Source organism: Primulina tabacum, chromosome 17 (genome assembly GCF_025594145.1).
Source record: "Primulina tabacum isolate GXHZ01 chromosome 17, ASM2559414v2, whole genome shotgun sequence".
Taxonomy (NCBI): Eukaryota; Viridiplantae; Streptophyta; class Magnoliopsida; order Lamiales; family Gesneriaceae; genus Primulina; species Primulina tabacum.
The window spans coordinates 8,741,476-8,813,564 of record NC_134566.1 but is presented as its reverse complement, the minus strand read 5'-3'; the positions used below and the strand labels follow the sequence as shown (position 1 = coordinate 8,813,564).

Below are 72,089 nucleotides of genomic sequence, written 5' to 3'. Positions count from 1 at the left end.
AATTACCTAAGATTTTCAATTTAGTCCCTGTATTCTTAAAAATTCCATATTCATCCTAGAATTTTCGGTTTATCTAAATTTCAGTCCTTCGACTTCTCAAAAATTCGGATTAGTCCTTAAAATCTCGGCCAAATGCAATTTAGCCCCTTAAGTTTTCAGAATTTGCAATTCGGTCCCCATAATTTTCAAAAATACCATACACGTCGTGCTGTGGCCTCGAAGCATGTTGTGTCTTCTGCTCAAAGAAGTGTCATGCCCTCTAGAACACGAGTAGCAGCATCCCCATTAGGAGGTGGGGGTGCATTCCCTTGACGATCCCCATTAGTCTCAACTTTCCTATCGGTACTAGGTGCGTGTCTAGGAGGCATTATATCTGAATTTTTTCCAAATTCTAAACGTAACCAACATGCATTTAAATCTAAGTTTCTAATCATGCAACATTTTTTAATCTCTTTTTGAGAAACTTTAAGCATATATAACATTTAACCTCAAAAAGCTTTTAAACATGTAACGTAAACGTATGAACCATTCAAACATGCAGGTACCATCACAAAAAACATTTAAAGCAATTAAACTTACAGACCTGAGGTTTGAAGACTGAGCTTTCCGGAACTGGCGGTGGCACAACCCTTTACATGAACATTGCTCTTATACCAACTTGAAACGTCCACTACTCATTTTTCTTTTAAAATATACTAGGATTTTTTTTCTTTCTAATTCATTCGGCTGAAACACTAAGAATTTAAAATATGAATATTTTGCACCATTTAAAAATAAACCAATCAACTATTATTTAAAATTCCAAAAGAAAGTAATTCAAAGCATGAAATCGTAAAACGTTAACCAACCTCAACTAACATTATTTCAAAAATAAACTTAACTCTAACATCATCTCAAAAACATCATAAGTCATAAAATCTTTAAAGTAGATTAAATCATAAACTTATTTTATTTGCAGAAAACTAGCGACAGTCCTCGGGTTTTGTGCATCTTCAGTCCAGCAAGATCAACCATCAAGACCTCCATTAACATAAATCTCATGTTCACCTGCATCAATCATATTTAGTAAATATATTGACTAAGCAAACCTTAACCATGATAGCAAATAATACATATACATTCAAAAGAAACAATGAAAATACTTTTAATAAAGTAGCTTTTCATCAACATAAATTTTAACATTTTTTTTCAACATATCATCTCATATTTTCTTTCATCATATACGTATAAGTTTCTCTTTTTATTGAATTCAGATCATCAATTGTGACTTTCGTATAAGCTGTAAGTCGATGGATCTATCTACGTATTACCACAGTACCAAGTGGCGGGGACATCAACGACACTCTCACCCGTCAACTGAGCATTGGCTTTACATATCATCGTATCATTGTATTAGTCACAATAAATTCACCTCCTTCAACTTTTCATATTTCCATCACTTATAAAAATTTATGCACATATAAATCATTTTTATTTTAAACCAAGAATGCAACATGTCTTTTATCATTAACATTTAATCATAAAAATCCATAAAAATTTTAACATTTATTACAGCATTCAGGGCACTGACAGGACGTCTAACATTTTTCAGGTGTAAAATGACTGTTTTGCCCCTGAAACCCTAACTTTTCCAATTTATCCTTAGTCCTTAAAACGATGACCCAAACCATTCCAAACTTAACATGATAACTTAAAATAAACCCACAAATATTTCTCATACGTAAACTTAAACTTCTCGACTAATTTTTCAATTCGTTTTAAACTTAGAAGTACATCCCGGTTTTGACTCGTATAGACTCGAAACTAAACCAAACTTTACCAAACTTGAACCATAGGATAATAACACATAACTAAACCATATACAGCCCAATTCAAGCCAATTATAACCCTTGAACAAGCCTAGAACCTTGCTGGAATTTTCTACACTTAATATCCTAAACCCTAGGTTGCTGAACCCTTAAGCCCTTTCGTTCCTACTCTTGGCCAACCCAACCAGCCCCTATGTCACCTTCTTAAGACCATGACCGATCCCCTTAGACCTACCTAGACCAGCCCTAGCAAGCCATGCATGGAGACATGCATGGTTTTCCCTACAACTCGCGGCCACGGCTAGGTTGTGTCCTAGCCGTGAGCCTTACTTAACCAACCATAGCCCATCTAGAACCATGACTAGACCCTATTAGGCTCCTTAAACATGGCCCTACAATAGTTGGTTTCCGCGCCCTCCTAGGAAGCAAAATCAAAACCCTAGGACTCTAGAATCCCATATTTGCGTTCTTCCTCTTGCCCTCTCCATTCCAGCCTTTAAACATGCACCTAAGGACCTTTAAACATGTGGAAAAACTCCATTCTAGTAACCATACCATAGCAGCCCCTTTGTGCATCATAAGCAAGAGTTTTGAAAGATGAAAACTCTAGTTTTATCATGTTTATGCCATAAAAACGAAAATATATAAAGTGTATCATGTTTTTCATGCAATCATGTATCAAACACATCATATGGTGTGAAAGATGAGTGAAGAAATATTAAGCCATGTCTTTCCGTATTTTACGCACGCAAACTAGTTGAGATACGAATAGCGTTGACGTAGAAGGGACCTTGCTGAATTTCCTTCAAATTCACGTGATTTTCCCTTGAAAACGTGTGGTGTGTGCCGTGTTGTGTGGCTGATGGAGCTTCCTTGTGTTTAGGGGTTTATTAGCTTAAAATTTTATTATATAATACATGGTACGAGCTTATGCCCATTAAACTAATATAATAAGCCCATTAGTTAATTTTTAAAATATTTTGTTGAGGAAAGGTTGTGAATATAATAGGCCTATCAAGCCCATCAATTAATTTTTAAAATATTTTGCTTAGGAAAGGTTGTGAAAATATTAGTCGAGTTCTCGAAAAGTTCATATTTTCATCGAAAATCGAATATTGTTTAAAAATATGACTCGGCTTATAAAAACACCTCAAAACATCTCATTTTCGAAAATTCAATTTAAAATACACCAAACATTGAACAATTAATAATTATTATTTAATAAAAATATTTTGCCTTATATGGTCCCCGATCTCCGTTTCTCGATCGCGTCTCGAATAACTTTTAAAACACAGTTTTATGCATTCTAACAGAAAATCCTATTTTAAACATGTTATCATGAACATCATATTTAATTCATGCCATTAAAACCATTTAATTAGTCATTTTTCATTTTTCCTAGATTTGCATGCAGTTGGGTTACGTTATCTTATCTTTGGACCTTACAATAACCAATTATGTGCCGTTTTGCCTTGTTTATATATTCAGTTGGCTGCTCAACCGACTTACTAAACTCAGGTTGTTTATGTACCATGACTGATTTAATAAAGTGAATATACTTTCCTTTGCTCATATTCAGTTTTGGCATTGTACCGCTAGTTGAGGGTTCATCTTGACTATTGAAACCCAAACTGGTCTTATATCTTTGTGACCCTTGAATTTCACTCAACATGACTGATGACATATTTCAAGCTTGAATCACGTCAGTGATTTTAGAGTTTTATGATCTCAATTGTTGAATCAAAGATTACATTTCATCCTTTTCAGCTATTATGACGTACCGTATGCCATCGTCCTTTTCAGCTATTATGACGTACCACATGTCACTTATGATGTACCACATGTCATCGTCAAGAGTAGCTAAATGAGCCTGCATTCAGATTTTCCAATCATCAAAGTCCTCTCTAGAGAACATAGGGATTTTGGTGAATGAAGACATGGTTATCAGTTTGAGCATGTGGAATATTCAAGATAAGATTTTAACCGCTCTGAGACCACTTGTTAGGATCGTTTAAGGATGGTGATGTGTTTAGGGGGGTTAAATAAATACTTCGATTTTTTTAAACTTTTTCGGATATAAATCAGTTATTTAAGGAAATAATTAAGAAATCTTGTGTGTTGATATAAATCAGTTAACCAATGATTGTAGTGCGGAAATAAATTGAAAGATAGATTGAATAAGTTTAGACAAGGTATTGAAAACAGAACGAATAAAATGTTGAACAAAAAGAATTTTATGGATATTCAGAGTCTTCAATTGCTCTTATGTCACTCTTTCTATCTCAAGGATAGGAATTTACTAAAAGACTTTGATTGATTACAAAGATTTGTAATACCCACTTCAGTTGTACTTATATAATGACGAACTGAAACTCTTAGATTAACTTCTTTTTTAATCAGCTTGATAACTGAATAACTCTAGTAAGTAGCCTGAATTATATGCATACAACAATGGAACAAGAGTTAAAATCTGTGATTTGTAAACTGAATAATTTTGAGAGTAAATCGCAGATAACTGATAGTTTCGTTTCGTCGTGTGTTGTAACATTTCTTCAACTGAACTCATCAGCTATAAATAGGCTTCAATTCCAACGATCGCATTCAATGCATTTAATGGTTAATATCCGTTGAATCGGCTTCCAGTCCATGTAGACGAATTTATTCTGACAGAGTTATGATGTATCAGAATGTTCTGATTCATCTGTTATGATTTGGTACAGACTATCAGTTTATTTGCTTAGTATTTCAAAATACAGCTGATGATGTAACCAACTGAGCAGGAATCAAACTGGTCGAATGATTAGTTCAGCTAGACTACATCAATTCTAACTTATGTCTTCTCAGTTTGAGTACTTCCGTTGAGATAGGTCTTTCAGTTCAGTTTTGTGAAATCTTCGGTTCTGATCTTCAATCTGTTTACTAAGCTTCGAGATTTATTTATTCTTATAAGAACTTTAGCTTATTTGTAAGAAATCTTGTCTTAAAATACTACTACTTTAATATTTGCTGAAAAATTTAAACTTTTCTTAATAAAAATAATTTATTATAATTATAACTTGTAAAATAAATAATGGTCACCACACATACTAAGATAAATTTATATTAAAACTCCATCATTTAAAATAAATCATCAACACCCAAAAATTACTAATTTAATTTAAAAATAGTCTAAGAAAACCATAAATTTAATTTGCTTGTCACCAATAATAATAAATAAAAAGTCAGAGTAAATAGAATAAAAACGTGCGTAATAGTATAACTTAAACTACAAGATCGTCAGGTTTGCACTGCCACTGGCCCGAACCTGCACACTGGTCACCACCTCTCGTCTCCTCAACTATATCATCTGCATCTATCAAATCTAGTAAGCCTAATGACTCAGCATGCATAAATCGTAAATAAAAAGTAACAAGTAATAAAAATCCATTCACTTTAAACTTAGCTCGTACATAAAATATTATAAGCATAAATCTGTATAACGCGACTTCCCTGCATAAACAATTGCATAAAAATCATAAAATTATATTTTCATACTTGTTATGCAAAATCGTAAACGTAAATAATTTTACGTAGAGTTCTGTTCAATGCAAGTGGCTCATACACATAAATCATTCGATCAAACTAAACGGCAGCACTTAGTTGGTAGGGATCACCATAGCCCTTGGACTTGATGTCCGTCCCTAACATAACATAATCCTCCGAAGAGGTTGAAGAGGTCCCCAGACACGTTCTCTGGCTTCCAAAACCGTAACATAATTTGGCCACAAGACAAATCTCATTACTCAAAAATAATTATTTTACATATGATACATATTTACGGACATTGTGGACTTTGTTAGATCACCCTGGACATGCTACCACAACCTCATAATTTAATTAACCAATCCTAGCCTCAAATATGCACTCGGATTCCCGAATTAAATAAAATAATTTACGACTTACCGAACGACTCGAGACTCAAACCATACTTAGCAAACATCATAATCTACTCTCCAAGACCCTCAAACAGCCCCGAACCATGACCAAGACCAAAAAAACATGAGCAACATCCACTTGAAGAAAACAACCCAAGAAAACGCAATATGACATCTATACGCTTCTCACGACTCCACGCCTAGACTAACCAGAACCGTACCCAAACCAAGCGCTAGACTCGAACCTTAGACATCACTTAAGCCCATGGTTGAGCCCTTTCCAGCCGAGACCCATAGCCCAGCCCCTAAACAAGCCATAGCTGTGACTAGTCCCCTCGCATGACTCAACCTGCGCACGTCCGCTTGTTGCTGTCCCAGCGCTCTTCCAGACCAACCAACCCATAAACAACCCCATATAGGCTCAGCTTAGGACCCTCAGACATGCCCCAAACCATAGCCACAAGCCCCTAAACAGCCTATTAACTTGACCGCACCAGCAAACCACCTACAGCCCAACATGCATGCATAGAAGAACTTCTTCACTCCTATACCCCTCACGCACGGCCAGACTAGGACCCAACCAAGCCAGCCCCTTAATTTCACCCTAGGACTCAGCCTTGAACCTAGCCAGGAGCCCCTAAACGACCGAGGAAGTCCAGCCGAAGTACACTCCACAATTTGGAAAAAAATGTGACCAAGCATGCACCCAAGTGCACGATCTTTTTAAAAATCGATTTTGATTCATATGCAGCCATGTAAAATTGTTTCTCATGCACTTTTATCATCAAATATCAGTATATAACATGATCGATGCTTTAAAGAAGGGTTTAGACATACCTTTGCGTTAAAACGCGAAAATTTTCGATAAACGAAGGTGTGGGAAAACGGAGGCTGAAGAGAGATGGTTTGCTATGCTTTATGGCTTGAAAAGCGGCTAAACCTATCAAGGATGATGATGGGAATGTTCGGCTGAAAGTTCTGATGGAAGAAGACCAAAACTTTTCCTCCTACCCTAGGTGAAAGTCTCGGCCAACTATGTGTTTTTTTGTGTGTGTGAGTGTGTTGTTCTTGGTGTGTAAGTTGTGGCCAGAGTTGCATGAGTTTTGAACAAGAGTCCTAACTCTTTCTTATAGATTTTATTAAGTGTTTTAGTTTGATTAAAGCACTAACTAAATTTACTAATTAAGCACTTACAATTTAAATTACTAATTTAGCCTCCAAATTTTTAAATTAAGAGTCCCACAAATTTTAAAATTATACTCATAATTAAATACTACCTAATTTAATAAATATTAAGTCATAAAAATAATTATTAAAACATTTTATTTCGAGTTGTCTTATTTAAATTCCTTATTTTCTAATTTTTGCTAAATAAAATACTTAACGTCTATTTGTATCCGATAATTAAATTTTAGCCCTTAAATGATAAAATTTGTAAAACCTTTAAAATATTGTTTTCTTGACTTAAAATAAAAATATAACTTTAAATTTTTAACATCAGAATCATATCTGGTCTCCTTTCCCGGTTTGGTATAGAACATTCTTCTAAAAAACTAAAACTCATGAAACATCTTAATTTTAAAAAAATTACATAATAAAATAAACATATATATACTTTTAAGATAATTTAATACATAACATGAATCACCTAAATTATTAGCTAAATAAATTAATTAATCCGATCATGCATGAGGTTTATGTATACTAGTTTTTGGGCACTACACTATTAACCTCAGTTCTTAATCTATTTAAGTCTAGTAAGTCTTTTTTTATTTACGACCTCTCAGTTACGTTAATTCAGTTTTGTTCTTCAGTTCATTTAGGGATTTGTTTGTCAAACTCCGAAATTTATAAAAAAGATAGGATGTTCAGAATCAAAATTTGATAAATCAATGACTTCAGGAACAATAAATACCCACTTTGCCAAATTCATGCATATGCAAGATGCTCAAAATCCAGATGAAGATATTATTGAATTTTAAATATATGATGTATTCTAAAAATAAAATAATCATTAAAATATAATATTAAATGAAAAGATGGACCTACTATGGACTATTTGAAGAACAAGATAGATTAACTATGGACTATTTGAATAAAGTGACATACCACCACTATGTGAAAGTGACATTCCACCACTATGAAATTTATTGTTTATATTTTTCTTTAAATCCGGAATTAAAATCCGATTCTATTATCTATATATATGCATGTTTGTAATAAGAGAAAGATACGGTTGAGTTTGCTCTCTTCTCTCTCTTTCTCTCACGTAAAAATTTCATGTCTACGTAATAAAGTTTTCAGATTCTGGTATACAAATTTGTAAGTATTTATTTTTATTTCAATTTTTATTTTTAATTATTAAATTTTCAATTTTATTTCTAGCCTAGATGATAGGCTAAATCATTGATGTTAGATCTTAACTTTACTAAAATATGGTATAATTCTATTCAACTCTGAAATTCAAAATGATTTATTATTGGTTAAAACAAACATGTTCGAGTTTAACCAGAGATTTATAAAGTTTATGTTGTAGACTTTTGCTTGTTTTGTCAAGAGAATCTGTTTAAAGGCTTTTATGAACTTATATTTTCTGAGATGACCCTCGGTAAAACCTTTGATTGTTTTGTAAAAGATCCATGCATAATAAATCAAATTGAATTGTCTGGGTTTGAAATGGTATAAAATTATTTTCATATTTATTGTTATTATAAAATTATTATTGTTTCATTATTAAAATAATTTTATTACTATTTTTAATATTTAATTATTATTGATCATTAAATTTTTATTAACTTTATTTATTATTAAAATATTTTGAAAAATTAAAATGTGAGAATATATATAATATAAATAAATAAAAAGATAATAAAAAATAGTAAACCCCCAACATTGGGAAAATGTCCATTCCAATTTCTATTGAGTTGAAATGTTTCCATTCCAAATGTTTGTACCAAACGAAAAATGGAATATGGTTTGAAAATGTTCATTTCATTTTCATCTTTTTTAATTCTATCAAATATCTCCTCAACTCCAAACCTATCAAGCCAAATGGTTTAGGTTGTAATTGGGTAAAATATTTTTGTATCTGTTGAAGAATTTCAAATCGAATTATTGAAATACAATATTTCAAATAACTAGGTTGGAAAGTGAATTTGAATTTGAAACAACATAATAAATTTAAGCAACACAAGACATTTCAAATATTTTATTCTATTTTTGAGCCAAATGAATTCATGAACTTTAGATATATATTTGAAATCAAATCCTCAAATCCGTCCATCCAAATGTAAATTGTGTTTCAAATTATGAATTTGCGAGGATGATTTTCCAATCTATTGATTCTGAATTCTTTTTATCGTTCAAATGAACAAAATTCAAGTAGATTTGAAATTCACTCCATATCAACTAAAATTGTGATTGGATGGATGTAACTTGATTTGAAGAAGTATTTGAAGAGAGGATTTAAAAAGACTTCATGTTGGAATAAATTTGAAATTTACCACAATGGCTCAAAAAATAAATGTTTGAGATTTGAAATCTATTTCCAAGTGGATTTGCCCAAACAAATCAATAAATTTTCTATCATTGATTTGAACTCCCTAAGTTCAAATCCACATATCCAAAGACAACTTTATAGAATTTCAACAGCAATGCTGTCAAATATACCTAAGATAATGTCATTTGAAATTCATCCCGTAAATCTATCTCCAAATGAAATTTATCAATCCTAACACAACCTAAAGTACACTCCATATGTCATAAAGATGACGTTCAAACATGTAAGTGACTCCAAGTGAGGAAGAGCGACCATTGACAAAGGAAATGAGGGCCTAAAAAGGGTACAAGAGACATCAACTTTTATTAATAACTTGTGGGAAAATAGAACAATTAATGATTATAGATTTATACTACAAAAAGAAAGTTGGGCCGCACTCGGCACAAAGACAACAAATTTCGAGCACTCCTTGGCTGCCCTACGTGCAGGGGCGGAGCCACATGCTCTATTACCGGGCTTTAACAGAGTGGTCCAATTTGTTTTAAAAAAATGTATATGTAAATTTTGTATAATTTTGGAATAATATGATATTAGCCTGGATAGATCAAGTTAAAATATTAAAAGATTCTAGATTTTATAATTTCAGCCCGGGCAGAGCCATATTTCTGGCTCCGCCACTGCCTACGTGGAAGAATCCGAACATAGATAAGACTTTAGAGAAGGCGGAGACAAGATAGTTTTCGTGGGTAATTTCTCCTCCATTTCGTTATTGGAGAGTTGCATTCTTTAAGGTCCAACAGACGCAAAACACAGGATCTATATACAACCTAACTCCAACCATCCAAAGAACAACAGTTTTCATTACAAGACTTAGTCAAGTACTAACTAGAACAACTATCATCACTAACGCCAATCATTCAGTCTAGAAGACCATGGCATCAACATGCATTTGCGTTTCAATTTCACGTTAAATTCTCTAAGAAACATCAGCAAATTAAGGTGGAGAAAGTTAAACTCCTGCCAAAATTATATTCATGAGGCCGAATAGAAGGCACGTATCTAGCCCTTTGTTAAAATGAATCCAGAGACAAGCTTGGCTACCCAGTCAAATTCAAACCTCCGGTCTGCTCACAATTCTGATTTTGCACAGTGGCTATAGTAGTTTCAAGTTTATCCAGCATCATCCCGTAACGATACACTACGACAAGGTGCTACTGCCTACAAAAGGCGTATAAACCTCACCTCCTCCCATCCATAAAACCATTTTCAGCATGATATCCATATCCAGAAGCAAGATTACTAGTGCCGATATTTGTTAGATCTCGGTTTTTCGTGACCAAACGCAGCGGAAATTTTAAAATTTTTATTTTATTTTGACATTCAAAATATATTTCTTTTGGGCACTCATATGGTTTATTTAATCAAACGTTCATTGGGGATTAGAATTTTATACCTTTGGTGAAATATTCATACGGCTCCAACTACTCTGGGGTTAGCAGAAATAGTTCTTGATGAATTCCCTACGAGCGTTCTTCAGAAACTCCTTTCTCTATTCTTATAATCAGGTCCACGGCTAGATGATTTGGTCCTCTTCTAATTTGCACTAGAAAAATTAGAAGAAATTTTGCGTTGAAGATCAAATATCGAGAGATGGCTCAAACTTAGAATAACCTCAAGGTGGCCAAAATATTTTGAGAGAGATGAAGGATCATTTGCTGAGCAATCTTTCGGATGCTTCAAACAAAATATTCTCCAATGGACTGCAATTGTAGAGCCCAAATTAAATACACGTAAAACTCATGCAATTATTAAATTGTTAAATTATTTATTTAATTTTTTAAAATGATTTTATCGATGCATGATTTATGATTTGCATTATTTTAAATTATTACATGTTTATTTGATGCACGTTAAAACGTTTTCTTGAATTTCATGTTTCAGACGAATATTTGATGTGGGATCGAGGAAATGAGATCGGTGGCGAATTAGGAGATTTTTATAAATATGTGTTATTTTATTTCAAGTCAAGAAAATGACATTTAAATGATTTCTTAAGTTTTTAGCATTTTTAAAACCTAATTTAATTTATTAGGTGATTTTAAGATTTTTTTAAGCTTTTCAAAAATATTAATTTGAATAGTAGATGATTTTAAATTTTGAAAATTTGACACGTGTATTTTATTAAAATTAGGGGTTCTAGTAAAGTTAGCGGTGGATTAATATTATGGATTAGTATTTAATTAGCTATTTTAATTACCCTAATTAACCTCCTAATTAATCTCCTAATTAACCCCCTAATTATTTTTCCCCTTAAACACTACACACTCACGCACACACTAATACACATGTACACACCTTACACACATACACACTCACGCACACACTAATACACATGTACACACCTTACACACATACACACACACACACCCATCGCGCACACACACACCCCTTGGGTTTTCTTTCTTTTGAAAGGAAAAAGTAGGGTTCTTGAGCTCTTTCAGCAGCCAACCCTTCCCCTAAAATTTTTCAGCAGCCTCTCGATTTTATTAGCAGCAAGAAAACGTGCCACAAGTCGCCCGGATCGGTTCTCGCATCTCCTCGGTTCAATATTCGCCATATCGTGAGTTTAAATCATCAAGGCACGTATATTCTGTTATTTCTGCATCGATTTCGTCATATTATGCGTTGTGTTGTTATTTATGCATAAAAAATACATGTGTGATGTGTAGAAGTTTGAGCAATGATGTTTGGATCAATTTTGAAATGGTTTTTGGATCACAAATCTCGTTTTTGCTGCCATTTTTAAAACTGAGATTTTTCGGTCGTGATTTTGAGAAAACTTTCAACATGAAAATTGTATAACTTTTTGATACCTTCGATTTGACAGTAAATTCGAATTATTTGGATTAAAATTGAGTGAGTTATGATGTTTTTCGTGGGACTGCTCAAACTGCGTTTTCCAGAAAATTATGTATTGATGTGTTCTTTAGATTTTATTGTTGCAGGCTTCGTTGGGGATCGACGGGTGATCGTTGCTGCGTCTAGGTATGCTTAGTATGATGTTGGGATGTTGTTTGATATGTCGTTTAGTGTCGATAGGCAATAGAATGTATCAGAAGTCGTAGGAAACGAGTTGGTGTTAATTGCCACGTTTTTGAATTGTATGTGTCGTAGGGTGGACATCATTGTTTTGGGTGCTTGTACGAGTTTGGTTCAATGTTATGGCATGCTAAGATGGGTCTCCGGGTGTCGGTTCATAGTCCGTACGATTGAGTTTAGAGTATTAAACAATACGTCTATTAAATTTTCGTGGATTTCAAACTTGCGCAGGTACACGGACCCTGGCACGGGGTCCGTGCCTTTATTTCTTATTGGTGCCATATTTGCGACCCAACACGGACCCGGAGCCGGACCTGGGCACGGGGTCCGTGTGTGTCCCTTCAATTGCCGAGTATCCCATTTTGCGCACCTACACGGACCAGGAGCCGGACCAGGGCACGGGGTCCGTGTCCCTTCTTTCTTGTTGGTATTCCCTTTGCGCACCTACACTGACCCATGCACGGACCCAGACCCGGGGTCCGTGTACTTCTTATTTTTGGGAAAGTTGATTGTGTCCTTGGAGTTTCATGTCTTGGGTTAGTACGATGATTTAATTGAGGTCAAGTCACGAGTGTTTTAGAATGTCTTTAAGTTATTGATGGAATTCGGTGGTGAGCATGTGTACCTACGTCTAAGTTATGCAAACTAAGTATTTAAATTCACGTTAGTATGTGCAGCAACGGCCCCAAATGAAATCCAACGAATCCCTCAACGCCAAGTAAGTATGTTGACGAGCAACAAAATATTTTCAAGTTTTTGAGGTATGCTAAATGTCTTGTGACCAATGTATGTATTGTGTTGGAAAGCGTTAAATCATGAACGGGGATCAACCCACCCCGTTAAAGCATGAACGGGTTTAGATCAGGATTGGAAAGCGTTAAAGAATGAAAGGGGACCAATCCACCCGTTAAAGCATGAACGGGGATCTCATGTATGTGGCAGTGGGTTCGCCCCTGTCATCCCAGTACTGTGGTTTAGTCTGATCAGGAGATTATGTTATGGGTCACTTGCATTGAAACATATCTCTACGCAAAATAATGAAGTTCATGTATGTTTTTGTATGTACAAGTATGCAAGCATGTTTATGAAAGTTTTTACGTTATGGCACGTCTATGTTATGTATGAATGTTCAAGGTTACTTCAAGTTCAAGTTTCAAGTATGTATGTTCTATTTTTAAGCTGCATGTGGTTTTATTATGTATTATTCGTTATTTCCAGTTTATATGTGTTGAGTCTTTAGACTAACTAGACTTTATCGATGCAGGTGAGGATGTTTATGAGGAGGCGGGAGGTGGTGACCAAGGGGCAGGCTTGGACTGAGTAGGAGGCTAAACCCGAGGACCGCCCAAGTTTAAGCTTTTATGAAAATTTTTAATAACTCTGATTTTATGTTACTGTTTGAGGTTCGAACAAATACTTTTGGTAGATATCATTTTGAGATTTTTCTGTTGCAACAATTTTTGATGACGAACAGTTGTTTTATCAAATTTTGAAGGTTCACGATTTATTTAAGAAAATTTTTAATTTTTTCGCAAATTTTGGGTAATAAAAGTACGGTACGTTACATTTGGTATCATAGCGGTGTTCTTGTAAAGGGTTATGCCTACTGCCGGTTGCGAGAAGCTCACGAAGTCACACCTCGAGTCTGTAAGTTTTAAAGTTTTAAAATTCTTTTATGTAGTAAGCATCAAGTTATGATTTCAGTATGTGCATGTTTAAATTTGATTTACGTGCATATTAAGATATTGATATATGTACATGCATGTTGGGTTTACGTGTTAGGGTAAACATTGGAACAGTATGCCTCCTAGACGTAGGATTGTGTGTGGAGCAGGCGATGAGGGTAGAGGGCCTCAGGATGGAGAGAGGGCCACTCCTCCTCGTCCACCGCCAGATATGCAGGCTCAGATGCTTGCAGGCATGACCCAGTTCTTCGCACAGTTTGCGGGGAACAATGCTGTAGTGGATATAGGGGCGAGGCCCAGACCAGAGGCGGTGTATGAACGGTTCAGAAAGATGGACCCAAAGGAGTTTTCGGGGACTACGGACCCTATGATAGCTGAAGGATGGATTAAGTCCATCGAGGTGATTTTTGCATTTATGGAGCTGCAGGATGCAGACAGGGTTAGGTGTGCCACATTTTTTCTGACAGGAGACGCCAGACTTTGGTGGGAAAGCGCATCAGTGTCAGTAAACTTGTAAACACTGACTTGGGATGGTTTCAAGGAGGTGTTTTACTCCAAGTACTTCACTGAGGAAGTACGCTCACGTCCGATTAGAGAGTTCATGACTTTGCGACGGGGAGACAGCAGTTTTGCACAGTTTGTCAGGAAGTTTGAGAGGAGATGTCACTTCGTGCCCCTAATTGCAAATGATGCCCGGGAGAAGCTGAGGCATTTCATTGATGGTTTACGGCCGATCTTGCGCTGTGATGTTAGGGTTGCTGGTCCTACTACTTATGCTGTTGCCGTATCTAGAGCCTTGGCGGCAGAGCAAGACCAAAGGGACATCGAGAGTGATAGACAGGGCAAGTGTCCCTATCAGGCACTTCAGCAGCTGCAGCAGCGTAAGAGGCCCTTTCAGGGGAAGCAGGGGTAGAGGTCATTTCATGGACCGCCGAAAGTCAAGGGTCCTATTCCTCAGCAGAAGGCTCCACAGAAGACCCGGTGAGTACCCAATGTGCCCGAAGTGCAACCGCCAGCATCCGGGACAGTGTTTATTTGGATCGAGCAAATGCTTCAAGTGCGGAGCCAGTGTTCATATGTTGAAGGACTGCCCATAGTGGAGGCAGCCGACCCAGGGTAGAGTGTTCACCATGCAGGCAGATGAGGCGAACCCAGACACGACCCTACTGAGTGGAAATATTTTTATAAAGAGAGTAGCCACGAAGGCCTTGATAGACTCAGAGGCCACTCACTCTTTTATTTTGGAGACTTTCTCTAATCATCTGGACGTCAAGTCTATTGGACTTGACGTGAGCTATTCAGTGACAGTCTCATCAGTGGAAGAGTTATTAGCTACTAGCGTGGTCAGAGACATCGATCTAGAACTACAGGGCCACCTAGTGTATGCCGATCTGATAGTGTTGCCGATGCCAGAATTTGTTATTATTTTGGGAATGGACTGGCCGACGAAGAACAGAGTTCTTATTGACTTTCAGAAAAGGTCACTGTTGATAAGGTCGTTGGGCATGGAGCAGTTTCTCTTCAAGCCAGCTAGATGGAGGAGTTTCCCTCGCGTGATATGCAAGCGTGGAGACTTATGCACAAGGGTTATCAGGCTTTCTTGGCCAGCGTTATTTCCTCACCTGACAGGCCCACTCTGTCTATAACTGATGTACCAGTGGTCAGAGATTTTCCTGACTTCTTTCCAGATGACGTCACGGGCCTTCCGCCAGAGAGAGAGGTGGAGTTTTTAATTGAACTTATGCCAGGCACTGTGTCAATCTCTAAGGCACCGTACAGGTTAGCTCCAGCTGAAATGTTAGAGCTCAAACAATATATTCAGGAGCCCTAGACAAGGAATTCATTTGCCCTAGTTTCTCACCGTGGGGCGCACCATTGATTTTTGTGAAAAAGAAGGATGGGAGCATGAGGCTGTGTATCGATTACCGAGAATTGAACAAGGTAACGATCAAGAACAAATACCACTTTCTAGGATCGAGGACTTGTTCGATTAGTTACAGGGAGCTACAGTGTTCTCAAAGATCGATCTTCGATCAGGGTATCATCAGCTGAAAGTGAGAGACGCGGATGTGCACAAGACAGCCTTCAGGACCAGATATGGGTATTACAAGTTTGTAGTGATGCCATTCGGACTAAAGAATGCTCCAACAATTTTCAAGGACCTCATGAATCGAGTATTCCAGCCCTACTTAGACCAATTCGTCATAGTGTTCATTGACGATATTCTCATTTACTCAAAGAGCCATGAGGAGCACAACCAGCACTTGAGGACAGTTTTACAGGTCTTGCAGAGTCGCAAGCTATTTGCGAAGTTCAGTAAGTGTGAATTTTGGTTGGAGAATGTAGCGTTTTTGGTCATATTATATCTAGCAGTGGGATTGAGGTGGACCCAGCTAAGGTAGCGGCAGTTAGAGACTGGGTTGAGCCGAAGAATGCATCAGAAATCCGTAGTTTTCTGGGTTTAGCCGGTTACTACCGTAAGTTTAATCAGGGGTTTTCATCGATAACAGTGCCACTCACTTCACTGACCAAGAAGAATGCTAAATTCGTTTGGAGTGATGAATGTTAGAAGAGTTTCGATACTTTGAAACAAGCTTTTATTTCAGCGCCAGTGCTAGCCATGCCATCAGGGCAAGGAGATTTTGTATTATACACCGATGCATCTAAGCTCGGGTTAGGCGCATTGTTGATGCAGCATGGTCGGGTTATAGCTTATGCTTCCAGGCAATTGAAGGTGCATGAGAAGAACTTCCCGACTCACGACCTGGAATTAGCCGCTGTTGTCTTTGCGTTGAAGATTTGGAGACACTACTTGTATGGCGAGAAATGCCAGATTTTCACTGATCACAAGAGTCTCAAGTATTTCTTCACGTAGAAAGAACTAAATATGAGACAAAGACGGTGGTTAGAGTTAGTGAAAGACTACGATTGTGAAATTAGCTAACATCCGAGGAAAGCTAATGTTGTGGCAGATGCTTGAGTAGAAAGGTTGCAGTCGTAGCACAGCTGCCAGTACAGAGATCTCTTCAATCAGAGATTCAGAGTTTTGGGTTAGAGGTTTATCCTAAGGGCAGAGCTCCTAAGCTCTCTAATCTGACAGTCCAATCTTCTTTGTTTGATCGAATCCGTAGAGGTTAGCCTTCAGATGAGCAGTTACAGAAATGGCGACTGAAGGATGAAGCCAAGGGCAGTGTACTCTACACGGCGTCCAATGGTATTGTGAGATACAGAGGAGAATGTGGGTGCTTAGTGTTGACCCGATCAGAGATGATATTCTGACAGAGGCACATCTCCGTATTCCATCCATCCAGGAGGTACCAAGATGTACGGAGATTTGCAAATTTTGTACTGGTGGCCAGGAATGAAGCGAGACATCCGCCGATTTGTATCTGAATGTCTCACTTGTCAAAAAGTGAAAGCTGAGCATCAGAGACCAGCATGAGTGCTTAAGCCCCTCCCTATCTCAGAGTGGAAATGGGAGAATATCACCATGAACTCCGTTATTGGTTTGCCGAGGTCAGTCAGAAGATCCAATGCCATTTGGGTTATGGTGGATCGACTTACCAAGTCAGCACATTTCTTATCGGTGAAGACGACTTTCTCCATAACTCAGTATGCAGAGCTCTATATCAGGGAGATAGTCCGACTACACGGAATCCCAGTTTCAATTGTGTCCGACAGGGACTCGAGATTTGTATCGTCCTTTTGGAAGAGCTTACATGCAGCCATGGGGATGAAGTTGCTATTCAGTACAGCATTTCACCCTCAGACAGATGGCCATTCTGAGCGAGTGATTCAGATTTTGGGGGATTTTTTGAGAGCTTGTGTGATCGACTTCCATGGAAATTGGGAATCGAAGCTACCTTTAGTAGAGTTTACATACAACAACAGTTTCCAATCGTCTCTAGGTATGGCTCCTTACGAGGCACTATATGGAAGAAAGTGCAGATCGTCGATTTATTGGGATGAAGTCGGTGAGAGATCAGAACTTAGTCCAGAGATCGTTCAGCAAACTGCAGATGTGATGGTCAAAGTTCGGGACAGGATGAAGACCGCCCAAAGTCGTCAAAAGAGTTAAGCTGATAAGAGAAGAAGAGATCTCGAGTTTTCCCGTAGGGGATCACGTATTCGTAAAGATAGCACCTATGAAAGGTGTTATGAGGTTTGGGAAGAGAGGCAAGCTGAGTCCGAGATTCATTGGACCATTCGAGATTCTTGACAGGGTTGGGACACTAGCTATCGTGTAGCCCTACAATCGAACCTGGCCGGTGTACACAATGTGTTCCACGTCTCGATGCTAAGGAAGTATATAGCTAATCTTCGCATGTTTTGAGCTATGAGCCGTTACAACTTGCTCCGGATCTATCGTATGAGGAAAGACCTGTCCAAATCCTAGACAGACAGGAGCGGAGACTTCGGAACAAAGTGACCAAGTTGATCAATGTCCGGTGGCTGAATCAATCAGTGGAGGAGGCCATTTGGGAGACAGAAGCAGATATGAGGAACCGTTACCCGGAGTTGTTTGATTAGATTTAATTTCGAGGACGAAATTTATATAAGTGGAGGAGGAACTGTAGAGCCCAAATTCAGTACACGTAAAACTCATGCAATTATTAAATTGTTAAATTATTTATTTAATTTTTTAAAATGATTTTATCGATGCATGGTTTATGATTTGCATTATTTTAAATTATAACATGTTTATTTGATGCACGTTAAAACGTTTTCTTGAGTTTCATGTTTGTGACGAATATTCGATGCGGGATCGAGGAAATGAGATCGGTGGCGAATTAGGCGATTTTTATAAATATGTGGTATTTTATTTCAAGTCAAGAAAATGACATTTAAATGATTTATTAAGTTTTTAGCATTTTTAAAGTCTAATTTAATTTATTAGATGATTTTAAGATTTTTTTAAGCTTTTCAAAAGTACTAATTTGAATAGTAGATGATTTTAAATTTTTTAAAATTTGACACGTGTATTTTATTAAAATTAGGGGTTCTAGTAAAGTTAGTGGTGGATTAATATTATGGATTAGTATTTAATTAGCTATTTTAATTAGCCTAATTAACCTCCTAATTAATCCCCTAATTAACCCCCTAATTATTTTTCCCCTTAAACACTACACACTCACGCACACACTAATACACATATACACACTTTACACACATACACACACACACACCCATCGCGCACACACACACCCCTTGGGTTTTCTTTCTTTTGAAAGGAAAAAGTAGGGTTCTTGAGCTCTTCCAGCAGCCAACCCTTCCCCTAAAATTTTTCAGCAGCCTCTCGATTTTATTAGCAACAAGAAAACGTGCCACAAGTCGCCCGGATCGGTTCTCGCATCTCCTCGCTTCAATATTCGCCATATCGTGAGTTTAAATCATCAAGGCACGTATATTCTGTTATTTCGGCATCGATCTCGTCATATTATGCGTTGTGTTGTTATTTATGCATAAAAAATACATGTGTGATGTGTAGAAGTTTGAGCAATGATGTTTGGATCAATTTTGAAATGGTTTTTGGATCACAAATCTCGTTTTTGCTGCCATTTTTAAAACTGAGATTTTTCGGTCGTGATTTTGAGAAAACTTTCAACATGAAAATTGTATAACTTTTCGATACCTTCGATTTGACAGTAAATTCGAATTATTTGGATTAAAATTGAGTGAGTTATGATGTTTTTCGTGGGACTGCTCAAACTGCGTTTTCCAGAAAATTATGTATTGATGTGTTCTTTAGATTTTATTGTTGCAGGCTTCGTTGGGGATCGACGGGTGATCGTTGCTGCATCTAGGTATGCTTAGTATGATGTTGGGATGTTGTTTGATATGTCGTTTAGTGTCGATAGGCAATAGAATGTATCAGAAGTCGTAGGAAACATGTTGGTGTTAATTGCCACGTTTTTGAATTGTATGTGTCGTAGGGTGGACGTCATTGTTTTGGGTGCTTGTACGAGTTTGGTTAAATGTTATGGCATGCTAAGATGGGTCTCCGGGTGTCGGTTCATAGTCCGTACGATTGAGTTTAGAGTATTAAACAATACGTCTATTAAATTTTCGTGGATTTCAAACTTGCGCAGGTACACGGACCCTGGCACGGGGTCCGTGCCTTTATTTCTTATTGGTGCCATATTTGCGACCCAACACGGACCCGGAGCCGGACCTGGGCACGGGGTCCGTGTGTGTCCCTTCAATTGCCGAGTATCCCATTTTGCGCACTTACACGGACCAGGAGCCGGACCAGGGCACGGGGTCCGTGTCCCTTCTTTCTTGTTGGTATTCCCTTTGCGCACCTACACTGACCCATGCACGGACCCAGACCCGGGGTCCGTGTACTTCTTATTTTTGGGAAAGTTGATTGTGTCCTTGGAGTTTCATGTCTTGGGTTAGTACGATGATTTAATTGAGGTAAAGTCACGAGTGTTTTAGAATGTCTTTAAGTTATTGATGGAATTCGGTGGTGAGCATGTGTACCTACATCTAAGTTATGCAAACTAAGTATTTAAATTCACGTTAGTATGTGCAGCAACGACCCCAAATGAAATCCAACGAATCCCTCAACGCCAAGTAAGTATGTTGACGTGCAAGAAAATATTTTCAAGTTTTTGAGGTATGCTAAATGTCTTGTGACCAATGTATGTATGGGGTTGGAAAGCGTTAAATCATGAATGGAGACCAACCCACTCTGTTAAAGCATGAACGGGTTTAGATCAAGATTGGAAAGCGTTAAAGAATGAAAGGGGACCAATCCACCCGTTAAAGCATGAACGGGGATCTCATGTATGTGGCAGTGGGTTCGCCCCTGTCATCTCAGTACTGTGGTTTAGTCTGATCAGGCGATTATGTTATGGGTCACTTGCATTGAAACATATCTCTACGCAAAATAATGAAGTTCATGTATGTTTATGTATGTACAAGTATGCAAGCATGTTTATGAAAGTTTTTACGTTATGGCACGTCTATGTTATGTATGAATGTTCAAGGTTACTTCAAGTTCAAGTTTCAAGTATGTATGTTCTATTTTTAAGCTGCATGTGGTTTTATTATGTATTATTCGTTATTCTCAGTTTATACGTGTTGAGTCTTTAGACTCACTAGACTTGATCGATGCAGGTGAGGATGTTTATGAGGAGGCGTGAAGTGGTGACCAAGGGGCATGCTTGGACTGAGTAGGAGGCTAAACCCGAGGACCGCCCAAGTTTAAGCTTTTATGAAAATGTTTAATTACTCTGATTTTATCTTACTGTTTGAGGTTCGAACAAATACTTTTGGTAGATATCATTTTGAGATTTTTCTGTTGCAACAATTTTTGATGACGAACAGTTGTTTTATCAAATTTTGAAGGTTCACGATTTATTTAAGAAAATTTTTAATTTTTTCGCAAATTTTGAGTAATAAAAGTACGGTACGTTACAGCAATAGCTCGTGTTCTAAGAATATTAACACCTATGAATTAAATCGAGTTTGGTTAAAGACCAAGCGGAAGAAACTCGAAGTAATCCTTCGTGAAGAAAACTGTTATATTAGAAAGCATTTTATCTTATTTAACTGAATAACCGAAAAGGGATAGATTAGTTTTGCATTCATCAGTTCAGTTATGGTGACAGCTGAACTAATGGATACTCTAACTGATCTGATTAGTTTAAAGACAATAGTTAAACAGTTAAATACACAAGATATGTTTATGGATGTTTAGAGACTTCAACTGCTCCTACGTCACCCCTTCTACCGCCTCGGGTAGGATCCACTAGAAGACTTTGATTTATACAAATCTTTGTACAAACCCACTCAGCTAAGACTTACCCACTGCCTAAACTGAACACCTAGAGTTAGACTGAAGGCAGCACCTTCCAGTCAACACTTCTTTAATGTCTATGCAAGAAAGACTACAACAAGTTTAACGTATTTGTGCAAGATTGTATTTGAGTGGATGAGAGTGTTTGTGTGTGAGAACTGAACAAAGATGTTCTCACACACATAGGAAAATGCGCTTCTAATCTAAGCTGATATATCTGTGAAGAGTTCTCTTGATTGGGCTGAATGCTTCTCTCTTTAAGCTGATATGACTTTGAAGTGTGCCCTTTCTTTTCTCTCTTGTGTTGTGTGTTGTTGTTGTTTGAGTCTTCACTGCTCTTCTCTTCATATAGGCGGGAAAACTTATCATACAGTGAGGTTCATTGGTTGTATCCGTTGCATCTTGAATTCGTTTCTTGGACTTTGTGTCTCGACTTTTCGACTGCCCTTCTGAAACGTTTTTGTCTTTAATGCTCTGATGCAACGTCCATTATTGTCCTTTGACTGGATAATGGCTTTGTACCTTCACGTACAGCTGGATTTCACTTGAAAGAGTTTGTCTTCATCCATAACTGAAAGATTCTAACTGATGCTTCGAACTGGTCAGTTGAACTGATCTTTCAGTTGGGCTGGTGAAATCAGTTGACTCGTCAGTTGAACTGATTTCACACTTGTTCAGTTGGACTGATCAGCTGGGTTTCTTCATCAGTTGAACACTCCTTCGGCTGGCCAGGCTTCTGAGATTTTCTTGCTGAATCACCTATCAACTGGACAATCAGCTGGACTGCTCAATTGACGTAATCAGTTAGACTGATTCATTTCGTGCAATCAGTTGGGTCTTTAGTTTTGCGATGTAAACATCTCTTTAGTGATCCTAGATGCTGCACACTAAGGTAGATCATTAGTAACATGATTAACAGGTTTTGTTATCACCAAAAACAAGATTGCGAACTTGAAAAGTTCCAACAATCTCCCACTTTTTGATGATTACAAAACCTGAGCAGTTAAGCGCAATATATTCAATTCAAGGGTTAGCAAATTCAAATATCATTAAAGGCTCCCCCTTTATAACTGAAATCAAAAACTGGTTGCTTGACTGCTTGAATTGCTGCATCGGTTGTGAGTTTATCTTGCTAGAAAAACGAGTTAAACTGCTTGAACTTGACTTCTTAGCAGACTAACTGGTCAAACAGACTCTGACTAAGCTTAACTAGAATGCAGCTGAACTAGAATGCAGCTGGTGATTTTAATGATCCAACGTCCCAGAATGAGTTTCGTCTGAAGAACAGCTGACCTGGTAGGCTTGCAACTGAAGACTTGTTCAAGGAGCAATTTAGTTGTGCATCTTTGCAAATGATTCTCAGTCCCTTGCAGACTAATTAAAACCCCTAAGTAAAGATTCTAATGAGGTGGCTGCAATATTAGTCACAGAGCCAATTCTCTCAACTCTTTACCAAAGAGTGACATATAAATATTTTCAAATAGTTTTGAAAATCATATGAGATACTTTTAAATAGCTTTTAACACTAATTTAAAGTAATATTTTAAAACACAGTTTTCTTCAAATGTTTTTCTTAGAACAACCTGGCTCTGATACCAATTGAAGGATCGTTTGCTGAGCAATCTTTCGGATGTTTCAAACAAAATATTCTCCAATGAGCTGCAATAGCTCGTGTTCTAAGAATTTTAACACCGATGAATTAAATCGAGTTTGGTTAAAAACCAAGCGGAAAAAACTCGAAGTAATCCTTCGTGAAGAAGACTGTTATAATAGATTTATCTTATGCAAACTGAATAACCGAAAAGGGATAGATTAGTTTTTGCATTCATCAGTTCAGTTATGGTGACAGCTGAACTAATGGATACACTAACTGATCCGAACAGTTTAAAGACATTAGTTAAACAGTTAAATACACAAGATATGTTTATGGATGTTGGAAGACTTCAACTGCTCCTACGTCACCCCTTCTAGCGACTCGGGTAGGATCCACTAGAAGACTTTGATTTATACAACTATTTGTACAAACCCATTCAGCTAGAAGTTACCCACTGCCTAAATTGAACTCCTAGACTTAGACTGAAGGCAGCACCTTGCAGTCAACACTTCTTTAATGTCTATGTGAGAAAGACTATATACACAAGTTTAATGTCTTTGTGTAATACTGTATTTGAGTGGATGGGAGTGTTTGTGTGTGACAATTGAATAAGGATATTCTCACACACTGAGGGAAATACGCTTCTAATCTAAGGTGATATATCTGTGAAGAGTTCTCTCGACTGGGCTGAATGCTTCTCTCTTTAAGCTGATATGACTTTGAAACGTGCCCTTTCTTTTCTCTCTTGTGTTGTGTGTTATTGTTGTTTGAGTCTTCACTGATCTTCTCTTTATATAGGCGAGAAAACTGATCGTACAGTGAGACTCTTTGGTTGTATCTGTTGCGTCTTGTTGGAACTTTTCAAGTTCGCAATCTTGATTTTGATGTTAACAAAACTTGTTATTATGTTAATAATATATTTACTCAAGTGTGAAGTTGCAAACACAAAAAGCAAGCTGAAACTGAATTTTGCACAAACTGAATTTCTGGCGTGCTTCGGTATTTTGATGATATCTCTCAACTGGATTATCCAAATGACAATCCGCCAACTAGACTGATTAGAAAACTCAATTTGGAACAAATCGTATTTCACGTCAGTTGGGCAAAATCGGATGTTATCATGGTCTTACTGATCGCTCAATTACCAAACTGATCACACGAAAACAGCAATCGGTTGAGTTTGAGCAGCTGCGGTATTTTGGTCATATCTCTCAGTTCGGTTATCGAAATGAACGATTCAATATGCGTTGGAAAGATAAGACGATGATCTACAAATCATCTTCAGAAGTCAAAGTCTGAATCAAAGCTTAAGATGCTGATAAATGACGATGAAGTTACTGGTTCTGCACAAACTGAAATCAGCTAGGCTGATTTCAGCACACCAGCTGAAACTGAACCAACTACTGACCAGCTGACCAACCAACTGAACTGAACCAGTTTCTGACCAACTGAAACTGAACCAGACCAGCTGAAGACCAGTTGAACCAGACCAGCTGAACTGAACCAGCTAAAACTGAACCAGACCAGCTGAAGACCAGTTGAACCAGTCCAACTGAACCAGACCAACTGAACCAGTTGAACTGATTGACCAGTTGAGTTGACCAGTTGACCAGAGTTGACCAGTCAAGAAAATGTCCAGCAAGACGAATTTGACCGTTGCAATTCCAGAAACAGTACTAAAACTTTCCAACGGTCATATTCCTGTGTCTAACGTATATATCAGTGTTGGAGCCTATAAATACAACATATTGAAGATCAAACAATAGCTTTTGAAGTGGATTCAAAGCATGGGCAGTTAGCATGAAGATATCAGCTAGTTGAGAGCACAAGCCCTTGTTTGAGGATACATTTGAGATATACACTGTAAATGATAAATTCTTCACACACAATCACTCACACATATACAAGAGAGTTGAACTTCAAAGATTAGTTGAGTGAATCTTGCCCAAAGACAATAAACGTGTGTATGTAGTCTTTGCATATGAGACATTAAACAATATGCTGATTGTGAGGTGCTGCCTACAATCTTGAGTGCTAGGAGTTCTAGTTGGGTGCTGCCCTTCCGGAATGGGTTTGTACAAGTAGTTGTATAAATCAAAGTCTTCTAGTGGATCCTTCCCAAGGGGAAGAAGGGGTGACGTAGGAGTGTTTGAAATCTCCGAACATCCATAAACAAATTCGTGTCTATTTGTTTATTGCACTTGCTTATCATTTTCACTGTTTTTAAAGATGCATTGTTGAAGCATTTTATGTGTTCTTCAAATATCAAAATATTGTATACCAAGTGTTTGATAAAATGCTTCAACTGAATATTTTTACTCATTCAACTTGCATATATTTTAAATGGTTTACAAAATATTTAATCGGTTTCTACGAAGGATTATTTCGAGTACTTCCGCTTGGTTTTTAACCAAACTCCGTTTAATTCATCGATGTTCAATATTTCAAGAACCGAGCTATTGTAGCTCAATGATTACCCCCTAATCGATCCCATCAATTGGTATCAGAGCGGGTTGTTCTTGAAAGAACAATGAAACTGATTTTGATGTTTAAAATTCGAAAATTTCAGATTTTTTACATATATATATGCAAAACTGAATTTTCGCGCAGCTTGCAGCGATCGTAGGAAAAATGGCATATCTCCTTGTTCGAGTGTCCAAATGACAAACCGTTTTTTGCGTTTCAAACTAGACTCATAGAGGTTTACAACGGTATAAAATTTGCAGCCTAATTATGCACGAGAAAATACAGTTTATTCGTTGAAGGCATAGCATATGTGCTGCAGCAGAAAATGAGCCATGGAGAAAATTGGTTAGTTATCCTTCTTTTTTTATAATTTTCAAAATTTCAAAAATATAGGGGGAGAACTCATTGTAATTTTAATGGAGTTATTATTTTTAAATATTGAGGGGGAGAAAAATTTGTTTAAAATGTTTTGAAAATATGACTTTTTAATTCACACAAAAAGGGGGAGAAATATGTTAGTTGAGTTGATTGTTTATCCAAGTTTTGTGATCATCAAAAAGGGGAAGATTGTTGGAACTTTTCAAGTTCTCAATCTTGATTTTGATGTTAACAAAACTTGTTATTGTGTTTCTAACATATTTACTCAAGTGTGAAGTAAGCAAACACAAGAAGCAAGCTGAAACTGAATTTTGCACAAACTGAATTTCTGGCGAGCTTCGGTATTTTGATGATATCTCTCAACTTGATTATCCAAATGACAATCTGCCATCTGGACTGATTAGAAAACTCAATTTGGAACAAATCGTATTTCACGTCAGTTGGGCAAAATCGGATGTTATCATGGTCTAACGGATCGCTCAATTACCGAACTGATCACACGAAAACAGCAATCAGTTGAGTTTGAGCAGCTGCGGTATTTTGGTCATATCTCTCAGCTCGGTTATCGAAATGAAGCGATTCAGTATGCGTTGGAAAGATAAGACGATAATCTACAAATCATCTTCAGAAGTCAAAGTCTGAGTTGTTGCGACTTTGATTATTGCACTCCCAAGAGCAGGTTGTCCACAAGTAGTATAATTCGATGAGTTCGAATCTCGTATCCACGAGAAAGCTAAGATAATTACAAGTCCACTACAATGTATTTTTATTTATTTTTTCTTTTAGTTGTTTGAATCTTTAATTGATAAATTTTAATTGTTCAAATTTTAATTTAAGTAGTTGAGATTAGAGGATCCACTCTTGGTATTTTAATAAAGTTAACATTAACGAACAATATTGAAATCCATTTAATAAAATGGTTCCAATATATTAAATAATCATATTTATATTATGTTATATATTATTATCTTATAAGTATATAATATATACCAAAACTTATAAATGTGGTCAAGTATTTATTGTGCTATATATATTTGTAAACACTAAATCAAGGTTCCCAATTTAAATGGTTGGTAAAACCAAACTAACATTTAAATGGTTCCAAGAATTTAATATTATAATATATTTATATATAATAAATCAAGGCATCCACTTTAAATGGTTGGTAATACCAAACTAACATTTAAATGGTTCCAAGAATTTAGTGTAACATATAGCAACAATAAATCAAAACTCCCACTTATAAGTAGGGTATAAAAATGCTTAAAGAAATAAATATAACATAAACAATAAATAATGATTAAATAATATAAAACATAGATTCTTACCTTTTAGTAACCTTATTATCATGCAAAGAGTTTCACCTTTTCAACTCAACTTTAGGAAGTTAGCTATTCATTATTCAAAGTGTAAATTTTGAATATAAAATTAACATGCTAATTATATTTAAATGAAGAAATAAAGAAAAAATATAGAGAGAAATATTATGAACTCAAAAGTTTGTTCATAGAATGAGGGATATCTCAATACATTACAATGCACCCCTATTTATAGCCAAATTTGGGGAGACAACCACAAATAAAATATTATTTTTTTACACATAAGTCTTCATTGGTGTTCCAAGATATTATATTATATTACACATCACTTTTGAAAATCTTCTTCTCAGAATTTGCTTCTTCACATAAAAAAAAACACGTTGATAATTGAGTTGTCTAGTTGTGGTATTTTTTTCAAACCATTTGACCAAGTAATTTGAGAGATATGGTCAAAATACTAGACCATGGTAAAACTGCCACTCCTTTGGTAACTTTATTTGTTGCTTAATTTGATCCCAATTGTGAGAGGATTTTTATCTCATGCTTGCCACAAATATTGTAGATATTAACATCAACTTTCTACAGGTCCAAGAATCATCTTAATCTCATTTGCAACGCCAAGTTTATTCTTGTTTTATCGAACCTGTAAAAAATAGTAAAAACTTGTAATTACACAACAACTTATATTTTATACAATTTATTATAAAACATATAATATTTAAACATTTAATAAAACAAAAACTATATATCTATATTATAAAACATTTAATTAATGTACAATTTTTATGTTTATCACACCTCCCAACCAGCTTATTGCTAGTCCCTAGCAATTTAAGCGTTAATAGCAATACAAAACATATTGATTAATTTAAATAGAAATGTAATCAAAACTATCTAAGTGCTTAAATTAAATTTGAAAACTGTCAAAGTTATATAAAAATCATCATAATTATAATTTATGAAATAATTTGAGATGATCAATTCAAAGCTTATTTCAGGTAGTTAAATGTACACGGCCTTCAGAAATGCCTAGTAAGAGTCTCAACTCCATGTCCTCACAGGTTAATAAATGTTTCAATTTATGGCAACGATTTCTCTCATGGAGTTGAAATACAGATAAATGCTCAGAAAAATGGTTTACAAAATGCAGACAGACAAACGAGCCAAACTAATCAAAAGATAGAAAATCCATTGATTCAAAATCTAGTTGTTCTTATTATATATTTTTTCCTGATATATATATATATATATATTTTGTATAACATCATGGAATCAGACTAAGTTTATGCTTCTTGACCACATATTTATTTAATTTGTACAATAAATTTCTCTCTTTCTTTTTTTTTATGAGAGATATATGGGTCGTAGCATATAACTTAAAAATTACATAGATCTTCAATATCTTTCTTTTTGTATTTTTCTCCTTTTTTTTCAGGAAATATCATTTTTTTTTCAAAATAAGAACTCAAGATCTAAACAATAGATAGTCTCTCTCATGATCAATAAAGGTTCGAAGGCTGTTTTCTCAGTCCTCTCCACTCACTCACAAAATATGTGTGAGTTTAAAATTTTAGGCACTCTTATAAGGTATATCTTGGGCCATATACTTTAATGCCTGATTTTATCACAATGGTTAATCACTCAAAAAGATTTCATAAATAATATTTTTACATTGATCAGAATATTAAAATTGACTTTTTTTTTCAAATAAAAATTTAAAAATTCTTAAATAGATTAATGCATGTTCTAATTTAAATCTTTCAAACATGTAATGTATGATATTTTTGCAAAAATTACTAAGATACAAACAATAAATATGATTTTATTTTAAAATAATATATATATTTTTTTATTTTTTTTTAAATTTTTTTTAATTTTTTTTTATAAGTTTGTTCTCCCCCCAATCAGAATATGACATTGTCCCTAATGTCAAAATAACTATTAATAAAGAGTACATAATGAAACAGATATCACCTGGAATTTTATTGAAGATAACAAACTGAAACAAACGCAAACCAATCCACGACTTTTGAATCAATGATCCAACTTCCTTTTCTTATTGCTTGATTGAGACCAATTGATCTTTGTTATCATCGGATCAGGCTTATGAACAAAAGCTTCCAAATCATCAATTAATTGATCGGCAGTCGAAGCACAGATGAGCATCCGTCGTGAATTTTCTGAAATGAAATTCTGTTCCACAGCTTTATCAAGAAATGTCAACAAACTGTCATAATAATTATTGATATTCAACAAGCCCACATGTTTATTTTGGATATTAAGTTGTGCCCAAGAAACAGTGTGAAAAATTTCTTCTAATGTACCAAAACCACCTGATAGTGCGATAAAAGCATCAGAATTTTCAATCATTTGAGTGATTCTTTCATACATAGAAAAAACTTTTAATTCCTCCCCAATCGTAACACCTGTAATATTTCCTTCAGCTAAAGCTATAGGAATAATACCCAAAACCTGACTACCTCCAAGATGAGCAGATGTTGAAACAGATCCCATTAACCCAATATTACCTCCCCCATATACCAAGTGAATTTTTCTCTCAGCCAATATCTTTCCAAGATTATTCGCTGCTTCTATAAACACTTCATTTTTTCCAGGACTCGATCCACAAAATACACAAATATTTTTCAATGTTTGTGCAGAGGATCCAGCCATGTTTTTACTCTCTTTTTTTTTCTACGAAAATAGAGAGAAAGATGAGAGATTTTATAGGGGTAATATGTTATCATGAAAAAACTATGGGTCACATTTGTAAACAGAATAAATAGTAAAAACAATAATGACACACATGCATATAAACAATAGTGTGATTGTGGCTCACAATTTTCCTCTGGTTTTACGTCCAGAAACGTCTTCAACGCCTTCTATGAGTCGAGGATATGCTTCCCATCCAATTTTCTTATAAATTGGCAAACAAGGTCTTTTTTAGTCGGATTCCCAAGACTATGACGCTCATCTTGGAATTGTTTCCATAAACGGAGAAGTTCAATATGCACATGTCCACTAGAATGCGTCTCAAGAGTCAATAAGATGTTATCTAAAGACTCCTTACTCAGCCCATTCTTAATGAAACCAATTTTATCTTCTCTGTTATTGGAAACACATCCCAAAAATCTGCATCGTTTGTCACAAGTCTATCGTGCACACTTATGACAAACCCCTAAACTTTTGGCCCTTCGTTTTTTCGCATAAGTGCTTTTTCCTAATCCAGGCAAATACCGAATGAGCAATGATTGTGGAACTTCTCCTCCAAATCGGACCTTAGCTTCTATTACAAGACGAATATCTTCTGGAATTCCTTTTTGCATTAGCAATCTCAATCTTTCACACCTTCCTGCATAAATTTTTCTTAGAACATTTTCAGAAACAGAGGGAAAATATTTACAAATTTTTGAGAGAATTTCATCCATTTTGAAAAGAAAAGAAATGAATTGATTTTTTTTTATTTTTGTATCAGCAATTGTGGGAAACTGATTTAACCTACTATGAGAGTCACGGAGTACCGTTATCCGCCATTTAACCGGAAAAATAAAAAGATTAAGAAAACCTGAAATAAAAACAAACAAACTTAAATGCAACACCAAAAAAATAAAAAAATCAAGGATCAGAAAGGGAAATAAACTCTTCTTGAAAGATTTCATTTTCTAAAAATGGTTTAAGCCTTTGTCCATTTACTTTAAAAATATCACCATTTTTAGGATTTTCAATATCCACAGCTCCATAAGTATACACATGCTTTACAACATATGGGCCTGTCCATCTTGATCGTAATTTTCCTGGGAATATGTGAAGTCGAGAATTATAAAGCAAAACTTTTTTACCAATCTCAAAAGATTTTCTTAGAATTGTTTTATCATGAAATGATTTGATTTTTACTTTATAAATCCTTGAATTCTCATACGCGTCATTTGTGAGTTCATCAAGTTCATTAAGTTGCAATTTACGCAATTTGTTGGCATCATCCATGCTTGAATTTAAAGTTTTGATCGCCCAATAAGCTTTATGTTCCAATTCCACAGGCAAATGACAATGTTTTCCATAAACCAACCTATAGGGAGACATATTCAATGATGTTTTAAAAGTTGTTCGATATGCCCAAAGTGCATCATTAAGTCGCAGAGACCAATCTTTTCTATTTGAATTAACAGTTTTTTCCAAAATTTGCTTTATCTCCCTATTAGCTAATTCAAATTGTCCATTTGTTTGAGGATGATAAGGAGTAGTTACTTTATGAGTAATACCATATTTTTTCATTAATGAAGCAAATGGTTTATTAACAAAGTGAGTTCCCCCATCACTTATCATGGCTCGAGGAATTCCAAATCTACTAAAAATATTTTCTTTTAAAAATTTGATAACGATTTTATGATCATTTGTTCGACATGGAATTGCCTCTATCCATTTGGAAACATAATCAACTGCAACTAAAATATACAAGTATCCAAACGACGGTGGAAAAGGTCCCATAAAATCTATTTCCCAACAATCAAAGATTTCAATTTCAATAATAGGATTCAAAGGCATCATGTTTCTTTTTGAAATAGCACCCAATTTTTGACAATTTTCACAGATCTTGCAGATTTCGTGGGTGTCTTTAAACAAAGTGGGCCAATAAAATCCACACTGCAAGATTTTTGCAGCCGTTTTCTTTGAAGAAAAATGTCCTCCGCATGCTTCTGAATGACAAAATTTAATGATACTACTTACCTCATTGTCGGGTATGCAACGTCGAAAAATTTGATCCGGACAATGCTTGAACAGATACGGATCATCCCAATAAAATTTTCTTACCTCATTCTAAAATTTTCTTTTATCTTGAGAACTCCATTGCGGTGGCATTTTTCCTGTCACAAGAAAATTTACTATGTTAGCAAACCAACGTGTAGTAGTAACTGAAAATAGATGTTCATCAGAAAAATTATCGTTAATTGGTGTCGTTTCACAAGATGATCCTGTTACTAGTCTCGATAAATGATCGGCTACGACATTCTCGGTACCTTTTTTATCTTTGATCACAATGTCAAATTCTTGGAGCAACAAAATCCATTGTATCAGTCGTGGCTTTGCATCCTGTTTGGTCAACAAATATCTAATAGCAGAATGATCAGTAAACACAATAGTCGTTGATCCAATCAAATAAGAACGAAATTTATCTAATGCAAATATTACAGCAAGTAGTTCTTTTTCAGTTGTGGAGTAATTCATTTGAGCATTGTTTAAAGTTCTACTTGCATAATATATCACATAAGGCTTACCGTTTCTTCTTTGACCCAGTACTGCACCGACTGCATAATCACTCGCATCGCACATGATTTCAAATGGTAAAGACCAATCAGGAGGTTGCATGATAGGAGCTGATGTTAAATGTCGAATGATTTTATCAAAAGCATTTTGACATTCTTGAGTCCACTCAAATGTAGTGTCTTTTGTTAAAAAGTTACAAATGAGTTTAGAGATTAAACTAAAGTCCTTTATAAACCTCCTATAAAATCCAGCATGTCCCAAAAATGAGCGAATTTCTTTAATGGTTTTTGGAGGGGGTAAATTGGCAATGACATCAACTTTTGCTTTATCAACTTCAATTCCATGAGATGACACGACATGTCCCAAAACAATTCCAGAAGTAATCATGTAATGACATTTTTCCCAATTTAAAATAAGACCTTTTTCCTCGCATCTTTTTAAAATTTTTTCCAAATTTTCAAGACAATTATCAAATGTATTCCCAAAGACAGTTAAATCATCCATGAAAATTTCCAAACAATTTTCAACCATGTCGCAAAAAATACTTAGCATACATCTTTGAAATGTTGTTGGGGCATTGCATAAACCAAATGGCATCCTTCTGAATGCAAATGTTCCAAAAGGACATGTGAATGTAGTTTTTTCTTGATCTTCGAGTGCAATGGGAATTTGATAATAACCTGAATATCCATCAAGAAAACAGTATTATGGATGACCTGCTACTCTTTCTAAAATTTGATCCAAAAATGGTAATGGAAAATGATCTTTTCTAGTGGCGTCATTTAATTTTCTATAATCAATACACATCCGCCAACTAGATGGGACTCGACTTGTTAACAATTCACCTTTTTCATTTTTTATCACTGTGATGCCAGATTTTTTTGGAACTACTTGTGTTTGGCTTACCCACTTACTATCAGAAATAGGGTAGATAATCCCAACATCAAGTAGTTTGAGAACTTCAGTTTTCACATCTTTCATGTGTGGATTTAATCTCCTTTGTGGTTGTTGAGATGTTTTAGCATTTTCTTCTAAATGAATTTTGTGTGTGCAAATTAGTGGATTAATGCCCTTTAGATCTTTTAGTGTCCAACCAATTGCATTTTTATGTCTTTTAAGCATATAAACTAATTTACCTTCTTGATCACTTTCTAGTTTGGAAGAAATTACCACCAGATATATTTCATCTTCTCCAAGAAATGCATACTTCAATTCTTCTGGCAAGGGTTTTAACTCCAATATGGGTGGTTCGTCTTTGTTCTCATATTTTGCATCAAATTCTCTCTGATCCTAGTAACGAGTGATACCTGATAAAATCATCAAGATCAATTTTAATATTTTCTTTAACAGTTTCAACTGAACAAATATCTAATTGATCACGAGTACTCCCTTCTTGAATGTTTTCTTCCACAAGAGTTTCAATAAAATTTTCATCTTCACTTTCATCTCCTTTGTCATGTGGTTGCTTACAAAGATTAAAAACATTGAGCTCCAAGGTCATGTTACCAAATGACAACTTAATTATTCCATTCCTGCAATTTATAAGGGCATTAGAAGTTGCTAAAAATGGACGACCCAGAATTACAGGAATTTCATTACAAGCTTCGATAGGTTGTGTATCTAAAACTATGAAATCGACAGGATATACAAAGTTATCAACTTGGACCAATACGTCTTCTACCATACCTCTTGGTACTTTAACAGATCTATCGGCAAGTAAAAGTGTTACCGAAGTAGATTTTAACTCGCCTAGATTGAGTCCTTGATAAACTGAATATGAAAGTAAATTCACACTAGCTCCAAGATCAAGCAAGGCTTTTTTAATCTTTCGTTCTCCAATAATACATGAAATAGTAGGACAACCAGGGTCTTTGTATTTCAAAGTATTATTATTTTGAATGATTGCACTTACTTGTTCGGCTAAAAATACTTTCTTTTTCACATTCAATTTTCTTTTCACAGTGCACAAGTCTTTCAAAAATTTGGCATATGATGGTACCTGTTTTATTGCATCTAATAAAGGAATATTAACTTTTACTTGTTTAAAAATATCATATATATCAGAATTCAAATTTGATTTTTTTGTATTTTTCAATGCATGAGGGAATGGTGGTGACACTGTCTGTTGAACCTCCTCTTCGCAAGTTATGAGTTCCACTTCCTTACCCTTTGGAGTTGATTTATCATCATCTTCACAAGGTTCAAGAATGGATTTTTCCACAACCTTACCACTTCGAAGGGTAATAACAGATTTTACCTGATCCATCGATTGAGTTCCAGAAGTTCCAGTTTGTGAATGATGATCCTTGGGATTAGGCAGAGGTTGTGAAGGAAATTTACCTTTTTCATGAACATTAAATGCATATGCAAATTTAGCAAGAGTATCTTTCAAATCTGTCATGGTTTGAGCAGTTTGAGTATTGATAGACTCTTGCTTTGCAATGAAAGAATTCAATGTATCTTCCAAATTTCTTTTAGGTGGAGGAACATAAGGTACATAATTTTGAAAATTTTGTTGATTTTGGAAATTTGGTTGTGAAAATTGTGCAGCATTATCATTCCTCCAACTAAAATTTGGATGATTTCGCCAACCTGGATTGTAATTTTGAGAAAATGGCTCAAAATTTGGCCTTTTGAAATTGTTCAAAACATTGGCTTGTTCACGGAGATATTCTTTAAAAGAGGGCAAAGTGGGACAATCTTTTGTAAAATGATCACTTGTATCACAGATGTGACACACAATTTCTTGAACAGATTTTAATTGACCATTCTTTTTCAATTCAAGTGCCTCAACTTTTCTTGCCAAAGAGGTAAATCTAACTTGAAGATCATGTTCATCTTTGAGAGTGTACATACCTCCACCAGATGTAGGGGATTGAATCTTGTTTGATGGTTCGATTGTACCTAGAGTGTCCCAATTTTGAGCATTTTCAGCTAATGAATCGAGATACTCAATTGCCTCATTTGGATCTTTATCTTCAAATGTTCCATTACACATAAATTCAACCATTTGTCTATCTTTAGGTGTTAAGCCTTCATAAAATTGAGAAACAACTCTCCAAATTTCAAAACCATGATGTGGACAAAGATTAAGCAATTCTTTGTATCTATCCCAACACTGATAAAAAGTTTCTCCTTGTTTTTGAGTGGAAGTGATGATTTGTCTTTTGAAAGAATTTGTTCTATGAGATGGAAAAAAATTTTTCAAAAATTGTTTTTACAATTCATCCCAAGTTCGAATGGATCCCGATCTAAGATTTTGTAGCCAAGTTTTAGCTTTATCTTTTAAAGAAAAAGGAAAAATCTTAAGTCGAATGGTGTTCATGCTACAATTTAGATCATTATATGTGTTTCACACTTCTTCAAACTCTCGTAAATGCATGTATGGATTTTCAGAATCTAAGCCATGAAAATTGGGTAAAAGTTGGATAATACCATGCTTAAAATTGAAATGAGATGCATCAGGGGGAAAAACTAGACATGAAGGTGCACTAGTACGTGTAGGATTCATGTGATCTCTAAGTGTTCTTCGTCTATCATGATCATGTTGAGATTGAATTTCATCTTCATTTTCTTGGATGGGTTCTTCCGCCATGTTTTGTAAAAATAAAGGGTTATTTCGAATGAGTCGACCACTAAGTGTACGTGACCAAATGCTCATGCAAATGAAAATGCAAAAGAATAAAAACACACAAAAGTAATAAAAATTCAAATAAAGAAAAATAAAATATAAAACAAAATTAAATAGACTTGAAATTAAATTATACTTCCCCGGCAACGGCGCCAAGAACTTGTTGCGACTTTGATTATTGCACTCCCAAGAGCAGGTTGTCCACAAGTAGTATAATTCGATGGGTTCGAATATCATATCCACGAGGAAGCTAAGATAATTACAAATCCACTACAATGTCTTTTTATTTATTTTTTCTTTTAGTTGTTTGAATCTTTAATTGGTAATTTTTAATTGTTCAAATTTTAATTTAAGTAGTTGAGATTAAAGGATCCACTCTTGGTATTTTAATAAATTTAACATTAATGAACAATATTGAAATCCAGTTAATAAAATGATTCCAATATATTAAATAATCATATTTATATTAGGTTATATATTATTATCTTATAAGTATATAATATATACCAAAACTTATAAATGTGGTCAAGTATTTATTGTGCTATATATATTTGTAAACACTAAATCAAGGTTCCCAATTTAAATGGTTGGTAAAACCAAACTAACATTTAAATGGTTCCAAGAATTTAATATTATAATATATTTATATATAATAAATCAAGGCATCCACTTTAAATGGTTGGTAATACCAAACTAACATTTAAATGGTTCCAAGAATTTAGTGTAACATATAGCAACAATAAATCAAAACTCCCACTTATAAGTAGGGTATAAAAATGCTTAAAGAAATAAATATAACATAAACAATAAATAATGATTAAATAATATAAAACATAGATTCTTACCTTTTAGTAACCTTATTATCATGCAAAGAGTTTCACCTTTTCAACTCAACTTTAGGAAGTTAGCTATTCATTATTCAAAGTGTAAACTTTGAATATAAAATTAACATGCTAATTATATTTAAATGAAGAAATAAAGAAAAAATATAGAGAGAAATATTATGAACTTAAAAGTTTATTCATAGAATGAGGGATATCTCAATACATTACAATGCACCCCTATTTATAGCCAAATTTGGGGAGACAACCACAAATAAAATATTATTTTTTTACACATAAGTCTTCATTGGTGTTCCAAGATATTATATTATATTACACATCACTTTTAAAAAATCTTCTTCTCCGAATTTGCTTCTTCACATAAAAAAAAAACATGTTGATAATTGAGTTGTCTAGTTGTGGTATTTTTTTCAAACCATTTGACCAAGTAATTTGAGAGATATGGTCAAAATACTAGAGCATGGTAAAGCTGCCCCTCCTTTGGTAACTTTATTTGTTGCTTAATTTGATCCCAATTGTGAGAGGATTTTTATCTCATGCTTGCCACCAATATTGTAGATATTAACATCAACTTTCTACAGGTCCAAGAATCATCTTAATCCCATTTTCAACGCCAAGTTTATTCTTGTTTTATCTAACCTGTAAAAAATAGTAAAAACTTGTAATTACACAACAACTTATATTTTATACAATTTATTATAAAACATATAATATTTAAACATTTAATAAAACAAAAACTATATATTTATATTATAAAACATTTAAATAATATACAATTTTTATGTTTATCATGAATCAAAGCTTAAGATGCTGATAAATGACGATGAAGTTACTGGTTCTGCACAAACTGAAATTAGCTAGGCTGATTTCAGCATACCAGCTGAAACTGAACCAACTGCTGACCAGCTGACCAACCAACAGAACTGAACCAGCTGCTGACCAACTGAAACTGAACCAGACCAGCTGAAACTGAACCAGACCAGCTGAAGACCAGTTGAACCAGTCCAACTGAACCAGTTGAACTGAACCAGACCAACTGAACCAGTTGAACTGATTGACCGGTTGAGTTGACCAGTTGACCAGAGTTGACCAGTCGAGAAAATGTCCAGCAAGACGAATTTGACCGTTGCAATTCCAGAAACAGTACAAAAACTTTCCAACGGTCATATTTCTGTGTCTAACGTATATATCAGTGTTGGAGCCTATAAATACAACATATTGAAGATCAAACAATAGCTTTTGAAGTGGATTCAAAGCATGGGCAGTTAGCATGAAGATATCAGCTAGTTGAGAGCACAAGCCCTTGTGTGAGGATACATTTGAGATATACACTGTAAATGATAAATTTTTCACACACAATCACTCACACATATACAAGAGAGTTGCACTTCAAAGATTAGTTGAGTAAATCTTGCACAAAAACAATAAACTTGTGTATGAAGTCTTTGCATATGAGACATTAAACAATATGCTGATTGTGAGGTGCTGCCTACAATCTTGAGTGCTAGGAGTTCTAGTTGGGTGCTGTCCTTCCGGAATGGGTTTGTACAAGTAGTTGTATAAATCAAAGTCTTCTAGTGGATCCTTCCCAAGGGGAAGATAGGGTGACGTAGGAGTGTTTGAAATCTCCGAACATCCATAAACAAATTCGTGTCTATTTGTTTATTGCATTTGCTTATCATTTTCACTGTTTTTAAATATGCATTGTTGAAGCATTTTATGTGTTCTTCAAATATCAAAATATTGTATACCAAATGTTTGATAAAATGCTTCAACTGAATATTTTTACTCATTCAACTTGCTTATATTTTAAATGGTTTACAAAATATTTAATCGGTTTCTACGAAGGATTATTTCGAGTACTTCCGCTTGGTTTTTAACCAAACTCCGTTTAATTCATCGGTGTTCAATATTTCAAGAACCGAGCTATTGTAGCTCAACGATTACCCCCTAATCGATCCCATCAATTGGTATCAGAGCGGGTTGTTCTTGAAAGAACAATGAAACTGATTTTGATGTTTAAAATTTGAAAATTTCAGATTTTTTACACATATATATGCAAAACTGAATTTTCGCGCAGCTTGCAGCGACCGTAGGAAAAATGACATATCTCCTTGTTCGAGTGTCCAAATGACAAACCATTTTTTGCGTTGCAAACTAGACTCATAGAGGTTTACAACGGTATAAAATTTGCAGCCTAATTATGCTCGAGAAAATACAGTTTATTCGTTGAAGGCATAGCATATGTGCTGCAGCAGAAAATGAGCCATGGAGAAAATTGGTTAGTTATCATTCTTTTTTTATAATTTTCAAAATTTCAAAAATATAGGGGGAGAACTCATTGTAATTTTAATGGAGTTATTATTTTTAAATATTGAGGGGGAGAAAAATTTGTTTAAAATGTTTTGAAAATATGACTTTTTGATTCACACAAAAAGGGGAGAAATATGTTAGTTGAGTTGATTGTTTATCCAAGTTTTGTGATCATCAAAAATGGGAAGATTGTTGGAACTTTTCAAGTTCGCAATCTTGATTTTGATGTTAACAAAACTTGTTATTGTGTTTCTAACATATTTACTCAAGTGTGAAGTTGCAAACACAAGAAGCAAGCTGAAACTGAATTTTGCACAAACTGAATTTCTGGCGAGCTTCGGTATTTTGATGATATCTCTCAACTGTATTATCCAAATGACAATCTGCTAATTGGACTGATTAGAAAACGCAATTTGGAACAAATCGTATTTCACGTCAGTTGGGCAAAATCGGATGTTATCATGGTCTAACTGATCGCTCAATTACCGAACTGATCACACGAAAACAACAATCAGTTGAGTTTGAGCAGCTGCGGTATTTTGGTCATATCTCTCAGCTCGGTTATCGAAATGAAGCGATTCAGTATGCGTTGGAAAGATAAGACGATGATCTACAAATTATCTTCAGAAGTCAAAGTCTGAATCAAAGCTTAAGATGCTGATAAATGACGATGAAGTTACTGGTTCTGAAACTGAACCAACTGCTGACCAACCAACTGAACTGAACCAGCTGCTGACCAACTGAAACTGAACCAGACCAGCGGAAGACCAGTTGAACCAGACTAGCTGAACTGAACCAGCTGAAACCGAAGCAGACCAGCTGAAGACCAGTTGAACCAGTCCAGCTGAACCAGTTGAACTGAACCAGACCAACTGAACCAGTTGAACTGATTGACTAGTTGAGTTGACCAGTTGACCAGAGTTGACCAGTCGAGAAAATGTCCAGCAAGACGAATTTGACCGTTGCAATTCCAGAAACAGTACTAAAACTTTCCAACGGTCATATTCATGTGTCTAACGTATATATCAGTGTTGGAGCCTATAAATACAACATATTGAAGATCAAACAATAGCTTTGAAGTGGATTCAAAGCATGGGCAGTTAGCATGAAGATATCAGCTAGTTGAGAGCACAAGCCCTTGTGTGAGGATACATTTGAGATATACACTGTAAATGATAAATTCTTCACACACAATCACTCACACATATACAAGAGAGTTGAACTTCAAAGATTAGTTGAGTGAGTCTTGCACAAAGACAATAAACTTGTGTATGTAGTCTTTGCATATGAGACATTAAACAATATGCTGATTGTGAGGTGCTGCCTACAATCTTGAGTGCTAGGAGTTCTAGTTAGGTGCTGCCCTTCCGGAATGGGTTTGTACAAGTAGTTGTATAAATCAAAGTCTTCTAGTGGATCCTTCCCAAGGGGAAGAAGAGGTGACGTAGGAGTGTTTGAAATCTCCGAACATCCGTAAACAAATTCGTGTCTATTTGTTTATTGCATTTGCTTATCATTTTCATTGTTTTTAAAGATGCATTGTTGAAGCATTTTATGTGTTCTTCAGATATCAAAATATTGTATACCAAGTGTTTGATAAAATGCTTCAACTAAATATTTTTACTCATTCAACTTGCATATATTTTAAATGGTTTACAAAATATTTAATCGGTTTCTACGAAGGATTATTTCGAGTACTTCCGCTTGGTTTTTAACCAAACTCCATTTAATTCATCGGTGTTCAATATTTCAAGAACCGAGCTATTGTATCTCAACGATTACCCCATAATCGATCCCATCACGTCTTGAATTCGTTTCTTGGACTTTGTGTCTCGACTTTTCGACTGCCCTTCTGAAACGTTTTTGTCTTTAATGCTCTGATGCAACGTCCATTATTGTCCTTTGACTGGATAATGGCTTTGTACCTTCACGTACAGCTGGATTTCACTTGAAAGAGTTTGTCTTCATCCATAACTGAAAGATTCTAACTGATGCTTCGAACTGGTCAGTTGAACTGATCTTTCAGTTGGGCTGGTGAAATCAGTTGACTTGTCAGTTGAACTGATTTCACACTTGTTCAGTTGGACTGATCAGATGGGTTTCTTCATCAGTTGAACACTCTTTTAGCTGGCCAGGCTTCTGAGATTTTCCTGCTGAATCACCTATCAACTGGACAATCAGCTGGACTGCTCAATTGACGTAATCAGTTAGACTGATTCATTTCATGCTATCAATTGGGTCTTTAGTTTTGCGATGTAAACATCTCTTTAGTGATCCTAGATGCTGCACACTAAGGTAGATCATTAGTAACATAATTAACAGGTTTTCTTATCACCAAAATCAAGATTGCGAACTTGAAAAGTTCCAACAAGAGATGAGGAAGTGATTTTCGAAAATCACTATGATGGAGGCTAGGGTTTTCAAAAATTATGAATGAGTTGTGTTTAACCCTAAGCCTAATACACATATATATAAGTTTAGAGCTCATTAATTAAATTAAATACTTAATGAGCTTAATGAATTAATTATTCTAGTCCAACTAGTTTTATTAATTAATTAATCTTCTAAAGTCCAATTAAGAACCTTAATAATATGTATATTGGTCTTGTACTCCTACAAGCTTATTATACATATACCCATTACATTTAATTTAAATCCCTTATAAATTCAACATTTAAATTTAATATTTAAATTATAAATTCAACTCCTTGAATTTATCACCTCCAAAATTTAATATTTAATAAACTCAACTTTTGAGTTTAATAAATTAAATCCTCAAATTTTATAAATCCAACTCCTTGAATTTATTCTCTCCAAATTTTATAAATTCAACTTCTTGAATTTACTATCTTATAAATTCAACTCCTTGAATTTATTTTCTCAAAATTTAATTATCATAAATTCAAATCATTGAATTTACTATGTCATAATTTAAATTCAATTCCTTGAATTTATTCTCTCAACGAGAACAAACAATCCAGTGCTTCTGTGACCCTCAATGGTTCAAGGATACAGCTAGCTGTGAGTTCACAACTCCTTGTGATTCATGACATAATATTTTATTCGGGCTTACCCTTATTTGCCCCATTCTATGTATCAATAATTGATCATGAGAATGTCAAAAATCATATTTCTGATTAAACCCATCGAATCATGATAAGAGCGTCTAGTAGCATCGCCCATGATTCCCTAGGTATAACTGATAGTGCCTGCAAGAACCAGTCGATTATAATTAGCGTACATTATGGTCCCTTCTTCTCATATATCTTGATCGAATCTGCAACCATTGGTTCATCGAGGGTTGCATAATAATTCGATAACTATGTGACACATTTAAATAGTGGCATCGCATATACTATTGGAGAACTCCTTCTCTAACGAACATCTCATACTCTGGCCAGAGATTCCATGCACTATTATTTCATCAGATCACATAGGATATCCACACATGTAGGTGAGCGGTGAATCCCTGACTACAATGCACTGGCTCCTATATGTGTCGCAATTGTACCCAACCTCTCCACCTGATGACACTCCTGGAGCCGGTAAACGAGTCAAAGCACAGTCCTAGTATATAGAGCCTCAGTGTTGTCCCGGGTCTTAAGGACTAATGATGTACAATCATAACCACGGACTTATCATCTCGATGAATGATAACCACTTGGAAAGTCCGAGGGAGAGTTGTTCGGTATAATCATAATATGACTACACATCTGCATGTTTGGACATCTCTATGCCCTTACCAAGAAACGCGGTACATAACATCACAGATGCTAGTCTAGAGCTCAAGCAACCTTTATCCATGTTTTAAGCGGCTGAATCGACTAGGAACGAAATTAGATTATACAGTGTTTACAAATGAGTTTCAACATCGAATTACGATTCATTTGTATTAAAGTATAATCAAGGACTTTATCTATGCTGATTGCATGGGTTTACAGATAAAGTAAAACAAGACCATAAAAAGTTAAATTATATTAAATTAAAGATTATTTATTATACTTAAGTCAATAAATTCTCTAGCCAACTATTGGCATACAGGGCATATACTCTAACAATATTATCATCTTCAAGAATTACTTTGACTCCATTATCCTTTAAAGCATTTACTACTGCTCAGATTTTCGTGCTGTTTTAGATCATATTCGATAAACTTTTTCACAGAGACATGGATTCCTAGCCCTTGGCCACGTTCAAGGCCCTCTACTCTAAGTCTCATAGCTAACACTTTTCCCACAAATGTTGTTGTCTTCGCATGAAATACTGGCCACATTCGAGAGTATTTTTTAGACCATGTTCAACTCTTGATGTTGGGGCAACTATTCGCCCATTGTTTCATGTCTACAACATTTGCAGTAATGTATTTTAATGATATGAACAATCTCAACACATATCTCTTCAGCACAGTCATAATTTGAACATTCGACGAGTTAGAGATAACAGTGATTAATATATATCAGAACTCACAACAACAATCATTCTGATACATTAGACAGTCGCAACTAATTCAAGAAATCTCTGTGACAACTCTTAAAGTTGAAAGCAAAAGGCAAATATGCATCAATTTTACAAGAATGAGAACCAACGAAACTTAATTTAGCATTGTTATTTACAGTTTATTTATAACAATGGTAGACAAGCTGACACATACGTACTCTACCTTTCTTCCCATCATCAAATGAAAAAACACAAGGTCTGTTTTTAAGCACAATACCATTTGTTGGCAAGATCCTAAAGCCTGTGTTTTAGGACAAATGAATTCTAACATAATATTGCAGTACATGTCTAAAATTCGATAACTTCTTGATGAAATTGATTGGTGAGCTTATCGATGGACGTTTGTTGCTTAACATCTGAGAAAATTAAAGACATAGTCAAGTGGGTAGTACTCTTACGAGTTGTTGACATACAACTTTCATAAAAAATGGTTATTAATAGTTCCCAAAAAAAAGGGCACTAGTTGTTCTTAAATATATGATCTCCCATACTAAAAATAAGACCAAATTTTCAGACTTTGGTATGTGGAAAAAAGAACTAAAAAAAAACAATTATGAAGTGCAAAGAATGAATCATCCTCCATGTCTGAAAACAACAAAAAATTCACGAAAAATTTTAACTAAATCATACTTAGCGAAGATCCCAATTAAATTAAAGCCAACAAAAACCCATTTGATTGATCAAACAAAAGAAACAGATAATCAGACATGATGTCGACCAGGCAAATTGGGTCTAAGTGCGGTGGGCAATCACGTCGGGTCGGGTTGGTTTCTATAGCTGAATATGTTGGAGCTTGAGCAGAAGTACGCCCGGGCTATGTGAATCTACACACTTGAACACAAAGAACGTTAGGGTGCTGGAAGATTCTCTGGTGTGGTCACTCCGACGCTCAAGTCAATTAAGTGTTTGATGAATATATTGAAATTCTATACCAAGGATCTATCTCCCAGTAAATATCAATAAAACCTGGTATTTATAGCAGGGACGTCAATGATGGCCTTGTTTACAGTGCCCAGCTGCTACTCATGATGGATGATTGCTCATACTCTGCTTACTGACACTGTTAAGTCTGACAACCCATACTTACTCCAATCGAGTTACATCACCCCTACATGCACCGAAAGACATCCTAATGAGGATTTAGTCGTGGTGCACCATACTTGCGGGTTCGGACATGACACCCATACTGGAGTGCCCGAGTAAACAACCTTGAGGCAGAGCATTGTTTTTATTTTTACAACCTGGGCTCTTACTACCCGAGCACAGCGATGAACACAGCTCTTGTTGAATACGAGGTGGGGCCATTCCACTCTCCTGGATACCCTAAATCCATACTGGAGATGGCCCGGATACAGGATATTTCCTGGGTATCACCACTCTCTCTCTTAAATAGTCAGATAGAGTTCTACTCATTGTCCCGAGTAACGAGAATATGTTTGTGCGGGAAACTCATGTGATGTAGGGATAACGTTGCCATGAGGTAAGCCCTATAAGTCGAAAGATCGGATATCGCTTCGAACTCCCTACCTATCTTTTCATATTCCTCGTAAAATTTCCAAGATACATCTTGATCGTAGTTTGTCCACAGATTAACAGTGTGGATTGAGTGTCTACTACATATAAATATCGCCTCTCCTCAATCATTCTAACTTTTCTTACTTTCAAAATTTCCGAATTGCAATTTCGATTTGATTCGGTGCATCGTAAACCTGGTTCCCCAACTGCTACGTTTTTCCAACTCTCCTTTCTTTCCCAGTAAGTTCTTATTTTCTACGCTTTTTCAGGTCTTCTTTTTCTTTTTCCACATCTGGAGCCAATGCCCAAGGTTCGTTGGAATGCGAATCATCAGCATTGCTCTCTGATTCTTCCTTCTTTGCCTCTCATCTGTCTTCCAAGAAACCCAAGTCAACCCTCTCTCTAAAAAAATCCAAAAAAAAAAATTTCTAAACAGGCTGTCGGAACTTCCCGAGTCCTAAAAAAGGTAAGGTCAAGGCATGCGCCCCTCACCCTTCCCAACATTCTGATACCCCATGTGTTCCCTGGTTTTCTACCATGGTGAGCACTTTGCGACTGAGGGCAAAAGAGGAAATCTGGACCCTTGGGTCTATTCCTAGCTCTTACAGCCTCCTAATTCCCTGCACATCAGATCGGGCCGATCGGCCGCCGACAGGATTTTTACCTTCTTCTGGGACCAGGTTAGCAGTGGTATTTGATTCCCTATTCTTTCCTTCTATATCGAGGTGACTCATTTCTTTGGGGTCCCTATAAACCAATCACATCCTAATTCTTTTAGAATCATGGCCTCTACTCTCATTTTTTTTTTTTGCATGAACAATCTCCTTATAAATCCTGTTGGGTGCAATAATTGTCCCTGGTTGGTAGAGCGATAGAACCGTGGTGCTTGAGCTGCTGTGAGATTTAAAGATTTGATTTGCACCATTACCACCAGCTATAGCTTTTGGTAAAGCGGTAAGCACTTGGTCCTACAATTGGTATCAGAGCAAGGTCATGGGTTCGATCTCCATTGATTGCAAGGAGTGCAATTATTGGGAGAGAGATTGTTGGGTGCAATAATTGTCCGTGGTTGGTAGAGCGATTGAACTGTGGTTCTTGAGCTGTTGTGTGATTTAAAAGATTTAAGTTGCACCATTACCACCAGATATAGCTTTCGGTAGAGCGGTAAGCACTCGTTCCTACAAATCCTTCATTATTTTTTTGTGTGCCGCTTTGGAGACAATACCTTCTCTGTATCTGCCCGACTGAAAAATCAGTTCCTTGGTGACATCCCCTCCTCTCTAAAAGGGTGGAAGGGAGATACTTTTTTATCAGTTTACCTAATCCTCCCACTTTCTTGACCAGATTCTTGCCTAGCCTTCCTACTTAGCCAGCACTTCCTCGTGCTTTCAAATTTGAGGAGCCCAACATTTGGAGCCAGGAGCTCGTAAAGGGGCATAAATTTCTATCATCCTTATTTATTTCCGAGGAAAACTTGTTAGCCTTCGGGTTGAGTGCCCGGGCTAAGGACCCGGTAGAAAGGACAGTCGATGAGTATGACGGCTCGAGTTCTCAACCTGGTACTTCTTTTTTCCTTACCTTTTTGTCTTTCAACTATTTATTTTGGTAGCTTGTTACTTAATATGTTTTACTTTCAGATCACCTTGCCATGCAAGAGGCCTTCTCCCGGAGACGTGCCTTGGAAAAAAGCCGAGGAAGAAAGGAAGGCAGCTCGGAAAGCTGCCTGGAGAAGAAGACTCTTGCTAAGGCAGCAACTGAAGAGAGCCAGGTTATGAATGAGGCCCGTCCGTTGATCAACACCCAGCTCGAGGCTAAAATCGGGGAGGGCGCCAAATCCACCCAACAAGGAAACGAGCAGTACAATTCTCTCAAGAATTTAGAGGAGCACATTTCTCTGATTCAAAGGAAAACAAAGGCAACGATATCCCTCGAGACCGTTTTAGTAAGTGATGCCGAGGATGGTGGCTCTATTCCCGGGCGATCCACCTGGTCCTCTCTTACTCAGGTCAAACTCACTCCAGTCCTCTTGGGACTTGAGGTAACTTTTTCCTCGACGGAGTTTCTTCTGTCGAGGTTCGGCTGGGGAAAGGACTTATTTCTCCTGTCGAAAAGGCCAACTTTCGGGGTCTGGGTCTTAATCACAAGCTTTTTGAGGGTATTGCTTGGGCCCTCTCTTTTTATTTATTATTATTTTTATATCCCTTATTTTCATTCATATAGGGTCTTCAAATACTGATCTCTGCCTACGAGCATGTCGCTTCTATTGCCAAGAAAGAAGCAACTTGAGTTTGGACGATTAGTGCATTGCACCATCAGGTTCAGGGGGAGTTAACACGAGCACGGCTCCTACATGAAGACAATGTTAATGGTATGAGAATGGTCTATGAAGTAGCTCATCAACAGCTGGAGGTGACCCAGGCATATCTAAAGGAGGTCGGGGCAGCGAATTAAGTTGCCAGCGCCTGAGCGGACACACTTAAACTAGAGTTTTTGTCTTCAAAGGCGCAAGTCCAGACACTGATGGAAGAGCTTGGTCACTACAAGACTCGGGCTGTTAAGGTTGAATCTGCTTTGGGAGCCCTTCTGCAGTCTAAGGAAGAATTGCGGGCTTCTTTCCTCGAGTCCTCTGATTTTAAAGTGGCAGTTGAAGACAGGGCATAATCTTTCTTTAAGACCAATTTTGACAAATACCGATACCAGTTTGAGGAAGGACTTCTTCCTATAGACAAAGACAGTTTCCCGGACATCGATTTGGCCATCACTTCACTGCCAAATGAGGAAGTATGAGAGGGGTATGCCCATACTATCGAGGTAGGAGGGGAGGATTCCCAAGTAAAAGAGTCTAAGGACCTTCCGATTGTAGAATATGATTGTATATTTCCTCATTTCCCCCAATATTATTTTTTTTTTTGGAACTCCTGTAATCCTTCTTTTTCTTTTTAAATTAAAAAATTCATTTCTTTTAATTCATTATCTCTTCTTAAACCAGACTGAAATAATCATCTAAAAATTTTCTAAGTAATGAGCAGAGGCTGGGACCTCATAAATTAAACAGAATTAAACAGAATTATTTAGTATCCTCATGCCTCCTGGATTTAAATATGATACAGGGCCTCATGCATCCCGTGTTTAATAAGTTATCGGGGCCTCAAGCCTCCCTGGTTTATAATAAAATATCGAGCCCTCATGCCTCCCAAATTTAATAAGTTACCGGGGCCTCATGTCTCCCGAATTTAATAAAATATTAGTGTTTCATGCCTACCGAATTTAATAAGTTACCGGGGCCTCATGTCTCCCAGACTTAGATAAAATACCGGGGCCTCATGCCTCCCGGGTTTAGATGTATTGCTTTACATACTTCTGAGAATAGCACCTTCATTAATATTTCAGATAATAAGTACATTTCAAGCATAATATTTTTCAGATGAAAAAAATTCTTAGGTCTTTGTAAATATCGACCCTGGTTATCTTCTAAATACAACGCTCCTGAGCCAAGTCTTCTTATCACTTTGTAAGGTCCTTCCCACCGGGCTTTTATTTTCCCTACCTTCCCAGACGGTTTAGGTTTTTTAGGACCAACTCACCAACTTGAAATTACCGAGGTTGAACTTTCTGATTATATACTCAAATGACCGGCCTGCGATAAGCTACCATTCGGATAGCTGCACTTTCTATTTTTTCTTCTATCAAATCAAATTCCTGGGCCCGGGCTGCATCATTATTTTCTGGATAACTTTGAATTCTTGCCAAATTTTGCCCGATTTATTCCGGCAATACTGCTTTAGATTGCTTCAGATCCATAAACCAGATTGTAAGGAGTTTCTTTAGTGGCAGTCCGGGGAGTGGTTTGATAGGCCCACAGAACACAGTGCACTTCCTCCACCCAGTATTTTCCAATACCGTACAATCTGGCTCTCAAAGCTTGCACAATTACCCGGTTAGTGACCTCAATTTGCCCATTAGCTTGGGCATAGGCTACTGAGGTGAAGGACTGAATAATCTTCATTTCTTTGCACCAAGCCATAAATTTTCTCCCTTGGAATTGTCGGATGTTATCGGACATTAATTTTCTTGGCAAGTCGAACCTGCAAACTATGTTTTTACACAAAAATTTTAATACCTCGTCTTCTGTGATCTTGGCCAAAGGCTCAGCTTCCACCTACTTGGAAAACGAGTCCACTGCTACCAATAAGAATTTCATCTGAGCTTGGGCTACTTGAAAGGGTCCCACAATATCCAGGCCCCACTGATCAAAAAGGCATGATGCTCGAACATGCTTCAAGGATGAGGCCGGGCTATGATTAAAATTATCATGGCGCTGGCATCCTTCACAAGATCGGACCACCTCTTGGGCATCTGTATTCATAGTTGGCCACTAGAATTCGATCGATAATGCTTTTCGGGTGAGTGCTATGGTTCTAAGATGGTCACCATAGCATCCGTCATGAATCTCCCTCAACACATACTTAGTTTCTTCCCTTGTCAAACACTTAATCATAGGACCCTGGAAGGATCGCCAATATAATTCTCCATTTATGACACTAAAACGGGAACGTTGTCTCTTGATTTTCTGAGCATGCTAAGGATCCTCTGGCAGCCGGTTTGATGAAATGACTCCTACAAAGGTGTGATCCAATATTTTTCTTGAGAAATTATTGGACCAACATCTATGGTGGATGCCATTTTGGTACGATTAATAACATCCCCGCCCTCTCCTCATCTCAAAGAGCATGCCATTTTTGCGGGTGTATAAGTCTCAACATTATCTTCTCTTGGGATTTGCTCTGCACTCCAATCAGTGAAAATTTTCGATAACTCTTGGATGGTTCTTGAGTATTTTTTTAACCTCTCCTCTCGGATTCATAAGAACCTTTGATTTGTTGGATTAATAGCTAAGAGTTTGAATATAGTATGATCTGTGTAGTTCCTGCTTCTTGGGTGGCCTTCATCCCTATTATTATTGATTCATACTCGGCCTCATTATTTAAAGCCCTGAAGTCCAATTTCACTGCAAGCTTTACTTTTTCCCCAGTTTGGGAAACTAGAACGACTCCTACTCTACTACCTTCTTTACTGGCCGCACCATCAACAAACACTCTCCAGACTTCTTCCTGCTCAGACTGTGCCATTTCGATTGAAAATCTGACAAAGCTTTAGCTTTTATGGCGGTCCTCAGCTGGTTAGTGATATCATACTCTCCGAGCTCTATTGTCCACTTCACCAGCCTTCCGGAGATGTCTGGATTAGTCATGATTCTTCTCAATGAGTTGTTGCTGGGGACAATGATAGGATGAGGTAGGAAGTATGGTCTCAATTTCCTCGCGGTTATTACCAGGGACAAGTTTATCTTTTCCAATTCAGTATATCTTAACTCCGGACCTCTAAGAGCGTGGCTCACATAATACACGGGCTTTTGACTAGATCTTTCTTCCTGAATTAGGCTCGTGCTGAGAGCATATTCAGTAGTGTACAAATAGATTAGTCGCTTCTCTCCTAGCCAGGGCTTGACTAGGACGGGTAGCTTGGCCAGGTGACTCTTTAGCTCTTGGAAAGCCTGCTCAGCTATGTCGTCCAATCCAAACTTTTGGGCTTTCCTTAATACCTGGAAGAAAGGGTAGCTCCTGTGTGCCGATCTTGATATGAAGTGAGACAGGGCGGCAATCCTACCTGTTAGCTTCTGCACTTCTTTGATAGATTTGGGAGAGACCATTTCTGAAACAGTCCTGAATTTCTAGGGATTGACTTCAATTCCTCTTTTAGTCACTATATATGCAAGAAATTTACTCATTTTGACCCCAAATTGCATATTAACGGGTTCAGCCTGACCTCGTACCTTCTGAGGGTAGAGAAAGTTTCTTCTATATCAGGGATAAAGCACGCTAATCCTCTTGATTTAACTAAGATGTCATCCACATAGAATTCCACATTCCTTCCTACTTGTTTCTAAAAAATTTTATCCATTAAGCACCGGTAAGTGGGCCTGAATTTTTTAGACCAAACGACATAACAGTATAACAAAATGTTCCACTTGAAGTTATAAAGCTAACCTTTTCTTGATCTTCCATGGCCAAGGGATTCTGATGATAGCATTGGTAGGCATCCATAAAGCCCAATAATTCAAAACTAGAGGTGGAATCTTCAAGATGATCAATCCGAGGTAATGGATAACAATCCTTAGGGCAAGATTTTTTAAGTCCCGAAAATCCACAGACATCCTTCACTTCCCTATCGCCTTCTATACCAAGACCACATTTAACAAACCAAGTTGGAAATTGAATTCCCTGGATTTGGCTGGCTCTAAGTAACTTGCTTACTTTATTTGAAATTATCCGGTCCTTTTCCTGCCCAAAGTGTCTTCTTTTTTGAACTATTGACCGGGAGCTGGTCATGGTGTTTAAATTATGCTCAGCCACATGGGTCAGGATCCCGACCAGTACCACAGGGTACCATGCAAAAACATCCATAATGTGCTCTAAACAAACCAACAACTGAGCCCGAGTGGAATGTTTTGGGAGATTCTAGTGATCTTCCCTGGTTGTTCGGGGATCAAAGTAATCTCTTCCTTATCTTCTCTCATTACTGTCTATACTTCTTCTATTGCCATAACCATCCACCTTGGTCTCTACTGCTCTCTGCTGTCTTAGCTTTCTTTTTTCTATCTGGACTGTTTCAACATGACACTTTCGCGAGGAAGGCTCATCGCCCTGGACTTCTCCTACCCTTTCCTCTACCAAGAACTTGATCTTTTGATTATACATGGAAGTGACGGCGTTGAAGGTTTTCAAAGTCGGCCTTCCTAATATGACATTATACGAAGATGGTGCGCTTACCACCGTGAAAGTGGCCATGACCGATTTTCTCGAATCCCCAGATCCTAATGTCAAGGGAGTATGATATCCCCTCGAGGATGAACTGTGTGCCTGGAAAAACTGAAGAGAGCCGTTTCTACTAGTTCCATATTATAATCTTTCAGGTCCATTTGATCTAAGGCCTCTTGGAATATAACATTGACTTAGCTCTCTGAGTCCACAAAGACCCGTCTTATATCATAATTTTCTATTCTTGCCTAGATGAACAGGGCATCGTTATGAGGCAGGCTAATACCTTGTAAGTCTTGGGGTTCAAAACTAATGATCGAGCCCTCCTCTTCTCTTGCATCACCCACTTCGAGGATTTCCCGCCTGCTCCATGCTTTCCGGGCTCGGTTAGAATCTCCATCTGTTTATATTCCTAAGATCATTTTAATCACTCCCAAAGTTGGGGATTCTCTTCGATCCTTTCCCTCCCAAGCCCCCTTGACACGGTGGGCTTATCATAATTCTCTGGTTCAAGCCTAGGGTTTTGTACCATACTGGGTGGAGCTAGCCATGAACTTCAAGGTACCCAAGGGGGTCCCCTGGCTTTCTTGGCTGTTGGATTGACTTCTGCTTGATTGGTCATGGGATGGTTCTTTCTCAGCTTCCTGCACTAGTGTCATGATAACACTCTCGGTGCAACGTACAAAATTTTAGAATGACTCCAGGACCCTAGCAAGATTGTTGAGACTGAGAATTGGTTTCTTTCTCCTCTCACAGATGAATGGCTTGATATTTCAAGATCTTCAAGGGGGTATAATGAGAAAAACGCCCCAAAGGGTTTCTTTTCTGTATCCACTCATCCGTCATCCCTGGTATGTCGTTCTTTTCTTTTCTAACATCTTCCCTCTTCTGTTTCTGGGCTTCTTCCATTATGACATATTTTTCTGCTCGAGATAATAGATCCTCAAAATCTCTCGGCAGTTTTTTTACCGGAGATCGGAAGTCCAGGAGTCCATGTGTGAACATCGTAGTCTTCGTCTCGGGTGCACAAGAACATACTTCCAATGCTGCTTTATTGAACTTGCGATGTAAGCTCTCAATGATTCTTCTCTTCCCTCTTTGATCTTGAACATACTAAAAGATGTTTTCTTGTATCTTTTGCTGCTACTGAAGTGATGTAAAAAGACATTGTTGAAGTCCTCAAAGGTTTGTATACTCCAAGGATCCAGCTTCTCGAACCATCGTTGGGCTGAATATATGAACGTAGTTAAGAAATTTTTCCACTTGATCTCATCGCTATAACAATGCAACATGGCCATGTTTTCAAAACCCGTTAAGTGCTCTTCAGGTTTCGTGTTTCCATCATACTCTCTTATGTTTGTTTATTTATAGTGGGCTGTCAAGGGCTCATTAACTATACAGGTGAAGAAATGACACCCTCTTGGTTGAATTTGGGAAGTCCGAGGGGACCTGACCTGTCCTTCCAACTTCTTCATTCTTTGTCTCAAGACTTCCAGTTCTTCAGCCATGGTAATGGCTTTGGAACATTCTTGGGAACTTTAGGGAGCGTCGGAAGATTCTCCGACCTGATCACTCCGACGCTGAAGTCAATTAAGTGTTTGATAAATATTTTGAAATTCTATGCCAAGGATTTATCCCTCAATAAATATCAATAAAACCTGATATTTATAAGATGGACGTCAATGATAATCTTGTTTTCAGTGCCTAGCTGTTACTCATGATAGATGGTTGCCAGTATCTTGCTTACTAACACTGTTAAGTATGATAACTCACGTACTCCAATCGAGTTACATCAACCCCGCATGCACCGAAATACATCCTAATGATGATCTAGTCGTGGTGCCCCATACCTGTTGTGCAAACATGATACATATACTGGAGTGCCCGGGTAAACCACCTTAAGGCAGAGCATTGTTTTTATTTGTACTACTCGGGTTCTTACTACTCGTACTCTTACTATCCAGGGTTAGTGATGGACACGACTCCTGCTGAACATGGTGTAGGGCCGTTCCACTCTCTTGACTACCCTAAATCCATAATGGAGATGGCTCGAAAACAAGATATTTCCCGAGGTATCAAGAAATGTTAATGGCAAAAGAAAACATCTTCGAAAGAATTTGATTCGGAAGAAGCGGTGGCTTACTGGCTTTGAGAGACAGAAATCCGAAGATGCAGAGCTTGGCTTATATGGACTTACGAAATGGGCCTGACTTCTCTGTCGGCCCAACAACTTTCGTTATTCGCCACGTGTTTCACTTGCTATAAACACTCGATGTCCAGCGCTTTCCTCCAAACCTTCAATCTCTGAGTTCTCGTATCATACGACAGCTTATCTCGGAGACGCGTAGCCCTAGATCTCACCTTGCTTTGTCCTTGTCCTGAACACCGAATTCCAGTCCTTCAAGGTATGTGTGAATCTCAAATTTTTTACTCGAACTTTTGGTTTTTATTTGGTGAATGATGTTGGTGTAGATGGTGTCGGATGCGAGCAAGAAGAAGGCGGCTCAGAAGAAAGCTGCGGCCGCCGCCAAGAGAGGAGGTAAGGCAGCGGCTGCCCCATCTAAGGCGGCAGCTTCGGTTGATAATGGAAGCAACGGCGAAAGTTTGGCTAATGCTGTTGATGCTCTTCAGATATCTGATCGGACGTGTACTGGAGTTATTTGCTCGCATCCGTTGTCAAGAGATATTCGTGTGAGCTTTTGTATCCATTAGTATAGGGCGTGAATAATATAAGCACGGCTGGTTTGTGGTGATTTATGTTTTTAGGCGTGTACTGTGATTTACGGTGTTGAATTAATTAATTAATAGAAAGTGTAGTATCTGGTTGAGTGAAACCAGATCTAACTTAGATTTTTAATGAAAAGGAAAGTTAATCAAATTCATTATTAGTTTTTGTTTGTGAATTGATGTTATGAAAGTGTATATCATGAACATAATACCTGGAAGCTTTCTAGAAATTTACATAGTTAATATGGTGACTGTAGAAACTTGAGAACGTGTTCTTGCTAATTCATTTGTCTTGTCTACTCATTTAAATCTAACGAGCGGAACTTATCTGTTGATTATGGTTATTTGAAAAGGATTAATGTTCTTTTGTATATTTTATTCTCTCTCTCTTATGAAATTGTTGGATCAGTTTCATGAATATTGAAAACTGACCCCTGAAGTTTTGGTAACCAGGAAAATACTCCTGTAGTCCACCATTTCATTGTTTGTGGCATTATTATGATAGTTTGTGTTGGACAGTGGCTACAATAAGGAGTTTGGTTACTGGACATTCTTGACTAGCCCAATGAACTTAACAGAGAGTTTCTGTAATATTTGAATATCAAACTTTTGACAAAGAGATGATCTATGGAGTTTGAAAGAAATATTCCTGGTTCTTTCTGTTTCTAATGACAAATATATTATTATGCAAATACTTGGTCATTGTCCCTTGGAGGGCCATGATTAGGTTGCTTTTAAACATGCTCGTGTGCTGATGTAAAATACATCCAAATTAATTGAAAAAATAGTGATGCTAGTTGAAGAATGGAGCGCGAAAATTTTATGATGATATGTAGTTGAGCATCTGCTAATATAAAGGTTCCTTTTATTTTGAGATTTTCTGTGTTGTTTCACATTTAGCTTATCCATGATGTGTTGACAATAAGAAAATAAATGGATCCGTGCAGTATCTTACACGCCTTGGATAACTCATGGATGTTGGACACTCTTAAGTTACAAGGAAAAAATAACTTAGGGCATGTATGACTGTGCAATGTCACACATGTTTTGGACACCGCAATATTTTTTTAAACATTTTTAAAATTTCAGAGCAAAAAATTAAAATTTAATATTTTTATTTCAAAATGATTTTATCAATTTTGAAAATTGAACGTTTTATGTCCTTTTTTAAATTTAACAATAAATTTATGCTTGTTGGACACATTTCAATTTAAGATATGAGAAAATTGGTATGTGTTTTTAGTAATGGGGTAGGGGTCTCGAACCGAGACATTCTCACTTTTGTGAGAATAACATACAACTGATGCCTCATTTGTTAGGCTTGCTCCAACAATTTAAAGCCTAATTTTATAGGCCCTGAGGCTTAAACTAACGTCCAAGAGGCAACAAGAAAATCTAGTCTACGTCCTGTGGTGTATAGATCGTTTCTCTTCTGTCGAATATTGTTTCATGATTCATCTTCATCATTTGAACCAAGGGGGAGAGTGTGCGGTGTGTTGATACTTGATACTGTGGAATCTGTCTAGCTGCGCCTATTAGTTGCCAGGCACGATTGGCGGATTTTAGGATTTTGTGTATATTAAAATATTGTCTCCTTGTGTCTTATATTTTATAGAAATCCATGGTTTTGTATTATTATTCCCCGCTGGGTATGTGAATACTGGAGCATGTCTAATATGTTTAACCTAGATCGGAATGCTTACTGAAAGGCTAGTCATGTGTACAAAAATTTCAAATCGTCTGTTGTGACATTTTTGTGATCATCCTCAATTGAATTTTGTTTTGCATATAGAGTCTCTGTCACTCACTTTTCACGGGCATGATCTCATAGTTGATTCTGAATTGGAACTGAATTATGGAAGGTATGTGGTGACTTCTTAACTTTTATGAATTTTATTCAATTAATTTCTGATGTCATGAAGTATACCATCTATTGTACTTTTTTTCCCAGACGTTATGGTCTCCTTGGGCTAAATGGATGTGGAAAGTCTACTCTTCTTTCTGCAATTGGTTGTCGAGAGCTTCCCATTCCAGAACACATGGATATTTTTCACCTTAGCAGAGAGATTGAAGCTTCTGATATGTCTTCACTCGAGGCTGTTATAAACTGCGATGAAGAGAGGTTAAGATTGGAGAAAGAGGCTGAAGCATTGGCTGGTCAGGTATAAAGACGGTAATGTGTCCAATAGAATGGACCATCAATAAACCACTGGTGTTTGATTTGATTGTAGGAGGATGGTGGTGGAGAACAACTTGATCGCATATATGAACGTTTGGAAGCGCTTGATGCATCAACTGCTGAGAAGCGTGCTGCTGAGATTTTGTTTGGTCTTGGTTTCAACAAGAAGATGCAAGAAAAGAAAACACGCGATTTCTCTGGTGGTTGGAGGATGAGGATTGCTCTAGCACGAGCTCTTTTCATGATGCCCACCATACTATTGCTTGATGAACCAACAAATCATCTTGGTGAGATTAGATGTCATTGTTGTTAGCAACATATTTAGTATGACTTTTTATCTTCTATGAACTCTAGCTGTTGGTCCACTTTGCTTATTGGAAACAAAGACCGAAGTAGGGTTATCGAGACATCATATATTATGAATGCGCAGACCTTCCTGATATTTTTGTGTAGTTCATTTCAGTTAAAGCAGATGTAGAAAAGAAAAATAGTTCATTCTGAATGTTTGTGGTTACTTGTGTTATATGGAAAACCTGGCGCTTTGCAACTGCATATTATTTTTGAAGTTCCTTAAATGCTGCTAATTTTATTTCGTCCGAAGTTGATTTACATAGTAGGAAGTTGGCTGATCTATGCCACTCGATCATCTTGGACTTTGTATACTGAAGACATAAAAATTTGAAGTAAGCGTATTTGCCACCATCATCATTGCATTGACCAACTTTTTTTAATTGCAGACCTAGAGGCTTGTGTTTGGTTGGAAGAGACGTTGAAGAAGTTTGATCGAATTCTGGTTGTGGTCTCGCATTCCCAGGATTTTCTGAATGGAGTCTGCACCAACATCATCCATATGCAGAGTAAGAAATTGAAGCTCTACACCGGTAATTATGATCAATATGTTCAGACTCGATCTGAACTTGAAGAGAACCAGATGAAACAGTATAAATGGGAGCAGGAACAGATATCATCTATGAAGGAATACATTGCACGCTTTGGACATGGCTCAGCTAAACTTGCACGTCAGGCTCAGAGCAAGGAGAAAACTCTGGCAAAGATGGAGCGAGGTGGACTCACCGAGAAGGTAGCCAGGGACAAACTTCTGGTATTCAGATTTACTGACGTGGGAAAGCTTCCTCCTCCTGTTCTACAATTCGTGGAAGTTACATTTGGCTACAGCCCTGATAATCTTATTTACAAGAACATAGATTTCGGAGTAGACCTTGATTCAAGAATAGCACTGGTGGGACCCAATGGGGCTGGAAAGAGTACCCTGCTGAAGTTGATGACAGGTGATTTAGTTCCTCAGGATGGCATGGTTCGGCGCCACAATCATTTGAAAATTGCCCAGTACCATCAACATTTAGCTGAGAAGCTCGACATGGAAATGTCTGCTCTCCTGTTTATGATGAGAGAGTACCCTGGAAACGAGGAGGAGAGGATGAGGGCTGCAGTGGGGAGATTTGGTCTTACAGGTAAAGCTCAAATTATGCCTATGAAAAACTTGTCTGATGGACAAAAAAGTTGTGTGATCTTTGCGTGGCTAGCTTGGAGACAACCACATGTGTTATTGTTGGATGAGCCGACTAACCATTTAGATATCGAGACTATTGATTCGCTAGCTGAGGCATTAAATGAATGGGACGGTGGTATGGTTCTTGTAAGCCATGATTTTAGGCTTATAAACCAGGTGGCTCATGAGATTTGGGTGTGTGAGAACCAGACTGTGACTCGGTGGGAGGGTGACATCATACAATTTAAGGAGCACTTGAAGAAAAAGGCGGGATTGTCTGACTGAACAGAATTTGCAGTCACTGTGCCCCTCTTAGTTCCTGAAGAGATGAACATTTTCAATCCAGCGGGGTAATGGGGATACTCGAGGAGTTGATGTTGACTGACTAGTCTTGCCTCAAGTTCCATGTGCTACTATAAGTTGAGTTAGCTATTATCATTATTTGTATTTGATCTTGCTATAGTTTTGCCTGCAATTCTTGATCTTGGTCAGAGGCGGATTCGGTTGGCCTCTCCATTGATATTCATTTTTTTAACGGAGGTATGTCTTATACATATATTTGTGTATTTCTATGAACGTTTACGCTGTACTCTCGATTATTATCATGATATTTCAACTTTGTCATGTTTGTATTCTTTAACATATCATTGTGCCAGAGTGTTGTATTCGTAAATAGGATGTGCCTTTCTCGTGTGAAATTTTGATGCCTTGTGCCAGAGTGTTGTATTCGTAAATATGCTGTGCCTTTCTCGTGTGAAATTTTGATGCGATGTTTGTCAAGTCTTGTTTGTTTATTGTATCTTCGTGCCACAATGTTAAATTGGTAACAGTTTGACTGTGAAGCTCGCAGTGGAAAACCCAGACAAACGTGCCAATGAGTATGATTGATTACGTGACAAAATATGGGCTTTCAGATGCCAGCAGCATGTGGAGTGCTGATTTGAAACTTCAAACTCTGATTTGTAAGCCTTGCCTTGTATCCAAGAATCTTGATTGAGGTTAAAATCTTCTATTTCTTTCATGGTGATGTTTTTCATCTTTAATCACTGACGTTGGCTCTGAATTTATACTGTTTTTAGTCTTTATGTTATTTTTGACTTCATTACACTTGATCATAGCTTCTCAAGTTAATTTTGTCATATTTAACATTTTTCTAGCATGTACTATAATGAATAATTTCATTCTCACTAGCATCACCATTGATCAACCAGGTTGGATATGTTTCAATTGTTCTAAACCGTTATTTTTTACTGGTGGATGCATAATTCTGTTCATTCTTATGTAACACTACAAAAATGGCTCTACGCTAAAAAATTGCTCTACTCTGAAAAGTTCATAATGTCTAATTTACATAAAATATAAAAAATAAAAAAAAAGTGGACATGTACACAACTAAATTCCTAGGTTAACCAAGCATAAAACCACATTCTCGGCTTTCTTTTAAAAAATAATTTTTTTTAAAAAAAATACTGCACTTTAAAAAACATTTTCAAATCTAAGTACAATTCCGAAATCTCGTATAAATTATATTACATGTGGAAAAACAATAAAGCTTACCATAAGTTTTTAAATCAAATGCAGAAACTTTCGAACGTTGGAAACACACAAATCAGGACAATGAGCGAGATTTACATGTTGTGTCAATGTTCCAGCTGCCTTTTTTTAGGAGGTTTTTTTTCAAGATTTATAACTTATGTTAAATATTTTTTTTGAATTCTTAACATAACAATGCTATATTTCAAAACTAAAATGGTGATTAAGGTTGCTTCAATTATCCAACAACAATACCTACGAGTTTCAACGACAGATATCTATTTTATTCTATTAATTTTATTAATTTATTAAAATAAATTTAGTTGTATATATGATTTATTTATTGAGTTGTAATTTTATACTATTATATTGATAAAGAAAAATAATATTATTTTATTATATATTTATAAATATGTTTAAGATATATTATATTATGATTTATTTGTTGAGTTGTAATTTTATACATATATTATATTATGATTTATTTATTGAGTTGTAATTTTATACTATTATATTGATAAAGAAAAATAATATTATTTTATTATATATTTATAAATATGTTTAAGATATATTATATTCAAGTATATAATTTATTTGATGAGATATATTTATATTAATCAATAATTGTAATCTTTAATAAAAAGACTATTCTGGTTTAATAAAATGATACAGTTAATAAATAAACTAATTTTTATAAATTAGCTTTTACACTCGTTCGGATGAAATTGGAAACAAACTCCACAAAATAAATTATAACATAAAAATATTATCATAACAAATTATTAAAAAAACAAATAAATTAATTATAAAATTGATTGAAAATTACATATGCGCATATTTATGAATCAAAACAGCATAAGGAACTGGATTGACATTAATTTAAACATCAGCTATACAAATATATTGAGGGATTTCCATGATAAAGGTCAAAGCTCTTGATAAAAGTGCAAGTGGAACATGAGAATCCTTATCAATTTACTGCGGTCGTTGTTGAAACATTTCATATTCGCAATCTTGCTTTTGAAATTAACAAAAATTGTTATTTTGTCTCTAAAAAGTTTATCTAAGTACGTAGAAAGTTGAACTGCTTAGGTTTCGAATTGGTCAGTTCTCGAGCTAAAACTAAAGCTATTGAGACGCAAACTGAAAAGTGTCAACTACTTGCCCAAACTCAAGCAATCCAACTGATATATCAAAGACAATTTCAACTGATTGTCTAGCTGATAGCTGATTCAGCAGAAGACCTTTAGAAGCACGAGGAGCTGATGAAGAATTCAAATGATGGAAAGTTCAGCTGACCAGTTCAACTGAATCAGTGAAATCAGTCATGCTGACGAGCCAACTGATTTCACTGGACCCGTTCAGAGAACCAGTTCAAGAATCGGGTCGGACGAGGGGGATTGGGTTCTTGTTAACCCCGAGAACATTATCTCAAAGCAGATCCAATGACAATCATTGACTCAAATTTTGTTTTTTCAAGAAACCACTAATGATGATCATCAGATCTGCAATGATTCTCGGCTATTCAAATGTCTCATATGAATTGAGACTCCTAATATCATCCAGACTTGGATAAATAATTGGTCATCGTAAATACGTAGACATGCCATAAAATCTTAATCTGTATCATGCTGCAAAGAAAGATTCAAACTGCATATCACAATTACCAAACGGTTGGCTTATTTAGAGCACATAATAAGATACTTCAAACAGATTGGGCTGATTTATTCTAACATGAAAGGCCTCCTAAATCTTTTGAAGGAATTTCTTGAACCAAATAGCCGACAACTTGGGAATTCTTTTGAGCCCATTCTTGTAGTCCACATAGTAAATCCCGAACCGAATGGTGTAACCCGACGCCCACTTGAAATTATCCAGAAACAACCATAGAAAGAAACCTTTGACATTCATACCGTCGCTACAAGTTTCAATGTGATGATGTTATGTTTGGTTCATCCTGTTAGAGTAGATGCCCTGCAAGCCAACGGTTGGATAGAGAATTTATTGATTCAAATATAATAAAAAAATCTTTATTTTAATATAATTTAACCTTTTTATGGTTTCATTTTGTTTTATCTGTATACTCATGCAATCAGCATAGATAAAGTCCTTGATTATACTTTAATACAAATGAATCGTAGTTCGATATTGAAACTCATTTGTAATCATTGTATATTCTAAATTGGTTCCTAGTCGATTCAGCCACATAAAATAAGGATAAAGGCCGCTTGAGCTTGAGACTAGCATCTATGATGATGTGTACCGTGTTTCATGGTATGGGCATAGAGATGTCCAATCATGCAGATGGGTAATCATACGATGATTGTACCGAACAACCATCCCTCAGACTTTCCAAGTGGTTATCATTCATCGAGAGGAAAAGTCCGTGGTTGTGATTGTACATGATTAGTCCTTACAATCCGAAACAACACTGAGGCTCTACACACTAGGATTGTGCTTTGACTCGTTTGCCGACTCCGCGAGGGTCACAAGATGGCGAGGTTGGGTGCAATTGTGAAATGTTTAGGAACAAGTGCATTGTAGTCGATGATTCATCGATCACCTACGGGTGTGGATATTCTATGTGATCTAACGAAATAATAGTGCATGAAATATCGGGCTAGAGTGTGGAATGTACATTAGGGAAAGAGTTCTCTAGTTGTACATGTAATGACACTATGAATATTTCATGATTGTATCACACAGCTATTAAAGTAATATGAAACCTTTGATGAACCAATTGTTGTAGATTTGATTGAGGTATATGAGATGAAGGCACTGTAATGTACGTTAATCATAACCGATTTGTAACGAACCGTACTTTTAACTATTTTAAAATTTGCGAAAAAATTAAAAATTTCTTAAATACAAAATAAAATTTCAAATTCGCATTAAAATAACTTGTTCGTCTAAAAACATTTGCAATAAAAACAACCAAAACCAAGTTTTCCAAAAGTTATAATCGTTTAAACATCACAAACCACTTCATGAAATCAGAGTATTAAAAATCGGCATGCATAAAATCTTAAAACATGGGCGGTCCTTGGGTTTAGCCTCCTGCGCAGTCCAAGCCGGCTCATTGGTCCCCATCCCTCGTCTCCTCAAAGTCATCCTCACCTGCATCGATCAAGTCTAGTGAGTCTAAAGACTCAACATGTATAAACTGGAGGTAGCAAGTAATATGTAATAAAACCACATGCAACTTTAAAGTAGAGCGTACATATTTGAAACTTGAACGTAATAATATAAACATACTTGAAACTTGAACGTAGTAGCATAAACATAGACATGCCATCATCATAAAACTTTTCTTAAAAATGCTTGCTTCATACATACTTGAACATACATAAACTTCATCATTTTACGTAGAGATATGTTTCAAAGCAAGTAACCCATACATAAAATGTGCCTGATCAGACTAAACCACAGTACTGGGCTGACAGAAAAAATCCACTGCCACATACATGAGATCCTCGGTCATGCTTTATCGGGTGGATTGGTCCCTGGTCATGCTTTATCGCTTTCCAATCCTGATCTAAACCCGATCGTGCTTTATCGGGGTGGAGAGGTCCTCGGCCGCATTCACCGACTTCCAAACTCATTCATAATTTGGTCACAAGACATTTAGCATACCTAAAAAACTTAAAAGATTTTCTTTTGCACGTCGAACATACTTAATTGACGTTGAGATATTCATTGGATCTCGCTTGGGGCCGCTGCTGCACATACTAACATGCGTTCGGATACCTATCTTGCATGACTTAGACGTATAGTCGTGCTCAGCGCCAAAATGACAAATTTTCTTATGACGTTCTAAATTTCTCGAGACTTGACCTCATTTAAACATCGTATTAAATCATTAAATCAAAACCCCAAAAAATCCCGAAAAAAAAAAAAAAAAATTTTTTAGAAGGACACGACCCCGTGTAAGGGTCCGTGTAGAGGCTGAAAATTCGAATTTTGAAGGAAAAAGTGAACGGACCCTGTGCCAGGATCTGGCTTTGGATCCATGTAGGTGCTGGAATTGTGAACCAAGGAAAAAACACTACACTTATGGCTTATTCCTCCTAACTCGATCATACGGACCGTGAACCAATTCCTCGAGACCCATCCTAGGATGCTATGACACTTATTCAAACTCAAACAAACACCCCAAAACAACTACGCATCACAAACAACGCAACCCAATCCGTGAACTCGACATTTGACACCAAAACACATCCTACAACTTCTAATGCAACCAAGTGCCTATCGATGCGATCCGACATGCCAAAAACCATCCCAACATCATACTCAACATACTTAAACGCATCATCGATCCCTTGTCGATCCCCAACAAAGCCTGCAACAATAAAACTTCAAGAACACATCAAGAACGCATTTTCAGAAAATCGCAGTTTGAGCAGTCCGACAAAAATGATCATAACTCACTCATTTCTTATCCAAATATTTCAAATTTACTGTCAAATCGAAGGTATCGAAAAGTTCTACGTTTCATATGTTGAAAGTTTTTCCAGAAAATCGACAGAAAAGTCGCAGTATTTAAAATGACAGCAAATTTTGAGTTTTCAGATTTAAAATCGTTTCAAAATCGATCCAACCAATTTTGCTCAAACTTTGTACAACATACATGAATTTTCTCGCATAATAAACAACAAAACGCATAATATGACAAGATCGATGCAAGAATGAAAAATATACATGCCTTTTGACATTTAAAGTTACCAAAACGACGACACCGAAGCTGGAAAGATGCGAGGGACGATCTGGGACGAACGTGGCGCGATTTTCTTGAAGAAAAGCCAACGAAATCGCTGGGAAAATCATAGAGGGGAGGGGCGGCTGCTGAAGTTCTTAGAACTCTAGGTTTTTCCAATAAAAATCTGAAATGGGAGTGTAAGGAATTGTTTGTGTGTGTAGGCGTGAATGTGTGTGTGTGTTAATGGGTGTGTGCGTGACTTTAGGTGCCAATTAGGGAAATAATGTGCTTTATTAATAATTAGAAAACAATTAAAAATGGTATTCCACTTTTAGCTTAATAAAATCCCTTAATTTAAAATGAAATGCACACTTGCTAAACTTTAAAAGTTTTAAAATCCTAAAATCACTAAATAATAAATTAGGTTTTAAAATGTTAAAAACTTAATAAATCATTTAAAATGCCCCAATCCTAACTTAAAATAAAATAACACATTTTAAAATTGTCAAAATCGTCGCATGTCTCTTTTCCTCGATCCCGCATCGAATAATCGCCTGAAACATGAAACTCGATAAAATATTTTAACGTGCATCACATAAACATAAATAACTAAAATAATTCAATTTAATAAATCATGCCTCGCTAAAAATCATTTTAAACTTAAATAAATAATTTAACAATTAAATAAATGCATGTGTTTTACGTGTACTGAATTTGGGTATACACGATTGGCTCTTGCAGACACTATCAGTGATACCTACGGAATCATGGGGCGATGTTATTAGACGCTTTTACCATGATTCGATGAGTTTAATCAAAAATTAATTTCTGACATTCTCATGACCAAATGTTGGTTCATGAAATGGGGCAAATTAGGGTAAGCCCGAATAAAGGAAATTGTCCTGAATCACAAAGAGTTGTGAACCCAATGTTAGCTGTATCCCTGAACCATTGAGGGTCACATAAACACTAATTTACTTGTTGCTGTTGAGATAATAAATTCAATGAGTTTAATTTATAAGAAATAAGTTTGATGGATCGATTCGGGCACCTGCGAGGGTGCTTCAAATACAATATTCTCAATGAGCTGCAATAGCTCGTATTCTAAAAATGTATACACCGATGAATTAGATCGAGTTTGGTTTCAAAATAAGGGGAAAACACTCGAAGTAATCCTTAGTAATAAAAATTGAACGATTTTAACGTATAATGACTTGCGTAAACTGATCGACTGAAATACGGGGAATCAGTTATGGCTTCTATCAGTTCAGCTATGGATAGAAATAAACTGATATTAGCTGAACTGATCAAATCAGTTTAAAACACAGATAAGCGGTTAATACACAAGATACGTTTATGGATGTTCGGAGACTTCAACTGCTCATATGTCACCCCTTCTACCACCTCCGGTAGGGTTCACTAGAAGATTTTGATGTATACAACACTTTGTACAAATCCACCCAGCTTAGGACTTACCCACTGCCTAACTGAACTCCTAGTCTAGACAGAAGGAATCACTTTCCAGCTAAAACTTGTTTAAAATTGTGTGTCAAAGACTACATATACAATTTGTACATCTTTGTGCAAGACGGTATTTTGAGTGGTGGTGGTGTGTGTGTGTGAGAAAACTGATATCTGAAAACAACCCGAAAGATGTTATCACACACTGAGGGAAATAAGCTTCTATACTAAGCTGATATAACTTTTGAGTGTTCCCTCGACTCGGTTGATTGCTTCTTTGTAAGCTGATATGCAATAAGCGTGCCCTTTCTTTTCTCTCTTGTTTTTCCTCCTCTATCTTTGTTGATGGTCTTGGTATGTATTTATAGCAGCAATGCAACCGTACATCAAGACTCATCACTTGTGATCGTTGCAGTTTGAATGTGTTCCTTGAAGTTTGTGTCTTGATTTTTCCGACAGCAATTCTGGAACATTTTGTCTTAAAGCTTTGCTGCAACGTCCATTATTGTACTATTGATAGTACAATTGCTTTTCCTTCGATGCACGCAGCTGGATTCCACCTTTGATAAGCTTGTCATGTTCTGCAAACTGTTTCGCTCCTAACTGATGTTCTGAACTGGTCAGTTGAACTGGTTTTCAGTTTGATATGGTGAAATCAGTTGACTCTTCAGTTGAACTAATTTCACTCTTTCAGTTGAACTGATCAGCTGAGCTCTTCATCAGTTGAACTTTTCATCAGCTGGCCGGGCTTCTGAAGATCTTCTGCTGAACCTCCTATAAACTAAACAATCAGTTGAACTGCTCTTGATACTTCAGTTGTACTGGTTTAGTTTGATCAATCAGTTGGTACTTTCAGTTTGAATTCTTAGATAGCTTCAGTTTTGGCTCGATAACTGATCAGTTCATTCCTGATCAATTTCATTTTCTGCGCACTTAGGTAAAATCATTAGAAACAAAATAACAAGTTTTGTTAACATCAAAATCAAGATTGCGAACATGAAATGTTCCAACAAATGTTTGATACGATCAATCGATAAGCTTATAAATAAATTTTGTAAAAGCTTATAGAAATTTTGATAGCATGACTGCTAAAGAAAGTCAAAAGAAGTGCACCTGCTTTATTTAGACGTTGATGATCTAGAAATTAAAGTTTGCATCATAATAACAAACAAGTCGAAATTGTCACATCGATCATATTTGATTTTCGATCGGGATTATGATGAGATTTATATATAATGAGAGCATGTATCATGAGCTTGTAAGAGTAAAAGCCTATTATACTAATTTATTAAAGTTCAAATAAATTTTAATAATTAAATTATATTTTAATTGAGTTAAAATATACCCCATTAAGTTTTTATAAAATACAGTATCGATTTATGTAATATGAAAATGTTTATGATACCATATTTTTACAAGATTTGCACACAAAGCAAAATAAAATCAATGCATGATATTCTCATAAAAAAAATGCACTAAAATCGGGATTGACTTTGATTTCGCATGTAAATATTTTTATAATCTCTAATTGACTTAATTAGAAGATTAGAAATAATGATAAGAATTTTGATGCTTATTTACGTGAATGGGCATCTAAAAGTTTTTTGCAAGAGATCATTATTTTTCGGCTCTTCCCAAGTTTAGTACGCTGCTCTCAAAAACTTTTTCTTCTGCAAGAAAAATTCGGCTTATAGTATTGAGTCGATTTCTTTTTCATGTTCCATATCTACACAAAATATCTTCTAATTTTCTACTGCAAATTAGAAGAGGAACAATTAATCCGATCGTGGACCTGATTCGGAGATCGAAAAAAGTTCGTAGGGAAATTCAACAAGAGCTATATCCGCCAATACCGGACTAGTTGGACCCAAGTGAATTAATTCACTAAAATTACAACTTCTAACACCCTTTCAATGATTATATCATTTAAAGCATACGAGTGTCCAAAAATTATGTTGAATGTCAAATAAAAATTTTTAAACTTGCGTTGTATTTTGGACACGAGAAAACCGATGTCCCAACAGTTGTATCAGAGACAGGTTCTCTTTATCGTATGGTTTCATTCATGTTGAATAATATTTCTAACCACACAAGAAAATTTTTCAGAAAATTGATGCACCATAAAAATTTTATCAGAAAATTTTTGTGGATTGCCCGGAACTGTTCCGGGCAGGTGCGCACAGTGCGCGCAGTGGCCGTGCGCGCTGTGCGGAATGTCCGCACAACACGCGGTGGTGGCGCGTGCGGCGTGCGGAACGTCCGTGCGCGCAATGTCTATCCTGCCTGCCGCTTCCCGATACGATCGAGCAGTGGGCGGGCAGCGCGGGCGGCTGCCCGGGAATGTCTCAGGCACGTGCTGGATCGTGGGCTCGAATTGTTCGGGCCTAAGATGAGATTTTATGATTTTACAAAATTTTGGATAAAATTCATATTTTGTGAAAATTGTTCAATTTTTCCTTAAAATCAAATTTTACTAAATTTATAATTTTCTTGCAAGGTATATAATTAGTATATGATTTTTATTATTTATGGTAAAAATATGTTTTACAAGAAATCAATTATTATTGAATTAATTAAAAATTAAATAAAGGTGTTTATTTAATTTATTAAATTCTTTAATAATTGTGGTGGTTAGTAATAAAATTATTAGATGCATGATTTATTCAGTTAATTAAATTTGTTTAATTAATTGATGTTAATATGTGATATGAAATGCATGAAGGATGATCGAGAGCCTTGACCAATGTGTTAGGTATATATTAGGATATTTTACTTATTTATTCATTTTGTTAATATTTGATATTATTAAAGTGAGCCTGGTTTATGGCCTGTTCCACCCCATGAGATATATCCCTTATGTGCCATGACTATTTAAATATAATTATTAAAAATAGTGGGAGATCAAGACTGGAAGATGGTGGTCCCGATGCACAAGATGAAGACATGCAAAATATTGGAAGCTCTTGTAATAAATTGAATTTACATCTCTGCATTCACCTAGGTTTTGGGCCTGGATCCATGTCTGGCTCACATTCTCGATCAAAACAAGTTGATTGGCCCTAACTATAATGACTGGTTTCGAAACTCAAAGATTGTTCTGAACTCGGAAAAGATTGCGTATGTGCTTGATAAGAAGCCACCGAGGGAAGCACCTTCGGACAACAGTGAGACTGAGTTGGCTAAGCTTGAGAAATGGTAGGACCATGATCTCCAAGCTAAGAGCTACATGTTGGCTTCTATGTCGAATGAACTTCAAAGGAGGTTCGAGGATGCGGTGAATGCTGCTGACGTTCACCTTCATCTGAAGGAATTGTATGGTGTACGAACTCGCTCAGAGAGACATGCTACTGTTAAGGAACTCATGACTATATGTTTGAGAGATGAGACTTCGGTCCATGAGTATAGTGTTAAGATGATTGGGCTCACTGAGAAGTTAGTGGGACTCGACGTTGTTATTTCTATTGAGCTCTCGACTGATATTTGTGGTTAATTTTAACATGAACAATCTTGAGGTCAATATGCTTACTACTTATGAGGTCACAATCAAGAAAGAAAAGCATGTTCTTCTAGTGGGCTCATCGTCCGGTACGAAAAAGGGAGCCCAAAATAAAGGCAAGAAGCGTTCTGCCCCACCAAAGAAGAACAAGACAAACAAAAAGCCATACAAAAAACCCACTCCGGGGCCCTCAAAGCCCGACAAGTCAGAACATGTCTGTTTCCACTGCAACAAGCCTGGACATTAGAGGCGTAACTGCACGGAGTATATTGACCAGAAGCGTTCTGGCCATGGTATGTTTTACATAGAAGTAAATGTCTCAATTAATTCATCTTCTTGGATATTGGATACCTGATGTGGTTCTCATCTATGCAAGGATTTGCAGGTGATGGCAAGAAGCATGAGACTTAAAGATGGCAATACATTTCGAAGATTGGGGAATGGAGCAAGGGTTGATGCAACTGCTATTGGAGACATTACATTGATTTTGAACAATAATTTTAAGTTACTTTTGAGAGACGTTTTATATGTTCCTGAATTTGTTAAAAACATTATTTCTATTTCTATGCTTGATATAGATGATTATTCTCGTGTTTTTGCTAAAGGTGTTTGCAATATTTATAAGAATGAATGTTTAATAAGAACCGACGAATTAATGAACGATCTCTATAACTTAAAATTGAAAGATATTCCGTTGAACAATATCCAAGCACAGAAGAAAACAACAACAAACAAAAGAAAGTTAGATGATTCATATCCGCACAAATATGGCACGCTAGACTAGGCCACATTTCCCAAAGAAGGATGGACAAACTTGTAATGCCCGAGATTTTATTTACCATAATATGAGATTAATCTGAAATGATTTATTGATTAATTAAGGTAAATATAGAAAGGTACGGATTAGACCGGGAAAGATGAGAAAAGACGTAAATTATGTGCGAGGGTGTGCCATTCGCGCACATGCGCGAAAGCCATAAGAGATGCCAAGGGAAGTCCAGAATGACTGGCGCACATGCGCGACACGGATGGGCGCACATGCGCAAAAATGGCAGAGAAGTTGGCGCATATGTGCGACTGATTGTATGCCGAAACAGTAGGTCTCGCGCATATGCGCGGTGTCAGTGCGCGCATATGCGCGGGCAGTCAGTAGAAAATTCCGGATAAAGCTTCCGGCGCATATGCGCGGGGCTTGGGCGCGCATGTGCGCGCGGCATGCAGAAGGAAAGTGAGCCACTTGTTCTTGTTATGTGCGAGATATATATATATAAGAATTGAACGTCTTCCCATCACAAATTCAGAAAAGGGTCGAAGCTTTGGAGAGAAAAATCCTTACGCCTTTTAGATTTGTGATTGTGAAAGATCCGTCCGTTAGAATTTAAATCCGACTTCAGTACTGTGTTCCTATCGACACAGGCTACGACTTTTGAGATTGACGGGGTTATCGAGACTGTATTGTTATGCCGTCAAAACATCAGTAAATTGATATTGATCAGATTTACGATTGATTGAGATGGTATTGTTGTACTGTATGTCGATTGACATTGATCAGGTTGTATTTTGATTTGAGTATGGATCAGAACAGGTTCTGAATTGAGTTATATATTGATATTGTGCCTATTCGATATTGTCATTGCCAGATTGGGTATGGACAGAGTTGAATTCGAGACTTCGTCTTCGTCAGACCAAGAAGAGAAATGTATAAATTAACGTTGAGTTGGGATTGCACAACTCGAGTGAGGTTTGACTCGAGTTTCCCTAAATCACATACTTTATTTTATTGCATTTATAGTTGCAATTAATGAATTGATATGCTTGTTCTATTGATTTATAGACAGCAGGTATTAGACGAGTGATCTTGTGACAGAAGTGCCTGATAGTGGCGGGAGCGCCACGGGCACATTGCACGATGTCACAAGATAGTGTATTGGTGAAAATGCCAAAGTCTGTGACGGATAGGTCAAGGCACTGGATGTTTGGTTATATCGACGTGGATAGAATCGAAATTTCTTCTATTACTGTTGGTCGATATAGGAACAC

The 72,089-nt window shown here is 36.4% G+C and overlaps 1 protein-coding gene and 1 pseudogene across 1 annotated transcript; one reads left to right on the top strand and one right to left on the bottom strand.

Moving 5' to 3' along the window:
* Positions 1-29,592: 29,592 nt before the first annotated feature.
* On the bottom strand, positions 29,593-35,234 carry LOC142531948 (uncharacterized; annotated as a pseudogene).
* Positions 35,235-54,605: 19,371 nt separating this feature from the next.
* On the top strand, positions 54,606-59,484 carry LOC142530850 (ABC transporter F family member 1-like). The gene is made up of 6 exons (XM_075636718.1): positions 54,606-54,849; positions 54,917-55,139; positions 56,964-57,033; positions 57,123-57,333; positions 57,403-57,637; positions 58,088-59,484. The coding sequence occupies exons 2-6, from the start codon at positions 54,917-54,919 to the stop codon at positions 59,143-59,145; spliced, it is 1,797 nt and encodes a 598-aa protein (XP_075492833.1). The 5' UTR covers positions 54,606-54,849; the 3' UTR covers positions 59,146-59,484.
* Positions 59,485-72,089: the final 12,605 nt, after the last annotated feature.

What these genes read in the sequence shown, in the direction of transcription:
- LOC142530850 (XM_075636718.1), top strand. Translation starts at nt 54,917, where the DNA reads ATGGTGTCGGATGCGAGCAAGAAGAAGGCGGCTCAGAAGAAAGCTGCG. An exon ending in GTCAAGAGATATTCGTGTGA is followed by an intron (nt 55,140 to 56,963) that starts GCTTTTGTATCC and finishes TTTTGCATATAG; the next exon opens with AGTCTCTGTCACTCACTTTT. An exon ending in TGAACCAACAAATCATCTTG is followed by an intron (nt 57,638 to 58,087) that starts GTGAGATTAGAT and finishes TTTTAATTGCAG; the next exon opens with ACCTAGAGGCTTGTGTTTGG.